The sequence below is a fragment of the Eleutherodactylus coqui genome, chromosome 1, assembly GCF_035609145.1.
Source record: "Eleutherodactylus coqui strain aEleCoq1 chromosome 1, aEleCoq1.hap1, whole genome shotgun sequence".
In the NCBI taxonomy this organism is placed as follows: Eukaryota; Metazoa; Chordata; class Amphibia; order Anura; family Eleutherodactylidae; genus Eleutherodactylus; species Eleutherodactylus coqui.
Genome location: NC_089837.1, coordinates 47806380 through 47878468, shown reverse-complemented (window position 1 = coordinate 47878468; position 72089 = coordinate 47806380). Strand labels below are relative to the sequence as shown.

At 45.1% G+C, this 72089-nt stretch overlaps 2 long non-coding RNA genes across 2 annotated transcripts; both read left to right on the top strand.

Annotated features, from left to right (window-relative positions):
- Nucleotides 1–16509: 16509 nt before the first annotated feature.
- On the top strand, nt 16510–23732 carry LOC136609357 (uncharacterized). The gene is made up of 3 exons (XR_010790045.1): nt 16510–16591; nt 20552–20628; nt 23690–23732. It is a non-coding gene; the product is annotated as an uncharacterized lncRNA (long non-coding RNA).
- A 13812-nt stretch (nt 23733–37544) lies between these two features.
- Nucleotides 37545–52663, top strand: LOC136620526 (uncharacterized). The gene is made up of 4 exons (XR_010791152.1): nt 37545–37706; nt 39135–39232; nt 43303–43394; nt 52400–52663. It is a non-coding gene; the product is annotated as an uncharacterized lncRNA (long non-coding RNA).
- The last annotated feature ends 19426 nt before the right edge of the window (nt 52664–72089 follow it).

Sequence of the window (72089 nt, the reverse complement as noted above, 5' to 3'; positions counted from 1 at the left end):
ATATCTGTCCAAGTGGCAGAGTAGTTTTTCTGTATGACTTCCAACTTTCTATGGAAAGCTGCTGGCTCTGTCTGGGGATCGGGCAGTTGCTGACACAGTGCCATCTGGTCTGTGGCGCTCCAGGGTTGCCATGTAGTGACCGTAGACCCGGGAGTTGGTCTACTTGCGTCCGTGGGTCTGTCATTAGAAGACGATGGTCTGTCGGTGTCCTCTTGTCTGACCGTGCCCAATGGTGGACTCGGTCTGTTTGGTTCTCTATAATGGGTAGTGGAGGTTGTAACGGGGAACAAGGGAACCGGTTGTCTACACTGGTCCCTGGGACGTGGAGTCCCACATACCGTACAGAGTTCTCTAAAACAGGCATTCTGTTGACCACAACGTGGACAGTCCCAAGCCGGACCTCTATTTACTTCAGGGCCTGGGGGTCCTGATTGAGGGCTGTAGGGAGGTGTATCCATCTGGGCAGTAGCCTGTGGATACGTAGGGGGCAGGGGCGGCAAATTGGGATACAGAGAATTAAAGGGATTATTTGGAGACATTGGTGGAGCGGCCGGGACGACAGGAGGGGCTAATGGAACCGTAGGGGTTTCCATGGGAACATCTATTGGTGGCCGGGCCATAGGACAATAAACTAAAATGCCCTCGCCTCGGGACTCGGAGTCCCAGTGTTCGTCTTCTGCTGTTTTAGAGCAGTCCAGGATGGCCTTCATGCCCTTTTCCAAACCCTTATTTCTTATTTCCTTTCTATGCTTATCCTCATATTGTGACCAAAATTCATAATTGAATGTTCCCGCCTTCTTGAGGCCTATACGTTTGTAAACTTTATAGGCTTGTCTGCAAATGTCCTCCCCTTCTCTATCTTTAATTATTTCAATAGTATATCTGTGTGTGTGTGTGTATATATGTGTGTATATCTGTGTGTGTGTGTGTATATCTGTGTGTGTGTGTATATCTGTGTGTGTGTGTGTGTGTATATCTGTGTGTGTGTGTATATCTGTGTGTGTGTGTGTGTGTGTATATCTGAACTTTTGCACCCGGGCCCCTGAGCCCTTAGGTACGCCCCTGCCTGAACCCCTTTTTAAATTGAAACGGACCCACTGATCAGCTGAACATTTCTGTTCCACCTTCAGAAACCCACCACTATCAATATTTATAGTCAGGGGAAGCTGCAGCAAGTCAATTTAACCCCTTAGTACCAAAGCCTCTTTGTGTCTTATTGACCAACTCATTTTCCAGTTTTTTTTCATCGTCGTAATTCAAAAACCATGACTCTTACATTTTTCCGTCAACAGCAATATGAGGGCTTGTTTTCTGCAGGACAAGTTGTTTTTTAAATGCTATAATTTTGGCGTACTGATGTAGTACTGTAAAATGGTGCATGCATCAAAATAAGGCCCCTTAACCACTTAAGGACATTTGCCTATTTTGGGCTTAAGGACGTAATGATTTTTGGCGGATTTTCATCTCCATTTTTCAAAGGTCATAACTTTTTTAGTTTTGTGTCGACGCGGCCGTATGAGGACTTGTTTTTTGCGTGGCGAACTGTAGTTTTTGATGGTACCATTTTTGGGTACATAGACCATATTGTAAAACTTTAATTATTTTTTTATGATAACAGGGAAAGAAAATGCATCAATTCTGCCATAGATTTTTTTTTACAGCGTTGATCATGCAGCATAAATGACACAACATATTTTTTCTGCGGGTCGGTACAGTTACGATACCAAAATTCAATCTTTTTTTTTCACTTTTCTGCAATAAAACCCCCTTTTTTTATCTTTTTTTTTCTAAATCACTGCATTCAAAGTCCTGTAACTTTTTTATTTTTCCATTTTTGTGAGATGAGCTGTAGTTTTTATTTGTACCATTTTGGGGTACATACTACTTTTTTGATTACTTTAATAGCGTTTTTAGGGAGGTGAAACACTAAAAATTAGCATTTTGTCTCAGTTTTTTAGCCTTTTTTTTACGCTTTTTTCCATGCAGAGTCAAAAGCATGTGCAACTTATTGTACGTGTCGTTACGGACGTGACAATACCAAATATGTGGGATTTCAATTTTTTTTTACCTTTTTTTATGCTAATATGAGAAAAAGCAAAAAAAAAGTTTTTTTTACATTTTTCTTTTTTGTTCATTTTTATGTTCTTTTTTTTGCACCATTTGTGTCCCTCTGGGGGACTTACACCATACCACTGATGATCGCTGTGATAAGGCATGGCAGGGCTACTGCCCTGCCATGCCTTATCGCTTATACAGCGATCACAGGCTATGACAATACAGGACGCCGGTATCTGGCATCCTGTTGGTATGGCAATCAGCCGGGCACTCTGCGATCATATTGCGAGAGCCCGGCAACTTCACAAAGGGAGAGCGCGCTCCCTCTGTGAACCCTTACCATGCCGCGATCTACATAGATCGCGGCAGGGAAGGGGTTAACAGCGGGGGGGGGGGGGGCGCATTTCCGATGCACCCCATTGTTGCAGCAGAAGTATCGTTGTTGTAGTATCATTACCATACTACTAATAGTGCTCCTAACTACAAACATTTTTCCTGTTTCTAGGTGTGCACTACAAGTAAACAGACCTCTCCAGCATCATTTCACTCTTAATAAAAATAAAATAAGTTTATATCTGTAAGCTTTTTCCCTATTACTAGGCCTAATTCCCACAGGTGGATTTCCACTGCGTATTATGCAGCGGAAATCCGCCGTGTTGCCCCGCAGCTATTAGGTTCTATAGAACCCAATAGCGCAATGGTCACAGTGCGGAATTGAACCGTGGAATTCCACACCTTGAAATCACACGTACACGCAGACGGCTTCCATTGCAGTCAATAGAAGCCGTCCGTCACACTAGCTTCCGCTGTAGCAGAGCGGAAGATAGCGTGAAAACGCTTCCCCGCTTTCCACCAGCTGCGTCATATGACGCCTTGGATGCGTCACATGACGCTGTGGGCATGTCATATGATGCTGTCGGCGCGTCATGCGCTCTACTGTGCATGTGCACCGGAGTGTCATGCGGGACGTCGGGCAGCGGATCCGGAGGTAAGTATGGGGTCTCTGGGGGGGTCGCCGTGACAGGCTCTGCTACGGTATTCCGCTTGCGGCGCCCGTCACGGCCGTGGGCACTAGGCCTTACTGTGATGGGTGTGCAGCTGTGGAGGGGGGGCCCAAACTAAACTCTTGCACCCGGGCCCACAAGCCTGTAGGTACGCCCCTGCCTTGAGGTATTCTTCGATGGTGTCTCTCAGAAACCCCTCGAATATTTTTCCCATTACTGAAGTAAGACTTACCGGCCTGTAGTTACTAGGCTCACTTTTGGTCCCATTTTTGTAAATTGGAACCACGTTGGCAATGCACCAATCCAATGGTACTATCCCGGTCTTGATAGTATCCACAAATATTAGATATAGTGGCCTAGCTATCACATCACTTAGTTCCTTTGATACCCTTGGGTGTATTCCATATGGGCCTGGCGATTTATCGATTTTAATCTTCTTTAACCGATTCCGCACCTCCTCCTGCATTAGGTATGAGATGTTTTGTGCAGGGTTCATTTTATTCCCCTGCATCTCGTGTGGCATTTCCTTTTTGTTCATGAATACGCTTAAAAAGAAACTATTTAATAGGTTTGCCTTCCCTCCATCATCTTCAATGATCTCTCCAGCATTATTTTTTAAAGGGCCAGTGCTCTCCCTGCAAATCCTTTTGCTGTTAATATAGTTGAAAAATAGTTTCGGGTTGTTTTTGCTCTCTTTGGCGATCAGTCTTTCTGCGTCCTCCTTAGCAATTTTGATCTTATCTTTGCATATTTTGTTTTTTTTCCCTATACGATTTTAGCGCTTCTTCGCTACCTTCTTGCTTTAGTAACATAGTAACATAGTATGTAAGGCCGAATGAAGACATTGTCCATCTAGTCCAGCCTGTCTATCCTACTGTGTTGATCCAGAGGAAGGCAAAAAACCCCAAGGCCAGAAGTCAATTAGCCCTTTTGGGGGAAAAATTCCTTCCCGACTCCCTAATGGCAACCAGACTGTTCCCTGGACCAACCCCTAATAGTTCCTACCTGCCTACATACCAGGATTGACACTTAACCTAATATTTATATCCTGTAATATCCTTCTCCAGAAAGACATCAAGTCCCCTTTTAAACTCCTCTATGGATTTTGCCATCACCACTTCCTCCGGTAGAGAGTTCCACAGTCTAACTGCTCTTACAGTAAAGAACCCCTTTCTGTGTTGGTGATGAAACCTACTTTCCTCTAATCGTAGCGGATGTCCTCTTGTTACTGTCGTGGTCCTGGGTGTAAAAAGATCGCGGGAGAGATCCATGTGTTGTCCCCTCATGTACTTATACATGGTTATTTGGTCGCCTCTTAACCTTCTTTTTTCTAGAGTAAATAGTCCCAATTTGGACAGCCTCTCTGGGTATTCCAGTCCCGTCATTCCATGTATTAGTTTAGTCGCTCTTCTTTGAACCCCCTCAAGCACTGTGACATCTTTCCTGAGCACCGGTGTCCAGAATTGTACGCAGTATTCCATGTGAGGTCTGACAAGTGCCTTATATAATGGAAGGATAATGTTCTCGTCCTTCGCCCCTATACCTCTTTTGATGCACCCCAAGACTTTATTTGCCTTTGCAGCGGCTGACTGGCATTGGTTACTCCAGTTTAGTCTATTATCCACTAATACCCCCAGATCCTTTTCCATATCACTTTTCCCTAGTGGTACCCCATTAAGTGAGTATTTGTGACATCCGTTCCTCCTGCCCATGTGCATAGTCTTACATTTTTCAACATTGAACTTCATTTGCCATTTTTCTGCCCAAGCCCCCAGCTTATCTAGGTCCGTTTGTAGCCGCACATTGTCTTCCGTTGCATTAATTATATTGTATAATTTTGTGTCATCTGCAAATATTGATATTTTGCTGTGCAGCCCCTCTATCAGGTCATTAATAAATATGTTGAACAGAGTGGGGCCTAATACTGAACCCTGTGGCACCCCGCTAGCGACTGTGGTCCAATCAGAGTATGAACCATTTATTACCACCCTCTGCTTTCTATCGTTGAGCCAATTTTTTACCCACTTACACACGTTTTCGCCCAGTCCGAGCTGACTCATTTTGTATATTAGCCTATTATGTGGCACGGTGTCAAAGGCTTTAGAGAAGTCCAGATATACAAGATCAATAGATTCTCCCTGGTCCAGCTTAGAGCTTACTTCATCGTAGAAACTGATCAGATTTGTCTGACATGAGCGACCCTTCATGAATCCATGCTGGTGAGGAGTTATTCCCTTAATCTCCTTGAGGTACTCATCGATGGCGTCTCTCAGAATCCCCTCGAAAATTTTTCCCGTTACTGAAGTGAGACTTACTGGCCTGTAGTTACCAGGCTCACTTTTGCTCCCTTTTTTGTAAATTGGAACCACGTTGGCAATGCGCCAGTCCAATGGTACTACTCCGGTCTTGATAGTGTCTAGAAATATTAGGTATAGCGGCCTAGCTATCTCGTCACTTAGTTCCTTTAGTATCCTTGGGTGTAATCCATCTGGGCCCGGTGATTTATCAATTTTAGTTTTCTTTAGACGCTTCCGCACCTCCTCCTGCGTTAGGTATGAGATATTTTGTGAGGGGTTCGTTTTATTCCCCTGCATCTCGTGTGGCATTTCCTTTTCTTTGGTGAACACACTTGAGAAGAAACTGTTTAGTAGATTTGCTTTCCCTTCGTCATCATCAATGATTTCTCCTGCATTGTTTTTTAAAGGGCCAGCGCTCTCCCTGCAAATCCTTTTGCTGTTTATGTAGTTGAAAAATAGCTTCGGGTTGTTTCTGCTCTCTTTTGCGATCCGTCTTTCTGCTTCCTCCTTGGCAGTTTTAATCGTATCTTTGCATATTTAGTTTTTTTCCCTGTATGATTTTAGCGCTTCTTCGCTGTCTTGTTGCTTTAGTAGTTTGAACGCTTTCTTCTTTTCGTTTATTGCCCCTCGTACCGTCTTGTCGAGCCACATTGGTTTCCTTTTAGCTGAGTTTCTTTTATTTTTAAAGGGAATGAACTGCTCACATGAGGCGATTAGGATCCTTTTGAACTTTTCGCATTTTTCCTCCGTACTGATATTTTTGAGAATGTTGTCCCAATTAATGTTACCGACAGTAGTTCTAAGCTCATCAAATTTTGCTTTACTAAAGTTTAGTTTCTTTGTCACTCCCTGATAAGGCTTCCTATTGATTGACAGCTGGAAGTTGATTATATTGTGGTCGCTGTTCCCCAAGTGCCCCTCAACCTGCACCCCCTTTATACGTTCCGGTTTGTTAGTTAGCACTAGGTCCAGAATGGCTCTCCCTCTTGTTGGTTCCTGCACAAGTTGGTTCAGGTAATTGTCTTTAATTACTCTCAAGAACTTATCACCCCTGTGAGATTTGCAGGTTTCGTTCTCCCATGTTATATCTGGGTAATTAAAGTCCCCCATGATAATTACTTCGTTTCGTTTTGACACCTCTTCTATCTGCCTTAGTAGTAAGTCTTCAGTTTCTTCTGTTGCTTTTGGTGGTCGATAGAAGACCCCTATCAGGATTTTGTTATTTTTTCCTCCCTGTATTTCTACCCACAGAGATTCCACCTGTTCGTCTCCTACCCCTATATCCTCCCGTAGCCTCGGCTTCAAGTTCGATTTGACGTACAGACATACCCCTCCCCCTTTCTGGTTCCTTCGGTCTCTTCTGAAGAGAACGCTTTCTTTTTTTCGTTTATTACCTCTCTTACCGTCTTGTCCAGCCACAATGGTTTCCTTTTACTTGAAGTTTTTTTATTTTTAAAGGGAATGAACTGCTCACATGAGGTGATTAGGATTAAGGATGAGCGAGTATACTCGCTAAAGCACTACTCGTCCGAGTAATGTGCTTTAGACGAGTATCTCTCTGCTTGTCCATAAAGATTCGGGGACCGCTGCGGCTGACAGGTGAGTCGCGGCGGGGAGCAGGGGAGAGCGGGCGGGATAGAGGGACAGAGAGATCTCCCCTCCGTTCCTCCCCGCTCTCCCCCACAGCTCCCCGCTCCGCAGCGGTCCCCGAATCTTTGAGGACGAGCAGAGAGATACTCGTCTAAAGCACATTACTCGGGCGAGTAGTGCTTTAGTGAGTATACTCGCTCATCCTTAATTAGGATCCTTTTAAACTTTTCCCATTTGTCCTCTGTACTGATATTTTTGAGGGTGTTGTCCCATTTAATGTTACCGATAGTAGTTCTGAGCTGATCAAATTTTGCTTAACTTAAGTTTAGTTTATTTGTCGCTCCCTGATAAGGCTTCTTACTGAATGACAGCTGGAAGTTGATTATATTGTGGTCACTGTTACCCAAGTGCCCCTCAATCTGTACCCCCTTTATTCGGTCCGGTTTGTTAGTTAACACTAAGTCCAGAATGGCCCTCCCTCTCGTTGGTTCCCGCACAAGTTGGGTAAGGTATACAATGGTATACTTAATTCTACTGGGGGCACTGTTACCATTGGGGCTACAACTGGAGGCACCATAACTATTGGGGCCTCTACTGAAGGCACTATTACAATTGGGGCCACAACTGGAAGCATTATTACTACTTGTGGCATTGTTACTATTGCGGCCACTACTGGAGGCATTATTACTCTTAGAGCCACTACTGGAGGCACAGTTACTATGGCCCTTGGAATAACTGTGGTAAAAACATACGTTGTTATAAGCCATGCCCCTAACCACACCCCCTTTTAGTTTGGCCGTTTTGAGGTCTGCTAGTATAGCAGTCTGTGTCTCCACCTTCTCTATTCAGCCTACTGTAGTTTGCCGATATTTCTAGTGTCATTTCTGTCCAAAGCTAGTGTACCTAATTGAAGAGGGAGATTCTTGCCATGATGGCTGTTCTGGGTTTGTGCATCAACAAGCCTGGGGGAGATATGTATAGTGTACTACAGGTATGTTATGTGGAGTATTAATATGCAACTGTAACTGTTCTCAGTAAGAGAAACCAAGTGATCTTGTAGATATGATACCTTTTAATGGCTAACAAAAATACATAATGTTATAGCAAGCTTTCAGAGATCTTTTATGGACCCTTTGTCCGGCTTAAGGAAACTGATTTGGATGGGATATATATCCCCGCTTGAACTAAATACGACACCCCTCTTGAACTAAATACAAAAACACAGAAATTTGAGATTGATTTGCACTTAAAACTCAAAACAATACCAGACAAGCCAGGCAGAGAAAAAAAATACTTAATCGAGCCACTGAGCTAAGGAATGTGACAGTTTTATGATGTGTGTAATCTCTCCTTCAAACTTGCACATAAAGGAGATGAAACAATACCTCTGCAGTGCCAACTATTGGATGACAGAATTCTTTCAGATCAAATATTGAATCTTTATGAAGTTCTACATAAGGATGACCATCTGAGAACCATAGGCCGCTTGCAGACAGCCGGGTCAGATCCAGCTGCGAGAATTCTCGCAGCGGGACCCGACCCGAGCGTCTGCAGAGAGCAGCGTGACACTCACCTGCTCCCGCGGCTCTGGTTCTTTCATGTGCCGGCTGCCAGGCAACCGGCACATGCGCAGAGCAGAGCCAGCGGCCGATGAGTGACTTTTCTGTGTGGGGCTCTGCGAGCCCCGCACAGAAATAGAGAATGCCGCGATTTGTTTGCCACGCGAAATTTTGCACGGCCAAATCGCGGCCGTATGCATAGAATTGCGTTTGTTAACGCAATGCTATGGCAGCTTCCAGGGGCGGAAATTTCGTGGGAAATCCCCATATTCTCGAACCCTCCCCTTCTGTGTTACAGGCAACCTCCAAATTTGAGGAACCTTATAATCAGAAGTGCATTGACCTCTGACACACGAATAGGAACTTATCCCTGTAAGGTAAGGAGCTGCAAGACCTGCTCTCATGTACTGACCATGGACAGAATACGGATCTCCAACACACAGCAGGATTATAAGATCCCGGGGATATTCACGTGTTCCATATCCAATGTTGTGTACCTGTTCTGGTGCAGTGAATGTCCTGTTGGGGGGCTTTATATCGGGGAAAGAGGACAAAAGGATGAGATCTCACCGCCACTCAATTAGAGAGGAAAAGACGGAATTACCTGTGGCAAAACATTTTTTGTTCACGGAGCATAGAGCAGATGGAAGTTATCACACTGAAATGCAACTTCAAGTCTTAGAGTCACAGAAGAATTTGGTATTCATTTATGGCCAGTTTTGATACCCTCACGAATGGAATGAACCTCGGAGCGAGATTCTTGCATAAGTGGAGAATATGAAAGGTCTGAAGGAGGTCAAGAAAGATGTCCTCTTTCCAATCATTGTTTTTTTTTTTTTTTTTTTCAAAATTCAGAAAAATTCAGAAATTGATCTGAAAGAATGCTGCCATCCAATAGGTGATGCTGTAGAGGTATTGTTCCATCTCCTTTATGTGCAGCTTTGAAGGAGAGATAACACACATCATAAAACTGTCACATTCCTTAGCTCAGTGGACTGATTATTTATTTCTCTGCTCAGCTTGTCTGGTTCTGTTTTGAGTGCAAATCAGTCTCAAATTTCTGTGTGTGAACAATTGTATTTAGGTCAAGAGAAGTGTCGTCTCTGCATATATATATATATATATATATATATATATATATATATATATATATATATATATATATATATCCCTTGCAAATTAGTTTCATTAAGCTGGACAAAGGGTCTATAGAAGATCCAAAAACTTGCTATAACATTGTGGATTTTTGTTCGCCAATAAAAGGTATCATATCTATGAGATTACTTAGTTTATCTTACTGAAGGCATTCATACTTTGCTCTACTGGCTAGCATAATACCAAGCCTTTTTTATGTGACTAAGCAGTCTACAGTAGAGATACAGTGTTATTAATTGTCTCTCCTATCATTTGTTCTCATAGAGTTATATAAGATAGTTCCCATTGGCTTCAGGAGATCATGTGGGATGTCTAGGGGACTCAGGCACCATAGAGAGGTGCACTGGCTCCTGGTGTGTTGTAGTTCATGCCAGAAGAGAGATTGGAAGCATTGGCTACCTGCTGGGTGCTCAATCAGGCTCACTTATGTGCCCACATCACAGTCAGGCCACTGGTGCTGTCGAGACAACAGCTGTATTCCTCAGTGCTTCCCTGCTGTTACCTTGACGCATGCTCCATTACTTTGAATCCAGATGCCCGTTTCTGTTATTGTTTCGCCTGGCATTTCATGAATGTGCACATTCTAACATTGAGGACTTTGCCACAGCCTTTGTTGTAGTAGAGTATACTACAAAACAGGAACTATAACTGAGACGAGACTAGGGTAAGTGAAACCCTTAATCTCTTGGGAACAATTGATAAATGTTTGCCACGTTCAGTTCAAGTGTGACCCTCTCCGATCTGATTGGATGTACAATAGACTCATTTGCAGCAAACTAATTGGTACTGCCTCCCTACATCCTAGTCGGATACTTTGGCAATGCCGGCTGTCCCTGCCGAGATGGATTGTTATTCTAAGGACTAATACTAATACCACAATCGTGTTCAATCTGGGCCTAAGTAGAGGACTGTAAGTATTGTAATGTAACAGTGCCTAATCTTGAGGATAAGGGTGTTTTAGACATTTCTGTATAAGGACATTTAGTACTTCTGTTAACAACATAATTTGCATTAAAGTGCCATAGCTCAGAGAATCTAGGTCTTTTGACTCTAATGTTTTGCAATAAACCGTTTGAAGCATCACATCGCTATTATTATATATATATTGCTGAGCTGTAACCAGGCTCACTATCAGACCTATGGACCAGTTTGAGCACCAGAACCCACTCCATGGGCTCCCGTGACACATGAAGTACCCACTGGGGCCTCGGAAAAGAGGGAAGCCAGGCTAAGACCCCTATCCTTCGAACATATGGAGGGCCCTGACACCTCATAGGAACAACCTTGTTTCAGGATCTACAACTAAAACTATAAAAAATGTATGTGCATATGGCCAACTCTAGAATAATTGATTCATAGAAATGATCTTAAATTGATATTTATCTGTGTTTTTGACCCAAAAGTAACAAAGATTGTCACAGGTCCCCAAAATACTGGAACCCCCACACCCTTTAACTAGGATACTGTTATTTAGTGAAGCCTCCGAAGGTCGGAGTAACAGCTTCTCTCTGTGATATTTAGTAAGTTTGGAGAAAACTGATTGATAGATCGTGGACCTCTGCTCTATGAAGAACATTTAGGGTACCTTCACTACTTTAACTACTCTGGACTTTCTGCAATGGGAAACCCGCAGCAAATATGCAGTGGTCAAATCCACGCCTAAGTGGTACAAACTTTAATGCGGACTTAGTTCCAATTTTGCTGCAGATTCAACTCTTGAATTTTAAGGGTTGAAATCTGCGACATAACTAGGCATGATTTGGATTTAGAATCCACAGCATTTTCAAAAAACGCTGCTGATTCTGTGTGTACATTTTTGTGGAAAAATCTGCTACAGAAATCCTGCAGTATTTATGCTGCGTGTGAAGGTGGCCTTACAGTTACTTGAGATCTTTGGGTCACCACTTGTGTAGTATTTAGAGATGAGCGAGCACCAAAATGCTCGGGTGCTCGGTACTCGAGTCAAACTTTTCGTAATGCTCGAGAGCTCGTTTCGAGTAACGAACCCCATTGAAGTAAATGGGGGACTCAAGCATTTTTGTATGGGACCGATGCTCCGCATAGGGGATGATTTGTTAAACACCGGAAAACCTCACGTCCATCACAAAATTATCAGGAGCCGCAAACGTGGGCATAAAGGGGACTCAGATGCCAGCACTTCTACACATCTCCACAATGCAGCAGCGCATACCAAAGATTGGTTTGAAGCAGGAGGTGTCGCAAAAGTAGCCACCACAGGTATACAGTGACCCTGTGAAATTTTCATGGAATCACTAACGCTTCCTGTGACTGCTCCAATCCAGTATCTCAGATAACTGTGGTAATTTGGAGCACGAGAGATAATACATGCCGACCAACGCAGATCCGCAGACCCCAAGCAGGAGGAGGGGGTGGCATAATAAGCCTAAGAAACCGTGACCGAGGTAGGACCCGCAATACTCTGTGTGGGAAGCATGTGAGCGGGCCCAGGGTCAGGCTCGGTCCCAGCCTCCACCTTGTGTGACCCAAGGTGCCACGAGTTACATACCTATGGGAAATCTTTGTGTCCCCACACATTCTGTGTAAGTGTCGGATAGCTGAACACTGCGCTGGGAAAGCCCTCTGCACTCTGCACCCTACCCAAGTCATTCAGTGTATTTGTGCCAGATAGCTAAAACACCACAATGGGAAATCTTTGAGCACCCACAGCATAGGTGAGCCTATGAAACTAAAAAACAGTATTATACATGAAGAAATCGAAGTGCCGAAACATGGCAGTTTCACCCCGCCAAGGACCTTGGCCCACACTTCTGCTCTAGTCAGTCAGTGTATTAGTGCCAGACAGGTAAAACAACGCAATGGGAAGACTTTGTGCACCCACAACATAGGTGGGCCCCTGGAACCCAGGGACAGTATTAAACAGGAAGAAAAGAGAGTGCCATTAACATGAAGTCAGCCATGTGTGCCAGGGTCCCAGTACCCAACACATCACTGTCCTCACTAGGAGGATGACTTTCAGGATCCTCCTCCTCCTCTTCAGCCCATACACGCTGAACAGATGAGAGGCAAGCAGCATGGGTACCCTCTGCAGTGGGGCCAGCAGTCTCTTCCCCCTCCCATCCTCCTCCTCCTCCTCCTCCCCCTCTTCCTCCAAAACGTGCTGAGATATAGACATGAGAGTGGTCTGGCTTTCAAGCGACATACTGTCATCCCCTGTCTCCTGTTCTAACCGCGAAGCGTTGGCCTTTATGCTTAGCAGCGAACTTCTCAGCAGGCAAAGCAGCGGGATGGTAACGCTAATGATGGCCGCATTGTCGCTCACCGTCTGGGTAGACTCCTCAAAGTTTCCGAGGACCTGGCAGATGTCTGCAATCCATGCCCACTCCTATGTAAAGAATTGCGGAGGCTGACTCCCACTACGCCGCCCATGTTGCAGCTGGTATTCCACTATTGCTCTACGCTGCTCACACAGCCTGGCCAACATGTGCAGCGTAGAATTCCAGCATGTGGGCACGTCACACAGCAGTCGGTGCTCTGGCAGCTGAAACCGACGTTGCAGGGTCCTCAGGGTGGTAGCGTCCATGATGGACTTGCGGAAATGTGCGCAGGTCAGACAAGTTGAGGTAGTTTTTCAGAAACCGCTGAACCACCAGATTGAAGACATGGGCCAGGCATGGCACGTGTGTGAGGCTGCCGAGCTGCAGAGCCGCCACCAGGTTACGGCCGTTGTCACACACGACCATGCCCGTTTAGAGGCTCAGCGGCGAAAGCCAGAGGCCGGTCTGCTCTGTCAGACCCTGCAACAGCTTGGGGGCTGTGTCCTTCTTGTCACCTAAGCTGATTAGTTTCAGCACGGCTTGCTGACGCTTGCCCACCGCTGTGCTGCCACGCCGCGTGCTACCGACTGCTGGCAACACGCTCTCACTTCTTAAAGGGGTTGTCCCGCGAAAGCAAGTGTGGTTATACACTTCTGTATGGCCATATTAATGCACTTTGTAATATACATCGTGCATTAAATATGAGCCATACAGAAGTTATTCACTTACCCACTCCGTTGCTGGCGTCCCCGTCTCCATGGATCCGTCTATTTTCGGTGTCTTCTTGCTTCTTTAGACGCGCTTGCGCAGTCCGGTCTTCAGCTGTGAGCTCGCGCCGGAGAGCTGGTCTGCGCGTCGTCATCGTAGCTCCGCCCCGTCACGTGGTGCCGATCAACCAATTAGGTGGCTGTATCGGCAGTGGAACGGAAGGAAGGAGAAGACAATCCATGGTGCACCATGGGAGAAGACCCACGGTGCACCATGGGAGAAAACCGCGGTGCATCACTGGGAAAGGACCGGCGGCCATCTTTAAAAGAAGAAAAAAAGATGCTGCGCAAACGGGGATGCAGGTAAGTGATTTTTTTTTTTTTAAATAACTAACGGAATTGATTATAACAGGGCAGAATGCGGGGGTAAGTTAAAAAAAAAATTGGATTTCGCCGCGGGACAACCCCTTTAATTGAGAGGTGGAGGTGGCGAAGGAGGATAAGGGGGGGGGGGTGGCTTTGGAGGAGGTGGCATAATATGCCACAGATACCAGCACTGAGATAAGACCCGCTATCCTGGGTGTGGGTAGTACGTGAGCGGTCCCAGGCTCTGACTCGGTCCCAGCCTCCACCAAGTTCACCCAATGTGCCATCAGGGAAATATAGTGGCCCTGCCCGCCATTACTTGTCCCAGTGTTTGTTGTTAAGTGGACCTTTCCAGTAACCGCGTTGGTGAGGGTACGGTTAATGTTGCGGCAGATGGGCTGGTGTAGGGCTGGGACGGCACACCGGGAAAAATAGTGGCGACTGGGGACCGAGTAGCACGGGACCGCCGCCGTCATCATGTTTTTGAAAGCCTCCGTTTCCACAAGCCTATACGGCAGCATCTCCAGGCTGAATAATTTGGCAATGTGCACGTTTAAAGCTTGTGCATGCGGGTGGGTCGCAGAGTATTTGCACTTTCGCTCCAACGCTTCTGTTAGCGACAGGCGGTGTGTGGCCTTTGTCCCACCTTGTGGGGTGCTTGGCCATCATATGCCTGCACATGCTGGTGGTGGTGAGGCTGGTAGTAGTGGCTCCCCGGCTGATCTTGGTGCGGCACAGGTTGCACACCACTGTTTGTCGATCATCCACACCTTTGAACACCTAGCCCTCTGCACGGAGGCTTGCCGCAAGGGGGTGCTGTGGTAAACAGTTGGGGGATTCTTGGCTCTGGGCCTGCCTCTCCCCCTGGCCACCCCACTGCCTCTTCCAACCTGTCCTGCTGCTGCACTTGCCTCCCCCTCTGAAGCCCTGTCTTCAGTAGGCTTAGCAAGCCAGGTGGTGTCAGTCCGCTCATCGTCCAGCAGCTCTTCCTCTGAATCCTCTGTGCGCTCCTCCCTCGGACTTACTTCCCTTACTACTACCTCACTGACAGACAATTGTGTCTCATCATCCTCATCCACAAAAAGCTCTTGAGACAGTTGCCGGAAGTCCCCAGCCTCATCACTCGGACTCCGGGCACTTTCCAAAGGTTGGGCATCGTCACGACAAACTCCTCAGGTGAGAGAGGAACCGTTTTTTCCCACTCAGGGCAGGGACCCGAGAACAGTTCCTGGGAGTCTGCCTGCTCATAATCTGTAAATTTCCTGGAGTGACAAGGCTGGGAGGAAGGAGGAGCAGCAGCCAGAGGATTCAGAGGTGTAGTCCCTAGGCCAGGAGTAGTGGACTGCGTAGAAGACTGGGGGTTTGATACATTGCTGGACGCGTTATCTGCCATCCACGACAGGACCTGTCGCACTGCTCTGCTTGCAATAAAGGTCTACCACGCAGACCCGCAAATTGTGATATGAAGCTGGGGAACCTAAAAACTTGCCTCTCTCCTAATCTCTTAGCAGCCAAGAGTGATTCACCCTGCCCAGGAACTCGGCCTGTGCCCACACCCTCACTGCTGTGGGGGGGTAGAGGGCTGGTACGTCACAGCAGGAAGTGGTAATGCCTTCCCCACATGTTTATTTGCTAGAAAATGGCGCTAAACATGCGGGGAAGGGAAATGAAATTGACTTGAGTACCACGTGGTGTTCGTCTCGAGTAACGAGCATCTTGAGTACCCTAATACTCAAACGAGTAGCAAGCTCGGAAGAGCATACTCACTCATCTCTAGTAGTATTCCATCTTCAACTCACAGCACGGGTTTTCAATTGGGTTCAAATCTGGAGACTGAGAGGCCATTGCAGATAGCAACCATTTGTATGGGTTTCGCTATTTGTTTGGGGTCATCACCTTGGAGAAATGTCCAACCATGGCCAAGTTTCAGCCTTCTGGTTGAGTCAGATAGATTTTAACGCTTATCTATCAGCCATAATATGTTCTAATTAAGGGCAGCTAATTATGGAGACCGGTCTGCCCACCTAATAGTCCTAATGGCAGGTTATTGGCATAGTTATGAGTTTGTGGTTTTCATAATGGAAGGGTTCCCTCCACTGCCAAATAGTAGTCATGTTATCAGATGGTGCTGCCTCTCACCTGCCATGGTGGCTTACAGTATGATCGCACATTAAAGGGTTTTTGGTCTACAGTACTGGATGTAGGTAAACTATACAAATCAATATGTATATTGTGCTTATATCCAACGGAGGAGTATATCACACGTGGCACAATAACATTAGGTCAGAGCATTTGAAAATATTAGACGGCTGCCATAATTAAACGGTGTTTACATGGAATCATAACACAATGTTTCTACCATGGCGTCTACTGTCAGGGCTCTATGCCAACACTAACATCATTTAAGAATTTAATATAGTTAGGTATATTCATGATGACTTGGCTCTGGTTTCAAACTGTGACAAAAAACAAAAGACGGCATGGAAGGAACGTATATATATAGGTCCATAACAAGCAGCGAGCAGGTTTTCAGTGTGCAGTCTACTCTCTGATTTGCTGAAGGTAAGATTCATGTCTACTTTGTCATAGAGATACTATACAAGCCTGTCTGCTCCTGAAATCGCTCAAGAAACTCGATAACATTAGAAGAGTTGTCTGAGAATTGAAAAAAATTCTTTTTTCCAGGAACAGCGCCACTCTTGTCCATGAGCTGTGTGTGGTACTGCAGCAGTCAAGTGAATGCCACAAACCCACCCATGAACTAAACTGGGGCTGTTTCTTGAAAGATAAGAGAAAGCAGATAATTTTTATAATTCTGCAGGACCCCTTTAAGAGAGACATTATTTCTGTATTGGAATGTCTTTAGAGGTCTACCCCCTTCATGAAGTGTATTACTTCCTTGACAGGCTTTTTTATCATTGTTGCAAAGCTTATGTTGATAAGGACTTATAAAGACTGAACCATAGGAGGTCCTCTCTCCCAGCTGTGATAATTACCAGAGAGGATCTTCTGTCTAATACGTAAAGTTTTTCTTTTAAAGGGAGCTTGTCACATTTGTCCTGCAGTCCTGTCTATAGATGTTATAGATCAGGAGCAGCTGAGCAGATTGATATATAACATTGTGGGAGAAAAGTCAACAGAACTTGTATTCTATTCATTTAACCCCTGAGGACACAGGCTTTTTGTTCTCCTCACTTTTGAAAAATCATAACTTTTTTATTTACCCACGTCGCTGTCTGAGGGCTTGGTTTTTTGCGGGACGCGTTGTATTTCTCAGTGGTACTATTTAACGTATAATGTAGTGAAAAACCTTTTAAAAAATTCAACGTGGAGTGAAATGGAAAAGAAAATGCAATTTTACCTTCTTTGGGGGGTCTTGTTTCTACGGTGTACACACTGCAACAAAAATGACATGACTTTATTCTGTGGGTCAGTATGACTACAACAATACAACATTTATAGAGTTTTTTTGTTGTACTTTAAAAAAAACTAAATATTTTTGGAAAAAAATAAAAATTCCGCCACCATCTTCTGACAGCCATAAATGTTTTCTTTTTCCATCGATATAGTTCTGTAAGGACTCATTTCTTCAGGGATGTGCTATAGATTCTGTTGGTGCCATTTTGGGGTACATACATTACTTTTATAAACCTTTTCCAATCCAATTTGTATCCTGGTTTTCCTAGGGGGCTTACTCTTTTTCTGCCGTTATACAACGGTGCTATCTGCTGGCTAAAGCCAGTATTGCATGAGGTGACACGTTGGATAGGCTCAAGCAGCAAAGAGGCTGGCAATATACAGTAAGAGAACCCCGACAGACGTCTTCCAAGATCAGAGCTGTACAACGTTAAATCATAAATGTCTTCAGAGGTCAGACAGTGGATTGGAAAGGGTTAAATTTTCTTTTGAGATTGGATGACCAAAAAACAGCAATTCTGTTCTTGGGGTTTTTTTCTGTGGATGCTAAATGATGCATCCCTTTGCTGGATCGTTCCTTTGGGATACAAATATGTTTCTGTTTTCTTTTATTTAGATTTTTTATATAAATATGGGAAAAGGGTTTTTAGAACTCTTAATACATTTTATATTTTTTTAATAATTAATAAACTTTTTTTTACAAATTTTTACTTTTAAAAAAAAATCCCCATAAGGTTCTTGAATGTGAGATCATTTGTTCATTTCTACAGTATAATGTAATACCATAGTATAGTGCAATCTATTAAGCCATTCTACAGGCATGGCTTCATAGGCAACAGAACAGCATCCTGTGATTTCCCCACAAAACTATCTATCAATCTGCTCAGCTCCTCCTGCTCTATAACCTTCTGCCTGCAGATCAGATTCATAGACAATGGGATAGATCCTCTCTTCATTTGTAGCAAAGTTCAACTTGACTGTGATAACTATCAGTAACAATGTATCTTAGCCCATTAAAAATCTCTTGCTATCTCGACACAACAAAACCATTGTAAACCAATTGAATGGGTAAACAAACTGTGACACAGAAAGTTGCTGCAACATGGTGAGACAAGTTAAACTTTGCTACATCTGTAAGTGCATTATATATGGAAACAGCTGTGTTCACTGTCATCTGTTTACTGTCAGTAGCCACATGCAGCCACGCCAGTAATCAACTAATGAAAATTGGTCTGACTTCCAAATCACCTAGCAATTAATAGCCACCGTGGAGGCAAGCTGTCACTGTTCACACTTTTATATATGTCATATGTAAAGGGGGCGGACAAAAATATGGAAACATTGTATGAAATGCATGCTTTAAATTAAATGGGATTCTAAATCATATTGTAATAAGGTATGTAGAGATTTTAAGTGGAGGTAATATGACACAGATGCTATCGGGCAGAAGCGAACATCTGCCCGAGCAACTAGGTTCCATTGGTCAGGGGTTTGTGCCACTCAGTTGCTGTTACCAGCTGGCTCCCAAAACAACCCAGAGCAGGCCAAGAGGTGAAGTAAAGACAAATTTTGGTGGAAAAGCTCTCAGCCAAGTGCAGCACCCCAGGAGCAGGCCCTCAGCTAAGAAGACAGCGGGGTAGAGAGAAAACCATGTCATAAGGGCTCTACCGTCTCCTCCCTAAGCATAGTTTGGGAACCGACATTGTTACTGACGGGGAGATCACGCATAGTAACCGTGGTTACCTGAAGTCCTGTTTGTCACTTGTGACGCCAGCGTTCCATCCTCTGCGGTGGATCTCTCAGATGTAATAACATAAAATAAAGTAGTCCACATACCAAGTGTCTTTTCTGGATGAGAACTGGAAATGTTCTGTTCTTTCTGTTTACTTAAACGCTTGTAGCAAACAACAATAAACAGCTCTTACAGTGGTGAAGCAGTGAGGATTCACGGGGTATTTGTACATCCACAGTCACAGTTATCTGTAGGCACTCTATCTCTCTGTAACTCTCTCTCTCTATTGTCAGTCACTATTTTTTTCTTTGCTCTCTGGCGGTATCTCTCTTTCACTGGATGCATGCGGTTCTTGCATGGCTTTTCCCTTGCCTGGGCTCATGCACTCTTTGTAGCTAGTGGCTTTGGTGAGCATCTCCGGAATTGCTAGGCCCAAGCAGGGAAAGATTACCACCTTTCAGTCTCCTCCATGCCTCACTCATCTCACTAGCTCTCTGCACCTTCTAACTCTGGACTTCAACTGGGACTAGAACCCCTCAAACTACTGGGCTCACACGTAACCACCTTTTTATACTACACAGAGGACAAAACGCTACATTTTCCAGACATGACCAGACATTAAACCATTCATGCCTTCAAACTCTAATGCACATAATTATTCATTCCACATACAAGACAGTGCACAAGACAAACATGGTATGTCATGGGGGGGGGGGGGGGATTTCCGTGTGAACCCAGTCTTACTCTGGACCACTACACAAGCAAGGGTCAAAGGGTAGCTCAGTGCTATTAATTAAAATCCCATGCATTTCTTTAGTGTTTCCATATTTTTATCCACTCCCTGTAAATATAGTACCAGATTCGAGCTGTTCAAATAAATGGTCACTATGGTAGACATGGACAGGATGGGTTTGCCAATGTAGTTGTCACTCTACCTAGTAGCTCCTCATTCTAGCTTATAGAGAGAGGGTGACCCTGGCTCCATACCCCATAATACTGTATGTAAAGTATACAGTATACTTGCTAAACACGGATAAACTTTCTGTATCACTATGAGGATCTGCTCACTCATGAAGAAACTTGTTAGAAAACTTTTCTTAAAAATGTGCAACGCATAGAAGACATACAAAGTCCATGTAGTCCAAGGAGTCACTGCAAAGTCTGTAACAGAGCCCCACCTACCATGTGCCATTGTGGTGTCTGCCTACTGTACATGGCATACCCTGGGTGTGACTGCTGCCTCGGCATCCTTTCTACTGTAGCTATACCCCTGTATAGAGATAAGTGGATTCCATCAATACTCACTCATAACTGTGACATAGATGATTTCTAATGATGCCAATACTAACAATGTCCTTCTTGTCACCCTACAGAGATGAAGCACTATTTCCATATTCTGCCAAGTCTTCTTCACTGCGCTTTATTAGTGCAGTTCTCTTTGGAACTAATAGTAAGTTTACACCACATTGTTTCAGTGTTAAAGGGAATCTGTCACCACCTTTATATTGTCCCCTCAGAGGGCAGCAGAAGGTGGCGACAGACTCATTGATATGTTTGTCTTTGAAGCTAAGACAACTTTAGTAAAAAGAGACTAATGCAATAAAATGGCTTACTGGGTCCATGTCGTTAATTAACACAGACAGCATACGGACCTAAATACGCTGGTGTGCTAGAGGTCTGACCTATGTCTGCTGAGAAGAGCAACTGGCAGAAGTGTGAATGCAGCTCTGGACAAAACGGGTCAGACTACATACAGTAAGACTGGAAAAACTGCATCTGCCTTACACCTGCTTAGGCAGAAATGTGTGTTGAGTGACAGAGACAGATCATCATTGCACAGAGTTGTGATGAAAAGGAGGCCGACTATAGCTTTGGTGTTTCCGTATTTTTGGCCACCCCCTGTATGTGAATGGTGGAATGACATCTAGGAACAACAGCCTGTTTAATGTGAATGGAGACATGCGACCGGAACGATCCCTGTCCCACTCCGTCTCCATTCACTACTTTAAGTAGTCTTCTATGCATGTACTGCTACTGATAAAAGGCAAGTTTCTCCAAAAGTACTGCACAGATCCACACAGCAGACATATTACTGTAATCAATGTGACTGTAACTACCTTGTGCTGCCTTCAAATGGGGGGGGGGCAAATTTGGTGACAGAGTCTCTTTAAATGTTCAGTAAGTGTGTGTCCTACCCTTGGAGTCCTGGGACTAGTTCTGTGTGGCCGTTGGTCTCATAGAAGTCAGTAAAGAGTTGGTTGAACCTTTGACCATTTTCATTGAAGTCTATGAGAATCCTGGAAAGAGCAGATCCATTCTCCTAAAAGGAGATAGAACCTGCACCTAGCAGACATTTATGATGAATCCCATTCTGCTGGCTACAGAAACAGAAAGATACATTGACACATTTTTGGCATTAATTCCTGAGTTCACAGAATGAAACAACAATTTCTGCAATTTCAAAGTAATTCTAGATTTGTTCCCTTTGTTGGAAAAAGTAAGTGAGCCCTCTGAAATTATCTGGACTTCTGCTTTGATTACTAATAAAATGTGGTCTGATTGTTGAGGTCCATTTAGACACAACTATTATCGCTCAAAATTCGCTCAAAATCCGCTCAAAAGCCATCTTTTGAGCAATAATCGTTGTGTGTAACTGCACTGACACCGTGCAGTTTTCGTTATCCCGTCGCTCATTGTTGTCTTTTAGCGTGCTGAAAGCCCCCCCAAATATTGTGAAAGATCAGGGTTGGGCTTATTTTCAAGGAAACTGCGTATTAGAAGAGCACTGAACAGGAATGGTGTTCATGGAAGAACACTACAAAGGAGGCACCTGTCCAAAAATAACATTTCGGCCCATTTGAAATTTGACCAAGAGACCGCCTGGACGCTTCAGTGTTCTTCGAAAATGTTCTATGGACAGATAAGACCAAATGGAACTTTTTTATTTCAAATGACAGATCTATGTTTGGAATAAAAGGAACACTATACACCAACACCAAAACCTCCTCCTAACTGTGAGGCATGGTGGAGGGTGCATCATAGTTTGGGTGGCTTTGCTGACTCAGGCCTGGATGCCTTGTAATCACTGAGGAAGAAATGGATTATAAGGTGGATGAAAGCATTTTAAAGGAGAATGTAAGGGCAGTATTCATGACCTGAAGCTGAAGAGATGTTGAGACAGTGACCCGAAGCACACAAGTAAATCAACTAAAGAATGGTTGAAAAAGAAGATTTGTACTTTGGAGTGACTAAGTCAGTGTATTGACCTTAACCCTATGAGGATGTTGTGGCATAATCTGAAGAGGACTGTGCAGACAAGGCATCCCAGAAATATTGATAAATGAAAACTGCTAATTTGCTGGGAGCAATGATCTAAAATTCCTTCTCAACACTGTGCAAATCTTATTTGCAACTATAGAAAACTATAGAAAACATTTTGTGGAGGTGATTATCTCTAAAGAGGTAATACAGGTCATTAAACTCAAAAGGCTCACTTACATTTTTTCCCCAACACTGTGGATGATTAGTTAAAGGGTTTTTCAAGCGAAAATGCTATTGATGATTATTACCTATCCTCATTGAAACAACACGAGTCATGCCTGCAATTACAAGCACGCCCATTACACAGTGGTTGCAGCAGAGACTTCCGCTACTTCCGCACCGACCCCTGTGTAATTGCTTTGCTCTCAACGAGAGCACAATCAGCTGATCAGTCAGGGTCCCGATCAACTATTGATGACCTATCTTGTGGATCCAGGTAATTCCATAAGCTTCCCTCAGGCTTCCTGCACACTGCAGAGCCAGTTCCGCATGTGGAATCCCGGAGCAACATCCAGCTCTGGCAGCAGTAGCGTCCGCGCCTACCTGCTTTCTCGCTGGAGAATCTGTACTGCGGATCAACCTGGTGGCTCACAATGCAGTTTGTTTTTTTTCAAATACTTGTTTTTTCCGCACTGTTGCTGTTCATTGCGGATGAGCCGTGGGTCAGACGGCTTCCATTGACTTCAATGGAAGCCATCGGTGTGGAATCCATAAAAAAATGGAGCATGCTGCGATTTTTCCTCCGCAAGTGTAATCACTATTGATTTCCGCTTGTGTGGAGCAAGCAGCTGGACTCCATAGTAAGTAATGGGCGGTATTTGCTGCGGATTCGCGGTGCAGGCCCTGACCGCACATTCCGCAGCAGATATCCGCCCGTAAGTAGGAATCTTTACTTTGACCAACACTGTAGACTTAAAATTTTTTAATTGGTTATTGTTTTTTTTTGTATAATACATAGATCTGCTGTTTTTCCAGAAATGGCACTACTTTTGTCCATGGACTGTGCCTGGCATCGTAATTCATGGCCTATGGACAATAGTAGTTCTATCTGTGTGGCTGCTATAGCAAGATGATAAAACCTAGATACTAATAAGTGCGTACTGCTATATAGACACTGAATCGCTGTGGTTATTCCGTATCATAACGGATATTGAATCATTACTCACATACGTTATGGATATGTTCCCTAGACTATTATGCCGGAGGATATTGTATCACATGATCGACTTGACACAAACAAAAAATCGGTCCAAGAAGAAGCAGTTACAGCTCACAATGATATAAGAAGAAATGTCACTCCATCTGCTGGAAATATGTTACAAATGGTAAGAAATATAGTCAAAACATAAGCAAAAAACGAAGTAAATCTACACCATTTTCCGAGCGCCATACCTGGATGCTGTAGTAGCATTGTAGCGTACAAGCAGTAGGAACGAACAAAAATGGTGTACCGGGTAAGATACATTTGGCATAATCCATTAGGCATATTAGATCCGCTTTTCTTTCTTATACCTCTTCAGGCCCTACAAAAATATTTAGCATTGCAAATTATTCACATTTTTAACCCCTTAAGATCGTTGCCTTTTTAATTTTGTAATATTCGATTTCTTCTCCACATTTGAAAAAAAAAATCAAAAATTATTTTTCTGTTGACGGAGCTTGTTTGTGGCAGGATGAGTTGTATTGTTCCATGGTACCATATAATGTACTGAAAAAAATCTAAAAAATGTCTAACTGGAGCAAAATAGGGAGAAAAAATGCAATTTGACCATCTTTGTGAGAGTATTATTTTTACGCCATACACACTGCAGCCAAACTGACGTGATACCTTTATAGTACTTTAGAGTACATGTTAATTTTTTACCACATTTTCTTAAATCTTTTCTTGGAGATGGGGGGACCAAAAAAAAAAAAAAAAGCACAATTCTGGTGCTATGTATTTTTTTTCTGCTGATGTTCACTGTGTGGGATAAATAATGTGTCATTTTGATAGATCGGAGTTTTATGAACATGGCCATACTAGATATGTTTTGTTTTTCTTTTGAGTTTTGTTATTATGAATAAGGCAAAAGCAGATTTATTTGAACTTTTAGTATCTTTTATTTTCATAAATATTTTTTTCTAGTCCCCATAGAGGATTTGAACTTCCAATTGTTAGATCACTTATATCATATACTGCAACACTTAAGTATTGCATCACATGGTATTTCTGCAGACATTCTATTAGTACAGGCCACATTCTCATCCTGATAGTTAGAAATACATGGCTGTCCTGGGGGTTCTCAGAAGGCCCCCGGCTGCCATGACAAACGAGGGACACCTTGTGATCTTATAACGGGGGAGAGTTGGCATTCAGGACACCCACACCAATCGGTGCATTTAAATGCCTCTGTCAGAACTGACAGCAGCATTTAAAGGCTTACCAGTCATAATCAGCATGAGCGCTGATAAAGGGTGTTGCAGGTGGGTGTGAGCTCTCAGAAACGGCCGGCCCCCACCTTTATGTAGTGTGATCAGCTCCTGATCCCACTCCATACCAACCCCAATGCTGGAATGTGTACATGTACATCCAAAAGCATCAAGGGGTTAATAAAGTTGTGCATTTTATGACATCTTTTTGCCAAATGTCTCAGAACCGTTGAGGTAAAAACTAAAGCAAAATCTGGTGCAAACCATGTATATTATTTTTTTGTGCAATTTACTGTTAATTCAGTCCAATTTTGGTGAAGGTGATCTCTTAGGGCTCAGTCAGACGCATGTTATTTTTCGTGCACCTATGGGCTACGGACTCTTCAAACAACACGCTATTGCACATGAGTTAGAACAAAGAAAGCGGGAAGGTAGGTCCTGGGCTATCTTTCTCACACATAGGAAAACTACATGCCAGAAAGATAGGGCGAGTTCTATCTTTTCTTGTGCGTAGTATTAGGGCGCTTTGACACAGGCGATAAAATCATGCGATTTTCACAGGATGCGAGAGTGAAAAAAGTGCAGAATTACAGCACCAATGATTTACAATAGTTTGCTTAACATTAAGGATGATTTCACTGATGCGATATTGCGAGAGAAAAAAATGGCGTCTTGCTCTATCTTTCTGTAATGTACGATTTTTATTTATTTATTAATTCTTTATTGCTAGACATGAGCGAGCACCAAAATGCTCGGGTGCTCGTTACTCGGGACAAAATTATCGCGATGCTCGAGGGTTCGTTTCGAGTAATGAACCCCATTGAAGTCAATGGGCGACCCGAGCATTTTTGTATGGGACCTATGCTCCGCTAAGGTTTTCATTTGTGAAAATCTGGGCAATTCAAGAAAGTGATGGGAACGACACAGCAACGGATAGGGCAGGCGAGGGGCTACATGTTGGGCTGCATCTCAAGTTCCCAGGTCCCACTATTAAGCCACAATAGCGGCAAGAGTGCCCCCCCCCCCCAACAATTTTTACTTCTAAAAAGCCCTCATTAGCAATGCATACCTTAGCTAAGCACCACACTACCTCCAACAAAGCAGAATCACTGCCTGCATGACACTCCGCTGCCACTTCTCCTGGGTTACATGCTGCCCAACCACCCCCCCCCCCCCGCACGACCCAGTGTCCACAGCGCACACCAAAGTGTCCCTGCGCAGCCTTCAGCTGCACTCATGCCACACCACCCTCATGTCTATTTATAAGTGCATCTGCCATGAGAAGGAACCGCAGGCACACACTGCAGAGGGTTGGCACGGCTAGGCAGCGACCCTCTTTTAAAGGGGCGGGGCGATAGCCCACAATGCTGTACAGAAGCAATGAGAAATATAATCCTGTGCCACCGCCATCAGGAGCTGCACACGTGGGCATAGCAATGGGGAACCTATGTGCCACACACTATTCATTCTGTCAAGGTGTCTGCATGCCCCAGTCGGTTTTTTATAAATAGTCACAGGCAGGTACAACTCCGCAATGGGAATTCCATGTGCACCCACAGCATGGGTGGCTTCCTGGAACCCACCGGCTGTACATAAATGTATCCTATTGCAGTGCCCATCACAGCTGAGGTAACGTCCGATTAAATGCAGGTGGGCTTCGGCCCACACTGCATGCCCCAGTCACACTGGGGTTCTTTAGAAGTGGACACAGATGCATTTACAACTCCCTGTGGACCCACAGCATGGGTGGGTGCCAGGAAGCCACCGGCGGTACATAAATATATCCCATTGCATTGCCCATCACAGCTGAGGTAATGTCATGTTTAATGCAGGTGGGCTTCGGCCCACACTGCATGCCCCAGTCAGACTGGGGTTCTTTAGAAGTGGACACATGCAGTTACAACTCCCTGTGGACCCACAGCATGGGTGGCTCCCTGGAACCCACCGGCGGTACATAAATATATCCCATTGCAGTGCCCAGCACAGCTGATGTAACATCAGCTTTAATGCAGGTGGGCAAAAAATTAATTGGATTACACTGTAGGCGAGGGCCCTAAAAAATTGGTGTACCAACAGTACTAATGTAAGTCAGAAAAATTGCCCATGCCCAACCAAGAGGGCAGGTGAAACCCATTAATCGCTTTGGTTAATGAGGCTTAATTGGTAACTAGGCCTGGAGGCAGCCCAGTTAAAATAAAAATTGGTTCAGGTGAAAGTTTCAATGCTTTAATGAGCATTGAAACGTATAAAAATTGTTTACAAAAATTATATGACTGAGCCTTGTGGGCCTAAGAAAAATTGCCCGTTCGGCGTGATTACGTCAGGTTTCAGGAGGAGGAGCAGGAGGATGAATATAATACACAGATTGATGAAGCTTAAAGGTCCACGTTTTTGATGGTGATAGAGAACAATGCTTCCATCCGCGGGTGCAGCCTACGTATTGTTTAGGTATCGCTGCTGTCCGCTGGTGGAGAAGAGAAGTCTGGGGAAATCCAGGCTTTGTTCATCTTGATGAGTGTAAGCCTGTCGGCACTGTCGGTTGACAGGCGGGTACGCTTATCTGTGATGATTCCCCCAGCCGCACTAAACACCCTCTCTGACAAGGCGCTAGCCGCAGGACAAGCAAGCACCTCCAGGGCATACAGCGCGAGTTCAGGCCACGTGTCCAGCTTCGACACCCAGTAGTTTTAGGGGGCAGAGGCGTCACGGAGGACGGCCGTGCGATCGGCTACGTACTCCCTCACCATCCTTTTACAGTGCTCCCGCCGATTCAGCCTTGACTGGGGAGCGGTGACACAGTCTTGCTGGGGAGCCAGAAAGCTGTCAAAGGCCTTAGAGAGTGTTCCCCTGCCTGTGCTGTACATGCTGCCTGATCTCTGCGCCTCCCCTGCTACCTGGCCCTCGGAACTGCGCCTTCAGCCACTAGCGCTTTCGGATGGGAATTTTACCATCAGTTTGTCCGCCAGGGTCCTGTGGTATAGCATCACTCTCGAAACCCTTTCCTCTTCGGGTATGAGAGTGGAAAGGTTCTCCTTATACCGTGGGTCGAGCAGTGTGTACACCCAGTAATCCGTAGTGGCCAGAATGCATGTAACGCGAGGGTCACGAGAAAGGCATCCTAACATGAAGTCAGCCATGTGTGCCAGGGTACCTGTACGCAACACATGGCTGTCCTCACTAGGAAGATCACTTTCAGGATCCTCCTCCTCCTCCTCCTCAGGCCATACACGCTGAAAGGATGACAGGCAAGCAGCATGGGTACCCTCAGCAGTGGACCAAGCTGTCTCTTCCCCCTCCTCCTCATCCTCCTCATGCTCCTCCTCCTCCTCCTCAACGCGCTGAGATATAGACAGGAGGGTGCTCTGAGTATCGAGCGACATACTGTCTTCCCCCGCCTCTGTTTCTGAGCCCAAAGCGTCTGCCTTTATGCTTTGCAGGGAACTTCTCAAGAGGCATAGCAGAGGAATGGTGACGCTAATGATTGCAGCATCGCCGCTCACCATCTGGGTAGACTCCTCAAAGTTTCCAAGGACCTGGCAGATGTCTGCCAACCAGGCCCACTCTTCTGTAAAGAACTGAGGAGGCTGACTCCCACTGCGCCGCCCATGTTGGAGTTGGTATTCCACTATAGCTCTACGCTGCTCATAGAGCCTGGCCAACATGTGGAGCGTAGAGTTCCACCGTGTGGGCACGTCGCACAGCAGTCGGTGCACTGGCAGATGAAACCGATGTTGCAGGGTGGCAGCGTCCATGTGGGATTTGCGGAAATGTGCGGAGAGCCGGCGCACCTTTCCGAGCAGGTCTGACAAGCGCGCGTAGCTTTTCAGAAAGCGCTGAACCACCAAATTAAAGACGTGGGCCAGGCATGGCACGTGCGTGAGGCTGCCGAGCTGCAGAGCCGCCACCAGGTTATGGCCGTTGTCACACACGACCATGCCCGGTTGGAGGCTCAGCGGCGCAAGCCAGCGGTCGGTCTGCTCTGTCAGACCCTGCAGCAGTTCGTGGGCCGTGTGCCTCTTATCTCCTAAGCTGACTAGTTTCAGCACGGCCTGCTGACGCTTGCCCACCACTGTGCTGCCACGCCACGCAACACCGACTGCTGGCGACGTGCTGCTGCTGACACATCTTGATTGCGAGACAGAGGTTGCGTAGGAGGAGGGTGGTTTAGTGGAGGAAGCATACACCGCCGCAGATACCACCACCGAGCTGGGGCCCGCAATTCTTGGGGTGGGTAGGACGTGAGCGGTCCCAGGCTCTGACTCTGTCCCAGCCTCCACTAAATTCACCCAATGTGCCGTCAGGGAGATATAGTGGCCCTGCCCGCCTGTGCTTGTCCACGTGTCCGTTGTTAAGTGGACCTTGGCAGTAACCACGTTGGTGAGGGCGCGTACAATGTTGCGGGAGACGTGGTCGCGCAGGGCTGGGACGGCACATCGGGAAAAGTAGTGGCGACTGGGAACTGAGTAGCGCGGGGCTGCCGCCACCATCATACCTTTGAAAGCCTCCGTTTCCACAACCCTATACGGCAGCATCTCCAGGCTGATAAATTTGGCTATGTGCACGTTTAACGCTTGAGCGTGTGGGTGCGTGGCGGCGTACTTGCGCTTGCGCTCAAACACTTGCGCTAGCAACGGCTGGACGGTGCGCTGAGAGACATTGGTGGATGGGGCCGAGCACAGCGGAGGTGAGGGTGTGGGTGCAGGCCAGGAGACGGTAGCGCCTGTGTCCTGAGAGGGGGGTTGGATCTCAGTGGCAGGTTGGGGCACAGGGGGAGAGGCAGCGGTGCAAACCGGAGGCGGCGAACGGCCTTCGTCCCACCTTGAGGGGTGCTTGGCCATCATATGTCTGCGCATGCTGGTGGTGGTGAGGCTGGTGGTGGTGGCTCCCCGGCTGATCTTGGCGCGACAAAGGTTGCACACCACTGTTCGTCGGTCGTCTGCATTCTCAGTGAAAAACTGCCAGACCTTTGAGCACCTCGGCCTCTGCAGGGTGGCATGGCGCGAGGGGGCGCTTTGGGAAACAGTTGGTGGATTATTCGGTCTGGCCCTGCCTCTACCCCTGGCCACCGCACTGCCTCTTCCAACCTGCCCTGCTGCTGCACTTGCCTCCCCCACTGAATACCTGTCCTCAGTAGGCGTAGCAAACCAGGTGGGGTCAGTCACCTCATCGTCCTGCTGCTCTTCCTCCGAATCCTCTGTGCGCTCCTCCCTCGGACTTACTGCCCTTACTACTACCTCACTGCAAGACAACTGTGTCTCATCGTCATCGTCCTCCTCACCCACTGAAAGCTCTTGAGACAGTTGCCGGAAGTCCCCAGCCTCATTCCCCGGAGCCCGGGAACTTTCCAAAGGTTGGGCATCGGTCACGACAAACTCCTCCGGTGGAAGAGGAACCATTGCTGGCCATTCTGAGCAGGGGCCCGAGAACAGTTCCTGGGAGTCTGCCTGCTCCTCAGAATGTGTCATTGTAATGGAGTGAGGAGGCTGGGAGGAAGGAGGAGCAGCAGCCAGAGGATTCAGAGTTGCAGCAGTGGACGGCGCAGAACTCTGGGTGGTCGATAGATTGCTGGATGCACTTTCTGCCATCCCTGACTTCACCTGCTCACACTGCTCATTTTCTAATAAAGGTCTACCGCGTGGACCCATTAATTGTGAGATGAATCTGGGGACACCAGAAACGTGCCTCTCTCCTAATCCCGCAGCAGTCTGCTGCAATACACCTGGATCAGGAGCTCGGCCTGTGCCCACACCCTGACTTGGGCCTCCGCGTCCTCGCCCGCGTCCACGTCCTCTAGGCCTACCCCTAACCCTCAGCATGCTGTATTACCAGTAGTGCAGAAACAGAACGCTGTAATTAAATGTGCCGCTTATTGGCCTGTGGTTGGAGGCTGACTTCCCTTACGGAACGCACAGCAGAGCCAGGAAACAATTTTGCGCACGCCTGTAGTGAGACGTAGGTGCGTATGACTGAGCTAGTGGAATTCACAGCGCAGAAGCAGTCAAGTGGCCAAAGGCCAGTAGTAGGCCTTAAGTATTTTGCTTCTATTTTTTTAAAATGCTGAGCTGATACAGCAGACAGATACTGTAGGCAGCGTATAATATTATGTATACTGTTTCCCTCTGGCGGGATGACAGCGATCATGTAACAGAGACAGCAGATCCAGGAAACAATTTTGCGCAAGGCTGCTGTAACGCTTAGCTTCGTATTAATTAGGACTACAACCCCCAGCAGATAGATACTGTAGGCAGCGTATAATATTATGTATACTGTTTCCCTCTGGCGGGATGACGGCGATCATGTAACAGAGACAGCAGATCCAGGAAACAATTTTGCGCAAGCCTGCTATGACGCTTAGCTGCGTATTAATTAGGACTACTACCCCCAGCAGATAGATACTGTAGGCAGCGTATAATATTATGGATACTGTTTCCCTCTGGCGGGATGACGGCGATCAATTTTTTTGGAAAAAGCCCACTGCGTAGATAGCCTGAATATCTCTTTCCCTGCCTCACCACTACTGGCCCTGGACTATGTATAATTACTGCAGGGCGCAATGCTCTGCACGGCCGATATACAAAAAAAAAAAAAATTGTGCAACACTGCTAAAAGCAGCCTCAACAGTACTGCACACGGTCAGATGTGGCCCTAAGAAGGACCGTTAGGGTTCTTGAAGCCTAAAATAACTCCTAACGCTCTCCCTATAGCAGCTCCGGCACCAGCAGCACTGTCCCTGATCTCTGTCAGAATGCATCTGTGGCGAGCCGCGGGAGGGCCCGATTTTTATACTCGGGTGACACCTGATCTCGCCAGCCACTCACTGCAGGGGGGTGGTATAGGGCTTGAACGTTGCAGGGGGAAGTTGTAATGCCTTCCCTGTCTTTCTATTGGCCAGAAAAGCGCGCTAACGTCTCAGAGATGAAAGTGAAAGTAACTCGAACATCGCGTGGTACTCGCCTCTAGTAACGAGCATCTCAAACACGCTAATACTCGAACGAGTATCAAGCTCGGATGAGTACGTTCGCTCATCTTTATTTATTGCCTATGTTTCCATATGGAGCCTCTTTTTAATCACATCGTAAAGCGCAAAATTTTTATTTTGTGCGATGCAATTCACTCTTAGCATCAGAAAGTCCCCCTAACTTACGCGATAAAAAAATCATGGAATATTATCATGGGAGGCAGCGATGCGATGTGAGATTATTCTCGAGAAAAAGCCTCGCTGGTGGTCAAAAATCGTGGGAACAAAGTCACGATTTTGCCACGTTTTTCGCAATTGCCCGCATAGAATTAGCTCAGTCAAACGAGCGTGTTTTATTGTGTGCCTATCTGTGCGCAAAAAAATACGCTCCTCCCATAAGCAGAAAGAGCGTGAACGGGCAAAGTTTCATAAGCGCAGTGCATGAAACTTTACCCGTTCACTGGAGCAGTAGCTCCATGAAGGTCTCCTCATCACTGAACACTGTGACAGCACTGTTACAGTGTTCAGTGATGATATGACTTCCCGCAGGAATGAAAGAATCCCCTGCCATCAATGATTGAATGGCTGTGATTGATCCCTGTACTCAGCCAATCAGAGGCAGAGCTTCTAGGAGGCGGGGATTTTTAAATATCCGGCGAGAAGAAATGATTTAGAAGAGTGCTGGGGAGTCAGGGAGAAGACGCCCCGATAATGCTGCTGGGTGATGTATTTATTAATCGTTTTTCCATCAGCTAGGGGTTATTTTTAGGGAAGGGCTTATTTTTCAAGCACGCCCATGTTTTTAGGCCCTTAAATTCAAAGTCCTCTGCATAGACTTAGTGTTAAATGGTACAAATGGTATGTTAAGAGGGAGTTTCAGTGCTTAGTGCAATTTATGTTACTATGTGTTTTGTGTTGCATTTAATGGGTAAACAGACAGTATGCAGTAAACTACTAAGCTCCCTCTAGTGGCGGCTGCAGGTAGCCAGGGTTCTTTAATTTAACTTCTTTGCACCATTTACCATACATTTACAGAGCTGGCAATAGGTAGCCATGTAATGTAAATGAACTGCATTGAGCCCATGCCAGCTGTATATTACAGTTCACATTCTTCTGCGATAGCTGCCTAAAACAAGCTCTCCCATGGCTGGGTTAACAGGAATAAAAAATTGTGATTCACAAAATATGGAAACCTAAAAACAAATGATTTGTGTTTTTTCCCCCGCAAAATTTATAAATTTGGTGCCACCGTAATTGCATTGGCCCAATAAAGGTAACGTGATTAGAGATGAGTGAGCACCAAAATGCTCGGGTGCTCGTTACTCGAGTCGAACTTTCAGTGATGCTCGAGAGTTCGTTTCGAGTAACGAACCCCATTAAAGTCAATGGGCGACTCAAGCATTTTTGTATATCGACGATGCTCGCTAAGGTTTTCATTTGTGAAAATCTGGGAAATTCACGAAAGTGATGGGAACGACACAGAAACGGATAGGGCAGGCGAGGGGCTACATGTTGGGCTGCATCTCAAGCTCCCAGGTCCCACTATTAAGCCACAATAGCGGCAAGAGTGCCCCCCCCCCCCGCACTGTCAGCATAAAGATCGTTCTCGTTTGCCACAGCTGTGGCAGAGAAGAACGATGTTAGCCCATTGAATTCAATGGAGCCGGCAATACAAGCAATGGGCTGCTGGCGAGCGCGGGATGAATTTTCGGGAAGGGCTTAAAAATATAAGCCCTTACCTGAAAATCATCCTAAAATGTGTAAAAATAATTAAAAAAAACTCTGGCTTCAGCGGAAAGGTGAGTATACATTTTTTTTTTTTATTTATACACATTTTAGGATGATTTTCAGGTAAGGGCTTATATTTTTAAGCCCTTCCCGAAAATTCATCCTGAGATCGCCGGCAGCCCATTGCTTTCAATGGAGCCGGCTGTATTGCTGGCTCCATTGAATTCAATGGTCAGTGCTCGTTTCATCGAGACGAGTACCGCGTGGTGCTCGTCTCGAGTAACGAGCATCTCGAGCACCCTAATACTCGAACGAGCATCAAGCTCGGACGAGTATGCTCGCTCATCTCTAAACGTGACATTTACCCCATAGGAATGAAAGAGAGAGATCCTCCGATTTGCAGAGCAGGGGCAACCTTGAAAAATGCTCGAGTCTACCATTGACTTCAATGGGGTTCGTTACTCGAACCGAGGTCTCGAGCATTACAAAAAGCTCGGCTCGAGTAACGAACACCCGAGCATTTTGGTGCTCGCTCATCTTGATTCAGAAGCCCATTTGGCTCCTTAAGTCTGATTGCAGCCATTAGCTGTTTAGATGCTGCTGTCAATTCTTCCTATTTTTCCTTCTTAGTTTTCCTTCCTTTTTTCTCTTCTTGCTTCTTCTTCTTTTCTTGCTTTTAAAAAGAAGGAAAAAGAAGACGGACAAAAAAAAGGAAAGAGAAGAAAGATAAAAACTCTTAGTGAATTCGGCTGAGACTAACAGGTCAAGATTTGGGTTGGTCCTGAACCGAACGTTTTGCGAATTAGACTTGTGTATCACCGAGTTATTTAATGTGTTGTGTATGTTTGTGCTGTACTTTACGCTTCTGCCTGTCCTCCTGTTTCTTCTCCTTTTTTTCACTACGATAATGTGATCTATTTTTTTTTATTATTTTCCATATAAGAAATGGAATGAAGGACTAGCAAAATTGGCACAACGATTGGTCAGCCGGTGCAGTTTGAAGCACAGTCATCCAGAGGATCGAGTGGTGCAAGGTATGAAAAATGTGTATTAAAAATGATCCTTTTTGCAGTGTAAGTTTCCCTCCTCACTAAGGTCGCTGGACACTGTGCGATGGCATATACAATCCCTGTGGCTCCATTACCACTGAACTGCAGGGGCTACCCAAAAGAAATAGGAGTCATCTTCTGGTGGGCGGGTGTTACTACTACAGGCTTCTATTGCTAGGTGAACAATGAGCAGCTGTGAGATTTTGTTTCCTTTTCCACTGCTTAGAGCGCCTGGGAAAAAAAGTTGCACGCAGATAGATCGGATGAATACGGAGGGTGCGGCAAGGGTGTCTTGCCGTTTTTCATCAAAAATTGCTTTATACTCTGTTGTATGGGCAGGTGCGTCATCATGATGGAAGAACCTGCTGGACGTTTATCTTACGAATCGGCCATCACAAAATAAGCAAAAGAATGAGCGACCTGTTGAAAAAAATCTCTGGAGTCGACAACCTTCCCCAGCAACGTTGGATGGCATACCACTTAAGAGGGGTTCCGTGGGCATTTACCTAGAAACAAATACCTGTAGTAGTAATGTCCTGCCCACCAGAAGATTTCTGTTGCTTTTGAATAACCCCTCTACCATATACACTTTGTGTGCTGCCATATAGTATATCATGTATAGGGGGTGGACAAAAATATGGAAACACCTTATGTCGTATGTTCCTCAAAATCGGCTCAATACAAAATACCGCTTACCCAGCAAAAAACAAGTCGATACACAGATAAAAAATTTATTTTACGCTTTTCAGTACATTATATGGTGCCATTAAAAAAATACAACACGCCTACAAAAAACAAGCCTTTATACAGCGATGTTGAGCGATAGTTCTTGATGGGGACGAAAATGAAAACAAAAACTCGTTGATCTTGAAAGAATTAATGAGGTTGTTCAGGATTAGCAAAACATGGCTGCTTTCTTTGAAAAATAGTGCCACATCTGTCCATGGGTTATGTCAGGTATTGCAGCTTAGCTCCACTGATGTGAATGGGGAAAAGCTACTCTGCAACACAAAATCGGAGAACACGTTTGGTGCTCATTTTCTGAAGACAGCAGCCATGTTTTTCTAATCTTGGACAATCCCTCTAATCTTAGACCATAGAAAGGACTCCCTAAATATTTTCGGATACCAGATCCCTTAACCCATTTAGGACCAAGCGCTGTAAATATGCGGCACCGGGCTTAAAGCCCAGCTATATGTAGAATTACGGCGGGAATTAAAGCAATCGATCAGAAGCAGGACGGGTTGTCAGCTATTAGTCACAGTTGATAATCCAAAGGAGGAGGGAAAAGGGGGTTTTAACCCTTTCTGCCTCCTCCTTTATTGAGTACACATTGCTCAATGAGCGTGATGTACTAAAAGTGAAAGTGGAAGTGTTTCTTCCACTATGCGAGCCAGCTGGCAGTTGGTGATCACCGGGTGAACTCCATCACAGCAGAGCTACAGGGTCCTAGAATTCTCTCTGACCAGAGATGATTTCTACAGTGCTCCAGGCACAGAAGGTCTGTTAGACTAAGAGTTTGACACTCCCTGCTTCAGTGTAGCTCTTTCTCTTTATCTGAAGCCAAGGGAAGAAACCAGTGTAAGAATAAGGCCCTATTGATGTCCACGGGATTTTTGCTGCATAATCCCGAGCGGACGTCTGCTTCTGCGTTCCGCAGCAATAACCCTCCATAGCGTGCCAACGAACGGAAGCCAATTTCAATTCCTGCTTATGAATAAAAAGTCCCAGCATGCTCCATTTTACTGTGGTTCCCGCGTGGATGGCTTCTATTGAAGTCAATGCAAGCAATCCGATCTGGGCCACGGATTCCGGGAGAAAGCAGGAGTTAAAAAAAATAACTGTACTGCCCATGTGCGCTGCCTGGCACTTCCACAAACATCCACAGTACAGAAAATAACAAGTCACAGACAGGTACGGAGGGTCAGCGGCCGTGGGCATGGGCGCGTTCTGTGCAGAATTCCCCATGAGGAATCCATGCGTGCCCGCGGACATGAAGCCTAACCATGAACTCTTCTTCCGCTTCCCACTTACAAAACTCAGGGCTTCCTAATATCACCTCCGCTGATCTGTCTCAAGCATACCCTTTTTAAAGAAACAGCAGCATCATTTTTGTTACGACCATAAAAGTAATGAAAGAACAATCAACCCCAAGTCTCTTAAAGAGGAATGCAGCGGTATGGGGCCACCGGCATGCTTCTACAGTGGTGCAGGGTAATATGGGATTCAGAGTATGGGATATAATTGCAGTACCATAAAGCAAGCAATTTGATCTGAGCAGATGCTGCAGAAGTTGCCCATGCAGATTTTGCTGCCAATTTTGCTGTTGTATACATACCTACACTAAAGCTTCATGTCCAGAGCGGGCGTTCTGCTCCAGATTCCGCAGCAATAACCCTCCATTGCATGCTATGGAAAAATTATTTTCATGTACATGAGCGGAAACCAGTTGCGGTTTCCACGCGCGGATGAAAAATCGGAGCATGCTCCATTATACTGTGGTTCTCTTTCATTGAAGTCAATGGAAGCCGCCTGCCCCTCCGGATTCCGTGAGAAGAGCAGGAGATTTCTTTTAAAAAATCTCGGATTTCCAATGGTGAGCGGTGCTGACCATCCGCAGTACAGAAAAAGAAAGATGTCAGGTATGCATGGGCGCCACTGCTGGCAGGGTCGGATTCCTCCATGGGCACCTGCATCCGGAATCCTACCCGCCCGTGGACATAAACCCTAAATTATAGAATTCTGTTTGCCTAAAGCCGCCTCTAGTGAGAGTTTACTCTATAGTAATGTATGCAGATCCCATTAAACTCTATAGCAGTTGCATAAATTAATGGTGCTGGGAGAAACAGAGGGCCTCTGATGGCAACCATGATGCTTCTGTAGATATGTTCTCCTATCATATTCATTTGTATTTTTAAAGGACTCTCCTGTGGAGAAAATATCATGATTTCCCCAGAGCTCGTGTCCTGGACATATTGCACAAAGAGGTGGGAAGATGAGAAATTCTACTATGATTTTGGTGTAGGTGCTAAAGGTAATAGGACTGTTGCACATTACACCCAGGTGAGCGCTGTTCCCCAATTCTCATCTCTATATATTAGACTATATGTTTACAACTGTCATTTGTTGATACCAATATAACCTTACAAGCAGGGATAGAGACCTCCTCCAAAAACTGACAGGGCTCATATTTGTGGGCGTGTTCAATAAAATAGGGCACACTTCTGTAAATTGAGACTGTGGTTAACGCATGATACCAGCATACAGTGACCATAAGGAATATATGCAGTATCCGTTATACACAGATGCTCTGCAGAACTTATAGTTGGTTACAGTACAGTTAAATCCAGTTATTCACAGGTGGTGGCGGTGTTGGCTCTGATTCTATCCTCTCACCATTTTCTTCTCCATTCAGCCCAGACTGCCCTGATGACTGTAAAGTTTACTGCTGGGACATCTTTTGCCCTTCAATCCTGTAACAATTTCTAGAATTCACAGCAACACAAATAAATTTAGATTGCAGAGTAGACCCCTATATAAATTCAGACCCTAGGGAATTCAATAAGGGTATGTCTTTAGACAAAAAAAATACATAATTTTCCTCTTTAGGTTGCTTCAGTCATTGTGGCTTTATTCTCCATTTCACAACACTCAGAAATGTTTCATATATTATATGGTATTTAAAAAAATACAAATTACCCTGCAAATAAAACAAGTATTATTATGGTTCCTTCCACAGAAAAATAAAAAAAATTAGATTACTTGAAAAGAGGGGACAAACAAAAGAAAAACAACAGTGAAAAGTTTTTAAAAGGGGTTAAACAACTTTTATTGACCTAATTAGACATTGCATAAATATGTACACAGTGAGCTCCCCCTGGTGGCGTCAGCAGATAGCTGCTATGACAGTAAGCAGGGAAGCAGTTAAAGGGGTTGTCTGGGACTTTTTTCTATTGATGACCTATAGGGATAGGTCATCAATAGATGATCAGTGGAGGGTCTGCCACTTGGGATCCCTGCCAGTAAGCTGCCAACATGGATGGCACAGGAAGCAGATTCTGTTGTCCGTATTGCAGCAGTCTTGGTTGATACTTCAGGCACAGCTCCTTCTTAGGGCCTTGCAGTTGTCCTGCACACGAGGGTTGAATCTGCTGTCTGCACTGTCTGCGGGGCTACGAATCAGCAGGAATCTTAAGAGGCAGACTACGAATGATCAACTGTTAATGAGCTATCAATAGAAAAAATCCCCAAAGTCCCGGACAATCCCTTAAAGCGCTTGATACTCTACCACCACAAGATCCTTGGCAGTCACTTTCCCTTCCTCTATGCTGAGTCCCGGTCAAAACCCTGGACTGTCACTGGTGACCCAAACTATGCTTGAGCAAGGGTAATATTGCAGATAGTATTGCCTCTTTGCACATGCTCAATGTGAGAAGACTGCGAAACCGCACACGTTTGTCACTTTCAATAGTTTTGCCTTTCTCTCCACAGCTTGTCACAGATTACACACATATAATGGGATGTGCTTATGCAATTTGTCCAAAATACGGCATCAATTGGGTATTCTACCTCTGCCTCTATTTTCCCCCGTGAGTATGGGCCTTTAATAAAAGTCATCGTTATTTTTATATCTCCTACTGAAGAGCAAACATAGTGTGGCACCGTGTTAGCCAGAAAAATCCATGATGTTAAGTAATCTTGTATAAAAAAGACAAAAATTATCATTGAGGTGATATCTTTATTGGCTAACCCAAAAAATGACACATGCAAGCTTTCAAGACTACTAGGCCTCTTCATCAGGCTGGTATAGATACCCGACGAAGAGGCCCAGTAGCCTTAAAAGCTTAAATGTAAAATTTGCGTTTTTTCATTGCAGCTTCGAAACGCAGAGAAAAAATCTGCAATATTGCTCAGTGTTTTTAATGGGACCGGCGGCAGCAGCTCTAGCCCCATTGGAAACATAGGGAGTGTATCACAGACTTCTGCTACAGTTGTGACATAGGTTTCCTTCATCCCCGCTGGGACCACAGGGATGAAGGAATCCTCTGCACAACTGTCACAGCTGTGGAAGAAGTACAGGATGCTATCCCATTGCTGCTGTGGCCCCATTGAAAGCAGTGGGTTGCAGGCCACCCCTGCAGTGATGATTTTCTGGGAAGGGCTTGAAATATAAGCCCTTCCCTGAAAATCATACCTATCGGTGAAAAACTCAGCCGCTCAGGTGCGTCCTCCAGCTGGCTCCCTGATACTGCTGTGAAGCTCTTTAAAAATCCCCGCCTCCTGAAAGGGCTGTGCTGATTGACTGAGCGCTCAGCCAATCACAGGCAGGGCACAGCTATTTATTGCGATGGCACCACACTTTATGTGTGTTTTTTTATTTTTAAACCGTAACACCAGCTTTGGTTACGCAAATTTTTGCCACATGTGTTTTGCGTGTGTCACGCAAGTAAATATCATTCGTCTGACTAAGCCCCAAGTCTTAGGCTTCATTCACACAAGCATATATTGGCGGTGCTTACACACCTGGACAATATATGCTGCCCATCTGAGGCATTGGTTTACAATGCATCAGTTCAGATGGGCGCTTTTACGTCAGCCAGGAAAGATAGTTCAGGAATAGAGATGAGCGAACGTACTCGTTTCGAGTAATTACTCGATCGAGCACCGCGATTTTCGAGTACTTCAGTACTTGGGTAAAAAGATTTGGGGGGCGGGGGGAGGCGTGGCGGCGCGGGGGGTAGCAGCGGGGAACAGGGGGGAGCCCTCTCTCTTTCCCTCTCCCCCCCACTCCCCGCTGCAACCCCCCACTCACCCACGGCGCCCCTGGAATCTTTTCGCCCGAGTACGTAAGTACTCGAAAATCGCGGTACTCGGGCGAAAAAGAGGCGTGGCCGAGTACGCTCGCTCATCTCTATTCAGGAACTATCTTTCTGGCCAGAATATGGCGGCGGCTCCATAGACTCTTATGGTAGCCTATGGTAGCTGTTGAAGAACGTAGGTGGGAGGCAGTTTAGAAGCATGTCTGCTAAACTTTCACCCCCTTTCCTCTTTCTCTCCGCCCCTTGCCGGCTGTTTGCAATGAGAGAGGGGGGGACAGGGCGGGGGATAATTGTGTGCTAAGCTCCTGCCCCCTTTCCACCCATTGTCATCTTCCAGTAATGGGAGGGGGCAAGAGCTTAGCACACTAGCTCCCGCCCACTTCCCTTGCCAAGAGTCGACAGGGTGCGGAAAGGGGGAGGCAATTTAGCAGAGCTAAACTGTCTTCCCCTGCCCAACGGCAATCCAGCCTCGGTGTATATGCGCCGGACCCAGGCCGTCTGAATGGGTGCTCAAATAGCAGATTTGTGTGCCCATTCACGCGATTTTTGGTCGTGCTGTGGCCGTGACACAGCCAACCAAAAATCAGTACACTCATGTGAAGGAGTCCTCAAAAGGAGATCTGTCAGTGAGGCTGGATTGACAGTTTTGGGCCCTTTCACACGGATTGATTATCATTCAAGTAATTGTTTAATAGTGTTAAAATGAAGGATAATTGTTCAATATAAACGGCCTAAGATTGAATGATGAACAATTTGTCCGCTTATTGCTTGTCATTCATTTTATGCAGGCATAAAAATCATCATTCATGGTTTGACATTGTTCAGTCATTCACAAAGCATTCCAGGGCATTTCCTGACCGCCTTTACAGACCAATGATGCACTGAATGAGCTGCATGAGAAAAGTTGAATATCTGCACATGTAAATGGATGTTGTTTGAAAGCAAACACCTTGTTTGGTCATTTGCTCATTCCAGTGATTAATTGCCCCTGTAAAGGGACCCAGGGTTTCACTCTCTGCTCTTCTGCACTTTTTTATCATCTAATTTATCATCTAATTAAGCTCATAAGTTACCTCATAAGAACATGCAAGATAGAAAAGAGCATTGGGAAATAGTCGGTCAGTCCAGCCTCACTGACAGATCTCCAACCGAGACTTAGACTGCGGTGTCTATATACAGTGATATGTAGAAGCTGCAGAAGACAATTGGTGCAACATTTTTAATCAAAATGTATTGCAAGAATGGGTGTCAGCCTAAAATACATACATTTAAGTGGAATAAAAACTGAGGCATAACTTGAAGCTTCTGGGCCCCAATGCAAAACCTGTAACAGGGCCCCAAACTATGATGCTTTATTCATAGTATTGGGCTCCCTATATGAAGAAGAGAGGCCATATGGTCCCCCTAAGACTTCTGGGCCTGGTTGCAACCGCATCCCATGTATCTCCTATAGTGACGCCAGTGCCTCCAACTCCCACCAAAAAATGTGTCCATAGCCGTTAACTACAGTGTAAAAAAGCTAATACTAAAACCTAATACTTTCCCAATTGTTAATTCAACTTTCCAAAAAAGTGTTATAAGGGGGCATTTCCTCAGTGTCAGACTTGGATGCCTGGGGATTCGCAGTAAAATTAATTCAGGGGCCCATTGTTTTAGCTAGTATTATTTTTTCAAATTTAGGGTTTATCAATCTGAAAATGCTTCATAATTTGGGAAAAAAATTATTTAAAATGGTTGTAGTATAAAAAAAAATTGGCGAGTAAATTACGGAAGAGGTGTCTAAAGGAAGATTCATCCAATATATCTCCATAACCCTAGATATCTGACAGAGTGACTGATTCTAATTTATCCCACATACTTTGGTAGGCATTATTGCGATATCCCACAAGGTCAGGTAACTCTCATTTTGCAAGGACGCAGAGTAGAATTGAAGTTGTTACAGGCGTTTGCGGGTTTTTTTTATACCTCACAAGTCTGGGCATCAAATTGATTGTTTCATGTAATTTTTTTGTTTTTGGAAGCCAGATGTCACAGATGTTCACAGACTGAACATGAGTCAATAGTGTGACGCAGCAGCAAAAAAACCAAACTTAATTCTGGGATGTATCAAGAGAAGCATTCCCCTCTACTCTTCCATAGCCTAATCTCATCTGGAATAATGTGTTCAGTTCTAGGTACCCAAATTTAAAAAAGACTTCGACAAGCTGGAGCAAGTTCAGAGAAGAGATACCAAGATGGTGAGCGGTCTGCAAATCATGTCCTATGAGGAACGGTTGAAGGATCTGGGAATGCTTAGCTTGCAGTAAAGAAGGCTGAGAGGAGACTTAATAGCTGTCTACAAATATCTGAAGGGCTGTCACAGTGCAGAGGGATCATCCCTATTCTCATTTGTACAAGGAAAGACTAGAAGCAATGGGATGAGACTGAAAGGGAGGAGACACAGATTAGATATTAGAAAAAAAACTTTCTGACAATGAGTGGAACAGGTTGCCACTGCGGGTAATGAATTCTCGTATAGTAGAAGTCTTCAAACAGAGGCTGGACAGACATCCATCTGGAATGATTTAATAAATCCTGCACTAAGCAGGGGGTTATAATGGATGACCCTGGAGGTCCCTTCCAACTCTACCATTCCATGATTCTATAAGTAGGTCAACAAGTTTTTTTAGCTAAAGAAACAACTTCAAACAAAGAAATGCTCTTTTAAGCTGATCTCTGCCTTATAGATGGACATCCTAAATGGGCACACTGTCTCTTTATTAAAGCAAAAGTCAGCTCTAAGTTTAATAATACAATGTATTAATAAGTAGTTGTATCATTTGAACCTTTTTTTCTTTCAGAGGAAATCAACCTGAAAAACTAAAATGGCCATATACTGCAGGAAAACCATGTAGCCTATGTATGAATGCTTGTGACGGCAACAGACTTTGCAGTAAGTTTTACAGCCTCCTCCCATCCTGAGGATCTTGTTGGATTCCTAGATGAAATGGTTTACCTCAACAAGTAATCATAAATCTAGTTTGAATGCAAGCATTCTCCTATTTCTGTTTAAGACATAGAGCCTCGTTTAATCAGAATTGTCTAAAAGGAAACTAAGCAATATATATCAGCATCTTCCAAGTACCAAGCTTATTGAATGGGAGGGGGGGGGGGGCAATAATAGTATATTAAATTGCCCACCGATTGCATGGTGTCGTAGCACATCTAGTGCAGCCACATATAGTTCTCAGGCTACACGGATAGCCTATATCTGTCCCACTGCCACAGGAGGTATTGGTGATACTTGAATTTCCTTTACCAGCAGACATATGGCAGAATTGATAGTGCCATCTGTTCAAATAAGAAAGCAATAACGTATAGGGTACTTAATATTTGTAGATATACTGTCATTAGATGGGGGAAAGAATAATTAAATTCCATTGTAGATCTGACTTTTAGGCTGCATTCCCACGAACGTATACCGGCTCAGTTTTCACGTCGAGCCGATATACGTCGTCCTCATCTGCAGGGGGGGGGAGGATGGAAGAGCCAGGAACAGGAACTGAGCTCCCGCCCCCTCTCTGCCTCCTCTCTTGAGAATTAGCCCCGCCCATGTCCCGCCTCTCCCCATTGCAAATAGTGCAGAGGGGTGGAGAGGAGGCAGAGAGGGGGCGGGAGCTCATTTCCTGCTCCTGGCTCTTCCATTCCCCCCCCCCCCCTGCAGATGAGGAGGACGTATATCGGCTCGGCGTGAAAACCGAGCCAATATACGTTCGTGGGAATGCAGCCAAAGTCTAGCTTGATGCATTTTGGTGTCTACACTAAATGCCTTTCTCAAGAGTCCATACAAAGAATGTAAAAAGATGAATCATTATGTCTGTTGACGTAGTAACTGCACATAGTGGCCAAGTTTGCATATGGCGATGTGTTCCACACTGAAGCGCTATTTCAGTGCTCTGTGTTAACATCCTGTAGTGTTCTGATGTGGAACGCAAAGCTTACTTTCCCCAATGAATCGGAAACGACATAAACTAGATGGCCGTGGCCATACAAGTTCTGATGTTATCAAGATAGTGGTGGCCGTTGGCATCTCCCTTCTTGTTGGATGCAATTAGATCTGGGCTTAAATATCTCTATAGCATATTGTCAGACTATAAGACACATCCTAGGTTTAGACAACAAAAAGTAGGAAGTAAATATGTTATACTAACTAAAACTTCCCTGGTAATCTGAGGATGAGGAGGGATCAATGATAAATGACCGTTGCCTTCCCACCTGTGCTCTCTTGTTGGTGGGGTATGAATCTTCCCTTGGTCACAGGATCGTAACATCAGAAAGGCCCTTCACATCAGCTTCAGTCTCTCTGTGCTCTGCTGCAGAATAGGGAACTTCAGTGTATAAGACACAGGCACTTTTTAGCAAGATTTTTTTCTTGTTAGGGTTACAGACTTTTTTTTCCGATATGTCCTTTTGAACACTGCCCAGTCACCTGAAAACATACCAACAAATTCATCCACCTCAGAGTCGAGGATAACAGTACCACTGGGTGAGAAGTGGATAGTGGCCTTCAAAACCCCTAGTTTCACTTCCATGAATTCTGGACAATCATGCACTTGAAATTCAAAGTGATGGTCTGCCCATGCTGCCCCTCCTTAACCCCTATCTAAATTCAGCAGAGGGTATGAAGCTGTGTTTAGAACAATTTTGTGCAAAAACTATAACATTAATGGTGGCTAACTGCTGGTTTAGTAAAGATCAATACCCCTAATAACGTTTGGGATATATTGAATTTCTGTATGAATTCCAATGTATCAAATCACATGGCCGTATTCCTGCAACGTAAAAGCGCCTGGCCGGGCCAATATAGTGCCGGGCCCGAAAGATAATCCTGGAACTATCTTTTGGGCCGGAATACATTGGCTGCTGCATGGGGTCCTATGGCAACCAATGACAGCAACTGGAGAAGGGAGGTGGGAGGGAGTTTAGCAGCACGACTGCTAAACTCCCTCCCTCTTCTTGCCTCCCCTCTGGCTGATTGCAATGTGAGGGGGTGGGATGGGGTCGGGGCTAAGCTCCCACTCTCTCCCCTTGTCCACAGCCAGCAATGGGGGAAGGCGGGACAAGGCGGTGCTTAGCCCCACCCCCTCCTCCTCCTATTGTGATTAGCCGAAGGGGAGGAGAAAGGAGGTGAGCCAGCGACGGGGAGGGAAGAGGCAACGGCAAGGGGCCTCAGCGTATATGCGCCGGGGCCCATGCCGTCTGAATGGGAGCACAAATGTTAGATTTGTGCGCCCATTCTCGAGTTTTTACTTCTCACATGATAGCATATATCGGCCAGCTGTGAAAACAGTGGCCGATAAACACTCGTGTGAAAGAGCCCTAAATCTAACTGTCCAACATTTCACTTCCTCAAACCCCCCATATAACGTGCTTATTTCTCTGTCTGATTCATTGTGCTTAATTCTATGCAGCAGTAGCACACTTTCTACAGTTCTCTGAAGCTGGGAGCCCTCCCTTCAGAATTCCCCTCATCTCCGAGAAGCAAGAAACTATTCACCCTCTCTAATCAGGACTTTATATAAGAAAGATTCCCCTTTTTACAAACTACAAATCCACACTACTACACAAACAGTTATTCATTCCGACAGACTGAAAAACGTGGTTTCGCAAGTAGAAGTAGTAGAGTCTGTAATTACACGGAACAGACAATAGTATACAGACACCGGTAAGAAAGTTTTACACACCACAGTTTGACGTGTCTGCCCACTAGTGGTCAATCTACGCTGTTGAGGATCCTCATAAGCCCACACATGGCCGATTCTCACTTGCACAACTCTTCAAGTGTCCTTCTGGATACATTCAAGCTCTTTTTAACATTGCTTGAGATCCCTGAACTCCATTTTTAACTTTTCTTCCCTCAAATAGTAGTCTTCCAGTCACCACCCTAACCGCTATTTCCTTATGAGTTCCCCATTATAATTTAGGCTCATCTCACAATCTTTGACACAGGTTTAAAGTCCTGTCTGGTCGCAAGTGAAAAAGCCTGTATTGTGCCAACACAATAACACTAACTTAACACTATATATCCAGGAAATTAGCATTTGGGAGCCTTTTCTCAAACTGGCAATAACTCTGCAAGTTACACAGATCACAAAAGCCACAAACAGAAACTCTTTAGTTATCAGCAGTGCAATTTTATTCCCCAACAGTCAGAACAATATCTGACATCTATGGGGGTTACTATTCCTCCCGGGCAATAAGTGGGCACTCCTCCAAAAGGACTATACTGTTTTTGCAACAGGTGTTGACCATTCACCACGGTATTCTTCTTTTGTGATAACCTGAAAACCATGCACATTCACAGGGTCCAGATAATAACGCTCAAAAATTTCCTTTTGTGACAGGTTCATACTACAGATGGCGAACCTATGACACGCGTGTCAGCACTGACACGCGTGGCCATAGTCGCTGACACACAGCCGCTGTCGGACGTTCAAACCATTGGTGAATTCCAGCAGGGGCCGCTGCGGCTCCCCTGCTGGTATTCACTAACCAGCGCTGATCCCGGAGCACACTGTGATGTCAGTGTGCAGCCAGGATCCTCCTCCCCCTGTCCCCCGACGTCTCCTACCTGTTGATTCCGCGGGAGCGTCCAGGGGAGAAGGCGTCCCGCAACACACTGACGTCACAGTGTGCGCCGGAGATCATCGCTGCTGGAGGGCGCGGAGGAGCGGAGCTTTCAGGACGTGGATGGGGTGAGTACGCGGGTCTCGGGGGTCACTGTCGCTGCTGGGGGGGTCCGCTGTGGGAGGCCACTGTCGCTTCTGGGGGGTCTGCTGTCGCTGCTGTTGGGGCCGCTGCTGGGGGGGTCCGCTGTCGCTGCTGGGGGGTCCGCTGTGGGGGCCACTGTCGCTGCTGGGGGGGTCTGCTGTCGCTGCTGGGAGGGCCGTTGCTGGGGGGTCCACTGTCGCTGCTTGGGGGTCCACTGTTGGGGGGGCCGCTGTCGCTGCTGGGGGGGCCACTGCCGCTGCTCGGGGGTCCACTGTGGGGGCCACTGTCACTGCTGGGGGGTCCGCTGTGGGGGCCACTGTCGCTGCTGGGGCAGTCCGCTGTTGCTGCTGGGGGGGGTCCGCTGTGGGGGGCCACTGTCGCTGCTGGGGGGGTCCACTGTCGCTGCTGGGGGGGTGTGCTCTCGCAGCTGGGGGAGCCGCTGTGGGGGGCCACTGTCACTGCTGGGGGGGCCGCTGCTGGGGGGCGCTGTCACTGCTGGGGGCTGCTGTGGGGGGGCACTGTCACTGCTGGGGGTCATCATTACTAAGATGAGTGAGGGGAGGCTGGGAGAGGCGAGGGCCTGTGCTATGGGTGTTTTAGGTTTACTAAATACAGTTATGTATTACAATTATACTTTTTTTGTTATTTAAACTATAAATATCACAAATTTATGGATTTTTTTTCTCGAAGTGACACACCACCCGAGTTATGCTCGGTTTTTTGGCGGATTTTGGCACACGGAGCTCAAAAGGTTGCCCATCACTGTACTACACACACACACACACACACACACACACACACACACACACACACACACACACACACAACACACACAACACACACACACACACACACACACTGAACACCAGTTCAGCATTTATATACAAATTTCTTACTCAAAAACATGCTGTCTGTCGGATTCTTTGACATGGATCTCAAATCACGACAGTAGTTCCCTTTTTGTCCAGTGAAGAGGGATAATCACAGCTTCAGGACAGAAAATTTTGTAAGAAACAAGGTTACTTACCTATTGTTTCTTAGGGCGTTCTGTCTGTCCTTTCCAGAGAAGAGAAAATCACTGAATTCTTTGCTGGGATATGGAGTGAAAATCTGGTCGCAGCCCCACTTGGGGCCTGAAATTTGTTAGCGGAATATTTGCTAGTTGGTATGTTATTGGGTGGCCAAATTAAAAATTAATGATCGAGCTTGACGAAGCTTACAAATCACACAGAATTCTGAATGTGATTGGAAGTAGTCTGTCTTTATTAGTGCTGCATCTCTATTTATAGTGGTAAGTAATGCAGAACATATTCTTGAGAAACTGGTGCTGAAAATGTCATGGTCGTTAGTCAAGATTTCTTGTAGCAGTTCCGCAGGGCTAAGATATTGTGTCTGGAATGCTCTTAATTAATGGAAAATAACAAGGTTTATCATATGACAGACAGAAGCATATAAGATACAAGACACAAAATGGATATATATATTTACTGATCTCATATATGGGCTCTTGAGAAAGGGATTTAGTGCATATCCCTGAGACACACCAAGCTTGAATAAAGGTCTCTGTCCTCAATACATGATACTTCCAGAATATGCGCGTAGTTGAGTCACATTGTTATGACTACCTCCTACTTTTGACATCGGCAGCACGTATAGGAAGTGACGTATCCTGTGCTAGATTGGTGGGTATATAAGGTGTACAATAGGCTGCTCATATATCACTTATTGTTTTCATGGGTCAAAGGGGTGATTTATTAGAGTTGCAAAAAGAGATGATTATTGGCTTTCTGGCAAAGGGTGACAATATTACTCAAACAGCATAGTTTGTGATCTGTTCGCATGCTGCTGTAGTGAAAGTGTATCGTGAGTGGACACAAGGAAGCTATGAAACGCCACATGCCATTGATGAGGGAGGTCAATGCCAGATAAGAAGGTGCATGAGGGCTGACCAATATGCTACAGTGGAGGAGCTTGCTATGATACTGAACCAGGGGACTACCAAACGTGTGTCTAAAACAACAGTTTAGTCGACCCACCTGTGTATGGGGCTCCGAAACAGACCGATGGACACTACACCTGTGCAAGCAAAGGTGCATCAGAAGAAAAGGCTTCAATTTGTATGGCCCTATTGGACCACTGCTTATTGGCAAAGGGTTGTCTTCTCCCATGAGTCACATTTTCTGCTTCATCGAACGGATAGACATGGGAATGTCAGGGAAGAAACATCAGAAAACAAACACCCTGCAACCAATGCAGTGCCCACTCATCCATGTGAAAGGCACTCCAAACCGATTTGGACATGAATTTATCCTTACAGATCACATACACCCATACATCCTGTTTGTCTTCCTTGAGATCTTCAATCAAGACAATACAACATGTCACATGGCTAGAAAAGTCAAACAGTGCTTGGAAGAGCATGACCAAGACTTCCAAGTACTTCCCTGGGCCCATAATTCCCCAGATTTGAACCAAATTGAGCATCTGTGAGACCTCTGTGGATTCTTCACCATGGCCTTCAGAAACTGTGGTATTCACTGGAGTCAGTATCGCTCCAGATACCTGAGTCAACCTTCCAGCACCTTATGAAGTCACTCCCAATTTGTCTAGCTGCTGTCCATGTGGCATACGGTGGTTACTCTAGATATTAGTTGGTAGTCATAATAATGTGGCTCGGCTCTGTATGATCTACAGCCTTCCATGGATTAAAAGGAGGTTAACTGGAATTTGATATTCCTTTCCCCCCTCTGATGTCAGTAAATTATTTCTTATCGTTATTAGTTTTTCTAAGAAGTCTTTAGCAAACTATAAGCACCCTATACTTGGAATTTTAGAGAAAAAGTGCCTTTTTTTCCACATAGCAACTAACCAGAAGACAGCTTCCTTTTCTTACTCTGTGCTCTGATTGGTTGCTATAGACAACAAAGACAGTTATTATTTTAGACAGTTTTAATAAATCAGACTTAAAATATGTAAAAACAAATAACAATAGTTCATGCTTTTAGCATTTCATTAAAGCCACTAATTGTTTTTGCAAGGCCATACCTGCCAATATGCTGCATTGCAAGTCAAAAATATAGACATTTAACACCCAAGGCTCATGACAGTTACATAAATCATGTTGCTTATACTTATTATGATGATTGAGAAAAAATGAGCTCTAACACCTTTGTTTTGGCCTGGTTTGACACTTCATATAAGAATAAGGCTGCAGAACTGGCCTAAAAATCCATTCCAAAATTTGCAATGCAAATGAGGACGATGGAACAATGCCTCTACAGCACCAACTATTGGATGGCAGCATTCCTTCAAATCAATGTCCGACCCTTTATAACAATGATTGGGAATAGGAAAACGAACCAGAAAACCACACACAGACAGCTGTTTCAGGGTTTTTGCCCCCTCATCAGTGTGCAGTAAGTTTCTGGCTGGGGTGGTGAGAGGCCTGTAATGTGGGCCAAGAGCACCAAAAAGTATGTGGAGATACCTAGGTGGTGAGTGGGTCAAGAGGGGTGTCATCTCTTCTTAAGGAGAGCAGCCAAAAAGTATGTGGAGACACCTATGGGGTGAGTGGGTCAAGAGGGGTGTCATCTCTCCTTAAGGAGGGCACCCAAAAAGTGTGTGGAGACACCTAGGGGGTGAGTGGGTCAAGAAGGGTGTAATCTTTCCTTAAGGAGGGCACCCAAAAAGTGTGTGGAGACACCTAGGGGGTGAGTGAGTCAAGAAGGGTGTAATCTCTCCTTAAGGAGCCCACCCAAAGAGTGTGTGGAGACACCTAGGGGGTGAGTGGGTGGTTTTCTGGCTTGGTTTCCTACTCCCAATCATTGTTATGATTTATCTAATATCCTTAGTCATGTTTCAAGGTTCTTTGGGGCTTATATGGTAGCTACCTATAAGTGGCACTATAAAAATAGTTTGCTTTCTTCTTCACATAGGGCATTGCCTGCAAGGCTCTGCTTATCAGTTTGTTGTCCTCAATGAGAAATAGTACCCCCCCTCCCCCCTCCCCAAGACTATGTTTAATTAGTAACAAAAGAATCAGCACCATCTCACCCTTTCGGACGCCTTCACACATACTGGAATTTTCCGTGAGCTGCTGTGGAATATTGAGTTGTGTAGAAAAATCTGCTTGTCTAATATGTGGACAATTACATGTTATCCCTTATCCGCAGCATAGAGGATAAATTGCTCTTCAGTGAGGGTCTTACTGCTGAGACCCCCGCCAATCTCGATAATGGAATTCCCATATACTGCTCTGACAGCCTCTTTTCCTCATGCAGTCACTGTGAATGGTGCACTGGCAGTGCATGCACAATGGCACCCCATTCATTTCAATGGGCCAGGCACCGCCTGGGTATATTTAAAGTCCCTTTGAAAATGAATGAATTGCTAGTGTGCTTGCGCAACCAGCACACTATTCATTGTCCTCATCATTTTGGGAGGTGCAGTAGCCCTGCAGTGAGGAAAACAGGGAACAAGGGACCCCTGTTCTTGAGATTGGCCAGGGTCACAGTGGTGGGATTCACACAATAATCAAATTATTCCCTATCCACAGTATAGGGAATAACTTAGCAATTCTGCCAGCAATTTCATATCAAAATCCACATTTAGACATGCAGATTTTACCAGCAGTATGTGCAATATTCCAGTGTGTAAGCACCCTTAAAATGATTCCAGGGGCTGCCAGGGGATTACAAATCAATGACTTCCAATGGTCAATGCCCTATCTACAAAATTAACTCATGTACATCTGCAATTAAAGGGGTTTTGTGAGATTCCAATATTGATGACTTATCCTTACAAAAGGTCATCAATTTCTGATTGGTGGAGGTCTGCCACTTAGAACCCCCGGCCAATCAGCTGATTGAAGATTAAAGTGGTAAGTGAGTAGATCTCATTTTTGGCATCAATTTAAAGAGGATAGTGAAGATATTAGGACATATAGAAGTAATGGAGTGACGTCCCCCATTCAAATGGGAGGACAACTATGCTCCCTAACGCTGTGCTCCACCGTGTTTTTGAAAATGGGTTGGGCCAGCATAAAGGCTCAAAAAGTTGCAATTCTGGCACTTTCTCTCGAGGGGTTGGTGGTGATCCTACAATATGTCAAACTGCTGAGATATTATCTGTGGTTAAATCCATGCTGGAAATTTATTTCAAAGATGTCATTTCTTTTTTTTCCCACAGCCAATTTTTGTGACCATGCAAATATCATAGCCAATTGTGGTGACTATATGCGGCAGGAGGGCTGTTACTATCCAGGAGTAAAAAATGTTTTCTGTCGAGCCGCCTGTTATTGTAAGGGTAAAATTAAATAACCCTCGTCATCCACCTTCTTCATTCCTTGTGTTTCGGCTGCTTCGTAATTTGCATGTGAAGGTCTGGATCCAGCAATGCAACCAATGATGTGACCTATATTGCTGAATAAAGTGCTATATATTGTAACTACAAGTCATGGAGTCATGCTTCATTTTATGCCTCTTGTGTTGCTTCTTACTATTATGCTTCGTACTCGCACTACTTTAACCCTTTCCAATCCACTGTCTGACCTCTGAAGACATTATGATTTAAGGCTGTGCAGCTCTGATTTTGGAAGACGTCCGTCTGGGTTCTCTCACTGTATGTTGCCAGCCTCTCTGCTGTCAGAACCTATCCAATGTGTCACCTCATGCAGTACTGGCTTTAGCCAGCAGATAGCGCCGTTGTATAACAGCAGAAAAAGAGTAAACCCCCTAGGAAAACCACAATACAAATTGGATTGGAAATGGTTAATCCTTTGTATGTGTACTGTACAATAAGTCTTAGTTGGCAGCGCAGCAAATTCAATTTGAGCATTCAGGTGGTTCTAAGTTATGTCCTCACATATATCCATCCCCCAGATGGGATCAGTCAATTCATTTTGATGTCTACTACCAAGGCATACCGATTTGGCTCTATGTGACTATCTCTCTATCTATCTATCTATCTTTGTGTCTACGTATCGCATATCTATCTATCCCATATCTATCTATCTATCTATCTATCTATCTATCTATCTATCTCATATCTATGTATCTATATATCTCATATCTATCTATCTATCTATCTATCTATCTATCTATCTATCTATCTATCTATCTATCCCATATCTATCTATCTATCTCTCTATCGAAGTCATATCTGTCTATCTCACATCTATCTATCAATCTATCTCATATCTATCTATCTACCTATCTTCTATCTATCTCTCTCATATCTATCTATCAATCTATCTCATATCTATCTATCTATTTATTTCATATCTATCTATCTCATATCTATCTATCTAATATCTATCTATCTATCTATCTATTTCATATCTATCTATCTATCTCATATCTTTCTTTCTATCTCATATCTATCTGTCTCATATCTTTCTATCTCATATCTATCTATCTCTATCTATCTATCTATCTTTCTTTCTATCTATCTCCTATCTATCTATCTCTATCTATCTCCTATCTATCTATCTATCTATCTATCTATCTATCTATCTATCTATCTATCTATCTATCTATCTATCTATCTCATATCTATCTATCTATCTATTTATTCCATATCTATCTATCTATCTTATATCTATGTATCTATCTATCTATCTCATATCTATCTATCTTCTATCTATCTATCTCTCTCTCTCTCCTATCTATCTATCTATCTCATATCTATCTATTTATTTCATATCTATCTATCTATCTCATATCTATCTATCTATCTATCTATCTATCTATCTATCTATCTATCATGATTAGTATTGCGTTGCTGTTCCCCTGCACATGGGGTGAGCCAAAGAGTCATTTTGCAGGAAAAATCAAGTATTTGCAAAACTCCACTACCATTTCTGTTGGCATTCCAACATACCGGTATTAGAAAGTGTCAGTATATCTTGATGATATCATATAACTTCCTATATTAGGAACCTTCATTTAATTCTCTGTTCATATTTTTGTTCTTCTGTTCAGTTAATCAAAGTAAAACTGTCACCGGATCTGTCAAAATGAGAGCAGCGCCTGCCGGAACCCCTTGTCTATAATGGCTTCTGTCCAGGTATTTCATCATTTGACTGGATAAAACAACGTACCCCTGAACGGAATAAGCGAAGTGTGATCAGAGCCTTAGGGCTCACGTGTGCTGCCTGCGTATTATGAGTGTATATTTCAGGCGTGTAATACACAGTACATAGCAAATACGCATGTAACGTGTATAATTGCTTCGTATGGTAAATTCCCATAGCCTATATTGCACTGGAAAAAATATTCAGGTGTGAGTGGCCCAATAGAAATCAATGGACTTTTTGCACAGCACGTTAAAAATACGCCGGCCACATATGCCCAGGTGAGCGAGCCATAGCTGTACCAAAACTGTAAGCAAAGTCAAAAATTCTTCATATGCCCTGAGCTCATTAATAAAATAGGGATCAGGAAAATGGAAATTCCACAGTATATTAAATCACATAACGTTCATGTATAAATATTTCGGCTGTCAAAATGTAACATTTTAATCTGACGTTTGCGCTATAAAAAAATTTCCAATCACTTTCCTCTAGAAAAAAAAAATAAAAATAAAGCCATAAAAAGCAAATAAAACAGTCTGTAAAAAGGCATTAAACAGGGAAGACTCTATGGTCAAATAACCAACACAATTTGTTTGGCTGTTAGGTCATAAGCCATTAAATGCAGAAGCAAATGACAGTATATTTTTAAGGATTCAGCTAATCCCTGCTCCAGTGTGATGACAAACATTTTGGAGCCTGGGGCAAAGAGACACAAAAAAAATCATTCTAACTCAGGTTTATGTTCCGGGAAAGTAGAAGAGAATCCGAGATGTAACTTTACACTGTTGCTGTTGTCTTACTTTGGTTCTTATATTTAATGAAAATGGAATTATAATGAGTCATCGACTAGAAAGAAAATTAAAATATGTATCTACTTAAAGAGGAACTGTTGCATCGTAAAGTCAGCTGGCGTAGCTCTGCGACCGCGGCCCCACTGACTATCACTGCCTTACTTGTTTTTAGACTCCCCTTCATTCACCTGTACAGCTTCTTCTTACATCCGGCTTCCGATGCTGTTAATCTGCCAAATGAGCAGCCTCCATCGCTCACTGTCAATCAAGTCCAACTAGCATACAGCAAAGTTTAGGTGATCTCTGGCTCAAGGACAAGAATATAATAACTTTATCCAAACTACAGGAAGGAACCCATCGGGGAGGTGTGACATCAGGTGGTGCCATACTATTTCTTGGGAGAACCTTCAGTAACAATTCCTTCTGAATGTCCAAGGTGGACTGATCATGGGCAAGACCCCAATCTGCAAACCAGAAATGATGAGCAGCCTTCTCCAACATCATCCCACAAGGAGCCTACAAGCCAAATAAGAAACAAGCGAATTCGAACCAGCACTCGGGATAGGGAATAGATAAAGAGCAAAATCATCAAACAGCGGGTCCCTTTTTTTGGACACGTGATGCGCTCTAACTCACTGGAAACAGTATTGATGCTTGGCAAAGTCAGTGGAAAGAGAAGATCCGGACTACAAAGAACAAGATGGCTAGATACAATGAAGGCCACCACCAACATGTCAATCGTGAAACTGAAAGAAGTGGTGAAAGACAGGAATGTGTGGAGAACATTGATCCATAGAGTGACCGAGGGTCGGATGCGACTGAAGAGATAATCATCATCAAAGAGCAAATCATAAGCTGATAGTAAATATTAAATATTTACAGCTGAAGGGGAAGAGACATACTGGTAGGTATGTCTATCAACCCCTTCTGATCCTGGCCAGCTTCAATAAACATAGGTTGACAAGAATGAGGATAGTAACAATTATTCCATGAATGTAATCCACAAGTATCCGGAGAATTTAGATGCACAAATTTTTTTAGGCAGATATGCTACTCAACGTGCTTCGTGGGTATTTGCATGTCCCTTCTTCCACAGAAGCCATAAAGACAGTACCAAAAGTATAACTTATATCTATAGGTTCAAAGCCTATAAATCCTGTAATAGCAAGTTGGCATCCAACGATGGGCACGTCAGATAAAACCGGAAGTTGCCGAGAGAGGAAGCCAGCTTAATATACTTTGAACCTATAAATATGTTATTCTGTTGGTAGTGTCTTTAGGTAGGGTATTCTGGCTAAAGAAATGTGTGCATCTAAATCCTCTGGTTACTTCTTGACTACATTCCTGGAATAATTGCTATTAACTTCATTGTTGTAAACTTGTGTTTATTGATGGTGGCCAGGATCAAGGGGGGTTGATTCCCCATCCTGAGCGCTAGCTCAAATTCAGTTTTTTTCTTATTAATCAAGTCCAATGTCACATATTGACAGTGAGTGGTAGGGACCGCCCACTTATGCTGGGAGACGGATCTAAGACGAGGCAAATGGGCAAATCAAGGCGAGTATCAAGAATAAAACAGGATAAACAAGGATAAAACAAAAATATTTAGACCGTGCTAAGGAAATTATAGGTCACAACCATGCCAATAAGGTATATCAATATCCACTTACTTGGATAGGGGGGAAGGAAAATAACAGCTTATTGCTGCCACTATCCTATATCGATCCTGGAAAGCTCCTAGATAGAGACCTCAAAACACCCCAGACATCTTGGATATTAATATCTTCAGGGTTTTTATTTATTCATCAACTACAGGTAGGATATAAACACTGTTAAAATTTATTACATGCATCAAGCACAGTGAATAGACAACGCGTTTTGGGGGTTACTTACAATTCTCCTTTCTCAAGCCCAATAAACTCTTCACTCCAAACTGACATTTAAATAATGAAATTAATTATCTCACCTCCAAAGTTGACAATATATGCCAAAAACTGAAAAACTGACTATGTTTTTGCGTTGGCTGCCACGTGTCAATTCCAGGTAACGCATTGTACATCTGCTGTTCTTCAGTTAGGATGACAGATGCCCTACGCAAATAGATTAGGCAAGCCGAGCTACACCTTATTAAGTAGTGTTCTAATGTGAGATGCGTTGGCGCTACACTGAAGGATAGTTTAAAGGAGATTTTCACTAACAACATGTGGCACGCATCTAGATTATAGGACCCCTATGGGACACCAGTGTGGGGGGTCTGAGTCCCCATTCCTCCTAACCAACATGACCGCGGCAAGGAGACTGTATGGAATGGCTGTCAGGTGTGCATGCTTTTGTACCATTTAACTTAGAAAAATCAGCTGTTTCCATATCTCCTATAGAGCAAAGGTCCTGGGAAGGTCTCTCACTAGTGCAAGGGTCATGAGTTCCTCGCTCCTCCTCACCAGCATGGCTGCGGTGAGGAGCATGTATGGAGTGACCATCAAGCAGGCATGCTGCCATTACATGCAACTCTTTATTTATCTCTGATAGGCTGCTATTACATGAGTACCGCTAACACTCATATAATAATTGTTCTCAGGTTCAGCCCAGCAATTGTCCGGGAAACATGACCCTATTTAATAGTGATGATAGAGTTGTATTGAGTGGCATCACACATGCTGCTAGAGAAGGGAAATTGATAGTATCCTATCTGTATATAATAGGATACAGCCATTAAGTCTGGGAAACAGCTCACAAGTACTAATGGAGTAAACTATACTCCACCTCTTAACTAACACCCGCATCATGCAGTTCCTAATATCAAGAAGAGATGAACATCTGTGTTGAATTTCAGAATCTTACAGACGTGACAGAAATTAATAAAGGGCGTTTTGAACATTTTCAATCCCCTGGTAATTCTCCTATTTCGTTGCATTTCAACCCGGAATTATTATTAGTATTTCTTTTTTCGGGGGGGGGGGGGGGGGGGGTTAGACTATTTAATTTCAACAACATGTTCATTACCTTGAAGGCGCAAAATATTTCTTACTGTGACTTAGACAGTGATCAAGAAAAAAAATGAGAAGCTTGAAGTGCATAAGTATTTACCCCCTGAAAGTTAATACGTTGTAGAGCCCCTTTTTTGACAGTCACAGATGCAAGTCTCCTTGGAGATGTCTCTGTTAGCTTAGAACATCTGAACACTGGGATTTTAGCCAATTCTTCCAGGCAAAACTGTTCCAACTCCTTCATGTTAGATGGTTGCATTGGTGTCCAGTGGTCTTCAAGTCATAACGCATATTGTTAATTGGATTGGGGTCTGGGTTTTGACTAGGCCAATCCGAGCCCTTGAAAAAGTTTCCCTTTAGAACCCTCCACTGTAGCTTTAGAAGTATGTTTCAAATCATTGTCCTGCTGGAAAGTGAACCACCGTCCTAGTTTTAAAGGGGTATTCCCATCTCGGGACTCGTATTTCAATATTTTTAAAATCACAAAATAGTGCATTCACCCAGAAGATATTTACTTCCAAATGGGAAGATGGTAGAATATCTCTGCAGTGTCACCTATTGGAAGGCAGCAGTCCTGCAAGTCAATGTCAGACTTTTTAGACAATCCTTATAACAATGACTGGGAATTGTGAGCCAAAGGCAGAATAACCATGCTCAGACAGCCCTCACACACCTTCTAGGAATTCTCCTTAAGGAAAAACAATACCTTTCCTAACCCATGCCTATAGGCAGGGGCGTACCTAAAGGCTCAGGGGCCCCGGGTGCAAAAGTTCAGCTGACCCCCCCCCCCCCCCTCTCCATCTGTACCCGTACCTATACCTAAACCATGCTAATTTACAAACATGCTGTAGCCCCTTGGCGTAAGCCTTCTCATCAGGAGTCCTCTCCTTGACTACGTAAAAACCTGTTGGTAATGTCTTAGGCCGCTTTCACACGGCCACAAAAATTGTGCGAGATTTGTGCGTTGCAAGACGTACAAGTCGCACATGAATATGACCCCATTCTTTTGAATACGATCATACACAGGAGTGATTTTTTTTTGTTTTTCTCTGCATCGCATGAGAATATGATGATGTGATGGGAGCTGGTTTTAACACAACAACCCCTCACACCCGTGGGCACAGCACATGTTGGCGAGTGTGATATGGGGCATAGTTTCACAGCCCAATATCAGACTCACTCGTGTGAAATTAGCCTAAGGCCGGCTGCACACGGCTGGATCTGCATTGCGGAATATGGAGCGGGCATCCGCCTACAGATTCCGCAGCATGTACCGCCCATAACATGCTATGGAAAAGCGTTTTTTCCTCCACACGAGCGGAAAGCAATTGTGGTTTTCTGCTCATGGAGGAAAAATCATGGCGTGCTGTATTTTGATGCAGATTCTGTATACAGTATATACCCAGGTTATACCAGCTGTACATATATAATTATATACATGAAGAGGTCCTGCAGCACCACTTTTAGTACCCAATCATGGGGAAGAACTTCTGCACAGCCGATCAATAAGGGTGATTAAGGAGCTGCTGGAATATTTATTTTGTTCATCTGCCTTTATTATGAATTCCACATTTCCGGCTGGATGGGACTGAAGTGCATCACGTGGGAGACTCTGCGGTAAGGTGACTGACACCAGCAGCTGATTGTAATGTTTTTAATTGGTTAATGGGAGTGGATTTGGGAATTGCTGGTATTGGCTGACATGTTTAGATTTTAGTATATAAGGTGGTGGGATAGAGGTAACATGCATGCTTGATAAAGACCGGAGACGGTCGAAACGTCGCTGCTTGTACCGTTTATGGATTTGGAATAAAAGAACTTTGTTTTACTTCATCCTCTGGTCTGCTGCGGATCTTCTTTATTTATTTGGACTGCAATATATAATTATATACAGGAGATGTATAACTTATACCAGCTGCGCATATATAATTATATACAGGAGATACACAGGTTACACCAGCACGGTACATATCACTATATACAGGATGTATATCCCCCTGTATATAGTGGTATGTCCCATGCTGGTGTAACCTGTGTATCTTCTGTATATAATTATATATATACAGGAGAGGTATAAGTTATACCAGCTGCACATATATAATTATATACAGGAGATACACAGGTTACACCAGCATGGTACATATCACTATATACAGGATGTATATCCCCCTATATCCCTGTATATAGTGGTATGTCCCATGCTGGTGTAACCTGTGTATCTCCTGTATATATTTATATATATATACAGCTGGCATAACTTATACCAGCTATACATATATAATTACAATTCTTCCTCTACTCACCTCTGCAGCAGTCTCTGGGCAGCCTGTAATGGAAAGTCCCCTGTCGTTTGATCACATGACCAGAGCCTGATCATGTGATCTGCAGCCACAGGTCCTCTCCCAGGTCCTGTGCATCCAGCGCTCCGGAGGTGAGTAGAGCTGCACTAGCCCCTCCCCCTGGTAATCGCTGGTCGGCAGAGACTGATAGACTGCAGCTGTGACCACTCACAGCTGCAGTCTATCAGTTGGAGGGCCGCGCCGTGGGAGTCTGCAGCCTGTAATTGGCTGCGGACTCCACGTCTAACAGCCCTCCCCTCTGCTCTTGCCGACCTGCGGCGCTGCCTCCCGTCTCTCTCCTACCCTCTCCCTTCTCAGCCATCATGCGGCCGACAGCACCGGTCCCCTGGGCCCCCTCAGCTCAAGGGCCGGGTCGCCGTTATGACCCCTGCTTCCCCCACCGTACGCCAGTGTCTATAGGCCTCTTACTAGCTAAGCCAGAAACCTACTCCACACTGATGAGAAGCAAACACCCTGAAACAGCTGTATGTGTATGACTATTCTGGCTTTGGCTCACAATTCCCAGTCATTGTTCTAAGGCTTAGTTAGAAAAGTCTAACACTGACTTTCAATAGGTGGTGCTGCAGATGTATTGTTCCATTTTGCATATTTCCCAGAGAAGCATGTATGGCCTTGTAATTCTCTTCACACCTTGGAGGTGCTCTCTTTGAGGAGAAACGATATCCTTCCTGACTCATTTTTATTTCTAAAATGCTTCATTCTCCAGAAATAGCAGATATTGATTCCTCTGCCCTCTGGTTGTTTACTGCTCATTGCCAGGGAAACCGTCCACCTCTTCTATGGAAATAAACAGCAGAAGAGGTCAGGGCTTGTGCACTTTTTTAATCTAAATCTGATGGCCGGGACCTCAAGATCGCATACACTAGCGTTGGGTCTGGCCACCAGCTACCATTGTGCTCTGCTATTTCTTTCCATAGAAGAGGTAGTTGGTTTTCATGCCAGTGAGCAGTAAACAAGGCAAAGGATTCAATATCTGCAATATCTGGGGAACGGTACATGAGTGCATTGTTTTGCCATTTTGAGCACATTGAAATAGGATTTCCAAGATAGGAATATCCCTTTAAATCTCTGGCAGACTAAAACAGGTTTTCCTCAAAAATTGCTTAGTATTTTCTTTCCTACATCTTTTCTTCAATACTGACCTGTTTTACTGGCCCTTGCAGTTGAAAACCATGCAGATACCATGATGTTGCCATCACTATACTTCACTGTGGGGGTGGGGTTCTTGGGGTAAGGGGAGGTGTTGAGTAGGTGCCAAACATAGCATTTCTCTTCCATGTGTCGGGGAGTTGGCCACATTCTCTTTGACAAACGTCAAAGTTACTGTTGGTGTTTTGTTGTTTCTTGCCCAGTCTAGAGGTTTTGGTGGGCAGCCTTCTCTTGTCAGGTTTGTAGTTGTGCCATATTGTTTCTGTTGTGTTATAATGGAATTAATGGTGCTCAGTGGGATGTTCCTGATCTATACTTCTCCACAACTTTGTCTCTGACCTACTTGAAGAGCTCCTAGGTCTACTTGTTGCTTGCTTAGTGGTGATGCAGATTCAAGGGGTATTTCAGAAGAGGGATTTATACTGACATAAAGTGACACTTTGATTGTACACAGGGGTCCTTATTCAGCTTAATATGTGACTACTGAAGTTAGTTGGTTGGACCTCGGTTTATTTAGGGCTTTCATAGCAAAGTTAAGAAATTCACACAATGGTAGTGAAGAAAAATGCTCCAGTGCTCAGAGGGTTAATCCTGTTGTACAACTGATAGCAATCCAAAAAATTAAATTACTTATTTCAGTGGAGGTTCTATTGGAACTCCAGCCCCCCTTCTCCCTCCCCTATCAATCCAAGGAGACATGGAACAACAGACTTAAAGAAATGGGTCCACTTCAGATGCTGGCATGGAAAGCAATTTTTTACACAATAAAGTAAAAAAAAAGAACAAAAGCAAAACAAAAAATTACATATGCACAATATCAAAAAAGGGTGCTACATGTTTCAGAGCTCAAGGCTCCTTTCGCAAGCACAATCCAATAGAAATAAATAGAGAAGCCGCAAATAAATACATGAAGTACTGTATATACTCCAGTATAAGCATAGTTTTTGAGCACATTTTTTTGTGCTGAAAAAGCCCCCCTTGGCTTATACTCGAGTCAGGGAAGGCTTAAAAAAAAACCCTCCATACTCACCTCCCAGCCGGCATCTGTGTCTCTGGCAGCGGTGCAGCAGGCTGCTTGAATTCTCTCCGCTGTCATCCTCCGCCGTTCTCTTTGCTCGGCTCTGTCATCCCCCGTTGTTAGCGCTGTGTAAGTAAGAGCTGTGATTGGATCGAGCGCCGGCCAATCACAGCCAGTGCTCGATCATTCACAGCTATTCCAGCTGCTTTACAATTCTCCCTGCTCGGCTTTCAAATCCCCTGCCATCAGTGCTGTGTAAGTAAGCGCTGTGATTGGATCGAGCGCCAGCTGTGATTGGCTGGCACTCAATCCAATCACAGCGCTTATTTACACACAACTGACAGAGCCAAGCGGAGAGGACAGCAGGGGATAACAGCAGGGAAGATTCAAGCAGCTTGTCGCACAGACACAGACATCGGCTGCGAGGTGAGTATGGAGGTTTTTTTTTAAGCAAGTATATACTTGAGTATAGCTCAATAAGTTTTCCCATTTTTTTGTCAGGAAACTTATTGTCTCGGCTTATACTCGAGTATATACGGTAATTGTAAAAAGTACAAGAAGATGTCACAGGCAGGTGCAGCAAATCCAACGTGCGTTCTATAGGAAGGAACGTGAAACATACATAAATATGTGAGAAGGATCACAGGAAATGGCGAGCACAACCGGGCGCGTTCAATTGTGCGTGCCCTCCACAAACCAGAAAGTATCATTGGGTGTGTATTTCTGTCCTCCCTGCAAGTATTCAACAACATACTATATGGGTGAAATGGCAGAACTATGATTCCTGTATAATATGGTGTGACATACCGCGGGGACAGGAAATGCCACCAATGCATTCCATAAACAGAAAATATACGTTTTTCATAATAAATACATAATCACAAAGAATCATAAAGATGGGTTAAGCCTGGCATAAAATTTCAATGTGACTAATAAACAAAAATAAGTGAAAGCAGCAATGTTTTAGTCTTTACAACTGATAGAAAACTATTATATGAAATGTGAGCCAGTATATGGGGAGGTACATAAAAAGATACAAATACAATGTAACTCTATATAAACCAATGGACATTTGAAAAAAAAGCATATATGAAAGATTAGAATAAAAATGTTAAAAAAAATGAGGATCAGGATAATTACAAAATGCTGAAAAAAATATTCTAAATCATGACTAAAATAAAAAAAATATATAATTATAAAGAAAGGGGGGATCCGTCAGTGACGAATGAATAAAAAAGTACCCAGTATGCAGTGTGGCCTTGCCGTTCAGCCCGTCAGCTTATGCATCTTGGCCAAAATGCTAACACCCGCATTTTATTAGTGTGTATCAATATTTCCTTTATGCAGTTTGCTATAGACTTCTGGGGGAGCCCAAGATGTCAGCCAGTGCAGCCCACTGTTGGGTTACAGGGCAACCCACTGCCATGTCAGTGTGAGGACTTAGTCACACGGGCGTTTTTTCGAGCGATTTGCGGATCGCATGACGGATGCGCATCCGCAAATCGCGTGACCGGGGACAAAAAAATCGCCCGAAAAATCTGCTCCTAGCCGCGTTTCATTAGAAGTGGGCCGGAGCTGTGCAGCGCATTGAATTCAATGGAGCCGGCAATACAGCCGGCTCCATTGAAAGCAATGCGCTGCGGATGAGCGCGGGATGAATTGTCGGAAAGGGCTTAAATATATAAGCCCTTCCCTGCATTTCATCCAGAAATGTGTAAAAAAAAAAAAAAAAAAATGTATACTCACCTTTCCGCTGCAGCCGGAGTTCAGCCGCGGGCCGCCGCCTGAACTGCTTCTCTGATTGGTCCCGCTAAGCCTATGAGAGGCAGCAGTCACTCACCCATTCATGAATTCATGAATGGGTGTGTGAGTGAGAGCTGCCTCTGATTGGTCAGGCTGTGACCAATTAGAGGCAGCTCATTCAGCAGGCGGGGATTTTAAAGCCCCGGCTGCTGAATACTATAGAGAAGCAGTTCAGGAGAACTGCCGGCGGCCGCGGCTGAACTCCGGCTGCAGCGGAAAGGTGAGTATACTTTTTTTTTTTTTTTTTTACACATTTCTGGATGAATTGCAGGGAAGGGCTTATATATTTAAGCCCTTCCTGACAATTCATCCCGCGCTCGCCGGCAGCCCATTGCTTTCAATGGAGCCGGCTGTATTGTCGGCTCCATTGAATTCAATGGGCAAACATCGTTCTTCTCTGCCACAGCTCTTACAGCGCTCATGTGTCCGATACCATTGCAAAGCAATGGTTTTAAAAAATCGCCGGACGCATGCGCAAATCGCGCGAAAAAACGCCCGTCTGACTAAGGCCTGAGTTGTAATCCTGTATTGTGGGATGCAACCATCTCTTGGCTGGCTTCTGTGGTATCAATCACATTGCAGATTTAGTTGCATGCAGTCGCTCCTCCCAATCTGGACTGGGTTGAGTGGGTATATAGTTCTGCAGTGGACAGTTTAGCTCCTCTGGTTTATAGTCTGGCTTGTTGCATATTGTTAGGCTCTATGGCCATTATGCCGACCCTATGGCCATTGTGCCAGTCTGATGGCGATTGTGCCTGCTTAGCTGCGATCGTGCCTGCTCTGCACCTTATCAGATGTCACATCTTTGGCTTTTTTTCAGTGAAATCAGTTATACAGCAGGATTCATCCTTTGAGCGCAGGAGAATTTCTCTTCATTATCATTGTCTGTATTTCTTCCTCTGCGACTCCACTAGTGTTTTTTGGACCCCCGTCACGCTCTCCCTCAGTGAATGTCTACTTGATGGAGTATAAACAACCTGCAACACCTGCTAGACGTGTAGGGATTTAAGGCGTGTTGACCTACCTATCTGGTTGGGTCACTCTCACCAGGTAAGTACCCTTTCATCATATCTTTATACCTGCACATCCTTAGGCCAGTCTCACACGACCGAATTCCTATTTCTGTAGCAGCAGTATAGGCAGACCCCGGTTACATTTCTGTTGCAGCAGTATAGGCAGACCACTGTAACATTTCTGTAGCAGAAGTATAGGCAGACCCCAGTACCATTTCTGTAGTCGAAGTATAGGCAGACCCCTGTAACATTTCTGTAGCAGCAGTATAGGCAGACCCCTGTAACATTTCTGTAGCAGCAGTATAGGTAGACCCCTGTAACATTTCTGTAGCAGAAGTATAGGCAGACCCCAGTACCATTTCTGTAGTAGAAGTATAGGCAGACCCCAGTATCATTTCTGTTGTAAAAGTATAGGCAGACCCCAGTACCATTTCTGTAGTAGAAGTATAGGTAGACCCCTGTAACATTTCTGTAGCAGCAGTATAGGCAGACCCCAGTACTATTTCTGTAGTAGAAGTATAGGCAGATCCCAGTATCATTTCTGTTGTAAAAGTATAGCAGACCCCTGTAACATTTCTGTAGCAGCAGTATAGGCAGACCACAGTACCATTTCTGTAGTAAACGTATAGGCAGACCCCTGTAACATTTCTGTAGCCAGAGTATAGGCGAACGCCAGAAACATTGGTGTACTATTCGTGTAGGCGAAGTCCGGAAAAATTAGTTAGATAACAGTATAGGCGAGGGCCAGAAAAATTAGTCTACCAAGAGTACAAATGTACCTCTGAAAAATTTATCAACCAAGAGGGCAGGTGAAACCCAGAAATATTTTTGAAAGATACAGCTCGCTGTTGCTTAATTTGCAACAGAGCCTGGAGGCAGCTCAGTGAAAAAAATTGGTTTCTGGTAAAGTATCAATACTTTTGAAACTTTGAAAAATTGTAAAAAAATTGTAAGCAGAGCCTTTTGGGCCGCAGAAAAATTGGCAGTTCATCGTGATGACATGTTGTTTCAGGAGGGGGACGACTAAAATCCGAGAGTGATTGACAAAGGTAATTCCCCCTTTTTTTCCGATGATAGAGAATGCTTATTTATCTGGTTGCAGCGAAAAGAATCTTTAGGTACCGTGATGATTCCCCCAGCTGCACTATATACCCTCTCTGACCAGACGCTAGCGGCAGGGCAAGCAAGTACCTCCAGGGCGTACAGCGCAAGTTCGTGCCACGTGTCCAGCTTTGACACCCAATAGTTGTATGGAGCAGACGCATCACGGAGGACGGTGGTACGATCGGCTACGTACTCCCTCACCATCTTTTTACAGTTCTCCCTCCGACTTAGCCTTGACTGGGGAGTGGTGACAAAGTCTTGCTCAGGAGCCATAAAGCTGGCAAAGGCCTTGGAGAGTGTTCCCCTGCCTGCGCTGAACATGCTGCCTGATCTCCGCGCCTCCCCTGCTACTTGGCCCTTGGAACTGCACCTTCTGCCGCTAGCACTGTCAGATGGGAAGTTTAGCATCACTTTTTCCACCAGGGCTCTGTGGTATTGCATCACTTTCGAACCCCTTTACTCTTCGGGAATGAGAGTGGAAAGGTTCTCCTTGTACCGTGGGTCGAGAAGGGTGTACAACCAGTAATCTGTGTTGGCCAGAATGCATCTAACGCGAGGGTCACGAGAAAGGCAGCCTAACATGAAGTCAGCCATGTGTGCCAGGGTGCCACTATGCAAGACATGGCTGTCCTCACTAGGAAGATGACTTTCAGGATCCTCCTCCTCCTCCTTCTCCTCCTCCACAGCCCATATACTGTACGATGAACAGATAAGAGGCAAGCAGCATGGGTACCCTCTGCAGTGTGCCCAGCTGTCTCTTCCCCCTCCTTCTGCTCCTCCTCCTGCTCCTCCTCCTCCAAAACGCGCTGAGATATAGACATGACGGTGGTCTGGCTATCAAGCGACATACTGTCATCCCCCGTCTCCTGTTCTGACCGCAAAGCGTCGGCCTTTATGCTTTGCAGTGAACTTCTCAGCAGGCATAGCAGCGGGATGGTAACGCTAATGATTGCAGTATCACCGCCGCTCACCATCTGGGTAGACTCCTCAAAGTTTCCGAGGACCTGGCAGATGTCTGCCATCCAGGCCCACTCTTCTGTAAAGAATTGAGGAGGCTGACTCCCACTACGCCGCCCATGTTGGAGTTGGTATTCCACTATTGCTCTACACTGCTCATAGAGCCTGGCCAACATGTGAAGCGTAGAGTTCCACCGTGTGGGCACGTTGCACAGCAGTCGGTGCTCTGGCAGATTAAACTGATGTTGCAGGGTCTTCAGGGTTGCAGCGTCCGTGTGGGACTTGCGGAAATGTGCGCAGATGCAGTGCACCTTGCCGACCAGGTCAGACAAATGCGGGTAGTTTTTCAGAAACTGCTGAACCACCAGATTGAAGATGTGGGCCAGGCATGGCATGTGTGTGAGGCTGCCGAGCTGCAGAGCCGCCACCAGGTTACGGCCGTTGTCACACACAACCATACCCAGTTGGAGGCTCAGCGGCGAAAAGCAGAGGTCGGTCTGCTCTGTCAGACCCTGCAACAGGTCGGGGGCCATGTGTCTCTTGTCACCTAAGCTGAGTAGTTTCAGCACGGCTTGCTGACGCTTGCTCACCGCTGTGTTGCCGCGCCACACTGACTGCTGGTGACGTGCTGCTCACACTTCTTAATTGAGAGGTAGAGGTTGCGTAGGAGGGGGAGGAGGGTGGTGGGGTTTAGAGGAGGTTGCATAGACCGCCGCAGATACCAGCACCAAGGTAGGACCCGCTATTCTGGGTGTGGGTAGGATGTGAGAGGTCCCAGGCTCTGACTCGGTGCCAGCCTCCACCAAATTCACTCAATGTGTTGTCAGGGAGATATAGTGGCCCTGCCCGCCAGTACTTGTCCACGTGTCCATGGTTAAGTGGACCTTTCCAGTAACTGCGTTGGTGAGGGTACGATTTATGTTGCGGGAGACGTGCTGGTGTAGTACTGAAAAATAGTGACGACTCGGGAACAAGTAGCGTGGGACCGCCACCGCCATCATGTTTTTGAAAGCCTCCGTTTCCACAAGCCTGTAGGGCAGCATCTCCAGGCTGATTAATTTGGCAATGTGCACGTTTAAAGCTTGTGCATGCGGGTGCGTGGCGGCGTATTTGCGCTTTAGCTCGCACGCTTGTGCTAGCGACAGCTAAACGCTGTGCTGAGGGACATTGCTGGATGGGGTCGAGGACAGTGGAGGTGAGGGTGTGGGTGCAGGCTGGGAGGCGCTCGTGCCTGTGTCCTGAGGGGGGGGGGTTGGATCTGAGTGGCCGGTTGGGACACAGGGGAAGAGGCAATGGTGCGACCCGGAGACGGTGAACGGCCTTCGTCCCACCTTGTGGGGTGCTGGGCCATCATATGCCTGCGCATGCTGGTGGTGGTGAGGCTGGTAGTGGTGGCTCCCCGGCTGATCTTGGTGTGACACAGGTTGCACAGCACTGTTCGTCGGTCGTCCGTGCTCTCACTGAAAAGCATCCACACCTTTGAACACCTAGCCCTCTGCACGGAGACTTGGTGTGAGGTCGTGATTTGGGAAACAGTTGGGGGATTTTTCGCTCTGGCCCTGCCTCTACCCCTGGCCACCCCACTGCCTCTTCCTACCTGTCCTGCTGCTGCACTTGCCTCCCCTTCTGAAGCCCTGTCCTCAGTAGGCTTAGCAAGTGGGTTCAGTCACTTCATCGTCCAGCGGCTCTTCCTCTGAATCCTCTGTGCGCTCCTCCCTCGGACTTACTGCCCTTACTACTACCTCACTGATAGACAACTGTGTGTCATCATCATCATCCTCCTCACCCACTGAAAGCTCTTGAGACAGTTGCCAGAAGTCCCCAGCCTCATCACCCAGACCCCGAGAACTTTCCAAAGGTTGGGCATCGGTCATGACAAACTTCTAAGGTGAGAGAGGAACCATTTTTTCCCACTCAAGGCAGGGGCCCGAGAACAGTTCCTGGGAGTCTGCCTGCTCCTCAGAATGTGTCATTTTCATGGAGTGAGGAGGCTGGGAGGAAGGAGGAGCAGCAGCCAGAGGATTCTGAGTTGCAGCAGTAGACTGCATAGAAGACTGGGTAGTCGATACATTGCTGGATGCATTTTCTGCCATCCACGACAGGACCTGCTCACACTGCTCTGTTTGTAATAAAGATCTACTACGTGGACCCATAAATTGTGATATGAAGCTGGGGACCCTAGAAACTTGCCTCTCTCCTAATCCCGCAGCAGCCAGCTGTGATTCACCTGGACCAGGAACTCGGCCTGTGTCCACATCCTCACTTGGACCTCCGCGTCCTCGTCCACGTCCTCGACCCCTACCCCTCATCATGGCGCATTACGAATAGAGCAGGGGCCAAATAAATTACCCCACTGTACAGCACTGACAACTGGGCCTTAATTCACCGCACACAGAGACTTGTAGATAGCAGAGGCTCTATGCTGTGACTAGGAAAAAAGTTACCCGCTGTCTTGCGCTGATACCTAGGGGTAATTTACTGCTCGCAGAGACTTGTAGATTATAGAGGCTGTGTGGAGTGGGAGAAGACTCTAAAGCCAGTAGATAGTGCTGGTAACTGCGGCGATCTCAACCCCACCAGCGGAAATGGTATTGTTAGACGCTCTGCACAGCGGCTGAGCTGAAATACTTTGCAGTGGCCTCGGTAATATTACAGTACTGTTTAGCGTGAGACCGCGGTCTAAATCACTGCAGACAGAGAACGGTATAAATAAGTATGGAATTATTTGTGTCCACTTTCTCACAGATAGCTGTGTTTTAACGCAAACTCCAGCCAGGAAGAAAAAACAAAAAACGGAAGGCTGCAAACAGGCCTAGCTGCACAGTAGTATAATGGAAGCACTACAACTCCCAGCAGCTACCCAGTAAAATGCACACGGTCAGATGTAGCCCAATGAAGGAGCTTTTGTTTTTTTGGACAGAGGATAGAGGCTGTATAGTGTATATCACTTTCCCTGTAGAAGTGGCTGTGGTGGCCCTACGCTGTGCATCTAATTCACTGCAGACAGAGAACGGTATAAATAAGTATGGAATTATTTGCGTCCACTTTCATGCTGAGAGCGGTATTATAACGCACACTCCAGCCAGAAAAAAAAATAAAATAACGTAAGGCTGCAAACAGGCCTAGCTGCGCAGTAGTATAATGGAAGCACTACTACTCCCATCAGCCACCCAGTAAAATGCACACGGTCAGATGTAGCCCAACGAAGGAGCTTTTGTTTTTTTGGACAGAGGACATAGGCTGTATAGTGTATATCACTTTCACCTGTAGAATTGGCTGCGGCACTACGCTGTTGGTCTAATTCACTGCAGACACAGACCGGTATAAATAAGTATGGAATTATTTGCATACACTTTCACGCTGAGAGCGGTATTTTAACGATAAAAAAATTACAGAAGGCCTAGCTACGCAGTAGCATAATGGAAGCACTACAACTCCCAGCAGCCACACAGTAAAATGCACACGGTCAGATGTAGCCCTAAGAATGACCGTTGAGGTTCTTGAAGACAGGATCCTACTCTACCACTGTCCCTGTCTCAGCAGCACTTTCCCTATACTCTGTATAATGGACTGCAGACTGAGAACACTATAGCTGTAATGGCCTGCACAGCCCGAGATGGAAAAAAAAATTGTGCAAAACAGCTCCCAGCCAGCCACAACAGTAATGCACACGGTCAGATGTAGCCCTAAGAAGGACCGTTTGGGTTCTTGAGGATAGGATCCTACACTAACACTTTCCTTATCTCGTCAGCAGCACTTTCCCTATACTCTCCCAGTGTGTGTCTGAGGCGAGCCGCGGGAGGGGCCGATTTATATACTCGGGTGTCACCTGATCTCGCCAGCCACTCACTGCAGGGGGGTGGGATAGGGCTGGCACGTCACAGGAGGAAGTGGTAATGCCTTCCCTGGCATTTCTATTGGCTAGAAAATGGCGCTAAACATGCGGGGAAGGAAATGGAATTGACTCGAGTACCACGTGGTGTTTGTCTCGAGTAACGAGCATCTCGAGTACCCTGATGCTCAAACGAGCGTCAAGCTCGGACGAGTGTGCTTGCTCATCTCTACTTAAAACGTATTCATTTTGAAGTCCATATGGAAGCATAAGCATGGATTACCATAATCCATAGAAACATAGAAAGCTGATGGCATAAAAATAACTACATAGTCCATCTAGTCTGCAGGGGTGTAGCTAACGGCTCATGGGCCTGGGAGCAAAAATTCAGTTTGGGCCCCCTTGGCATGGCACCATCCCATGCCTATAATATTTTCTATTCTTTTTTTCTTAGAATAATAGCACTCATAAGAAAACCAAGTACATCCTCTTTGAAATCTATGGTATAGATATCAAGACATAATCAAATTTGTGGCCCAAGGTGGTCTAAAAATTAGGTAAATACAACCTCAGGTGAAGAACAACACATGACACATTACACTGGGTCAATATTGATTTCATGAACACTAGGCCAAAATGTAGAAGCAGTTTGTGGAAGATTAAATATATCCCATAAATCAAGAGCTTGTAGGATCACCTTTAGCAGCAATAGCTTAAAGCAATCATTTTCTGTGTGACACTATCAATCTCTCACATCATTCTGGAGGAATTTTGGCCCACAGTTTTTTACA